A 72089-nucleotide genomic window follows, 5' to 3' on the forward strand; every position below is an offset into this window, starting at 1 on the left:
ATGGTGCCCTACTGATAGATGGCATGGCATTGATCAGGAGTCTCAAGAATATACCAGACACATTCGGTGAGCTTGCTGATGATCTTCAACTTATGATTAAGATGGGTAGAAAGTTCAGTTGTCCAAGGGTCGATTTTGTCATTGATCGCTACCCGGCAGTGAGCATCAAAAATGCTGAACGATCAAGACGTGCTGTTGCTGAACAACAATTGCTGCAAATATACAGCATCAAACAGAAGACTCCAAGTCAGTGGACCAAGTTTCTAGCCAGTGGTGAAAATGAAAAAGCCTTGACAGACTTTCTCTTTGAGACATGGAGAACTGTGCCTTTACAAGCAGCTGGAAAAGACATAGCTATCTTTGTGGCACACAGAAATGTATGTCATCAACTCACTCTTAAAGATGGCATTATGTCTGTCAAAGAGGTAGAATCTTTGACTTGTGGCCATGAATAAGCTGACACGAGGCTCCTACTTCATGCAAAACATGCCTGGAGTGAACTTTATAATAAGATAATCATCCAGAGTCCTGACACTGATGTTGCTATCATTTCACTTTCAATAATGGCTAAGCTTCCCTCAGCAAAGATGTACTTTCTGACAGGAACAAAAGACAGGCAAAGAATGTTAGATCTCCAGGCTATTGGTTCTGCTTTGGGTCCTTCACTAACAAGAGGCACTGATAGGACTACACACATTCACTGGCTGTGACTCAACTAGTTCCTTTTATGGGAAAGGAAAAGAGAAACCACTAAATATAGTGTCTGGAAATGCAGAGTACATCAGTGCATTTGTTGCTCTTGGGAGGCAATTTGAAATGGACAGCACCACATTTGTGACCATAGAACGTTTTGTGTGTGAGCTGTATGTAGAAAAGGTATCAGATGTTAATTTGGCCAGATACAATAGGCTCTGTGTGCAGGCCTCTTTCGAACAGGCATTACCTCCAACAAAAGATGCACTTACAGAGCACTTCAAGCGTGCTAACTACCAAGCTGCAATCCACAGGAGAGCATTGGATCCTTTTATAAATGCTCCCAGTCCAGACGGCTTTGGATGGATTGTCAAGGATGGTGATCTCATCATATCATGGATGACTAAAGATCCAGCTTCTCAACAGATTTTGGGGTCACTCCACTGTGGGTGTAAGTCTGGTACTTGTACAGGTGGAAGGTGCTCATGCCACAAGGCTGACCTGGCCTTCACTGACCTATGTAAATGTGTTCATTGTGACAATGTGAGATTAACTGAGGATATTGTTTCATGTTAATCTGATAGTGAGGACAGTGATCTTGATATTTAGTGATGTGTATATGATAATAAAATTAATATAGGACATATATATTTAATATAAATCAATCAAAATTAAATCTTGTTTACAATAATCATTGCTGTGAATATGTAGATGTAGTGCAGTTGCTGCTCATGTATGCGAATTGACAATTCACCATTAAATGTGTTATTTTGAAAAGTGCTTTTTTTATATATTATATTTTGGCATAATTCTATTTGTTATTCAGATTTTACCTTAAATATTACCTTTCAATTGGAACAACATAGTGAGAAGTAATTGGGGTGTTAATGCTACAGCAGAAGTTTTCTTGATAATCTTATCATGTTTACTGTGCATATGTAATATCTTCAATTATGGCGGGAGACGAGTTGACGGGGCAGCACTCTTTATTCACAACGGTTGCACACGTAACAGTCCCAACCGAAATAACACCTATGTCACACGTGCCTGACTCGGCCACGTACTCTGTCTTCCCCGTGGGGTACGCGCACCTATCTCTGCCTTGACTCAGGCTCTCCGGCTACGCTCTCCCCACGGGAAGCTATCAGACCCCTACACACACCCGGCTCGGGTCGTACTCCGTCTCCCCCGTAGGGTACGCGTGCCTACCTCTGCCTAGACTCAGGCTCTCCGGCTACGCTCTCCCTACGTAGAGCTATCAGACCCCTCTTGTCAGACTACGGGTCTCGACCACTGGGCTACACAGCCCGAGCCCTTACAAGGGCGTTGGACCGTGAATCCCAAGGCCTCGCCTCTGAGCCTCTCAGAACCCCGGCCCTTACAAGGGCAGCGGGGCTAGGGGTCCCAGGGCCTATCTCTTCCTCCGTCTTCTGTCTTCACTGGTCACCAACTCCCCGAGTGCCAGCGTGCATCGCCTTACATAGCCCTCCGCTCCCGAGGGGGCGGAGCCTATGCGGACCGCGATGCGAGCACCCACTCGATGTAACCAATCACCACGCGCTGCCTCACGATCTCTCCTGCCAGCGCGCATCACCACTACATGAGCACCCACTCGATGTAACCAATCACCACGCGCTGCCTCACGATCCCTCTTGCCAGCGCGTATCACCACTACACATAGATAGCAACTTCAGGTATATCACACATTTCAAACTGGTTTATTTTGTACTTCAAGTGGTAATTCTGCATTTTTGGGTTTATATGATAAACAGGTTTAAAAGTGCAAAATTCCCTATGGTTTCCCTTTTTTCAAAATGGGCACCTTTAGCATCATTTTTCTCAAAAACTGCAAGGTTGTGTGCGGATAACTTTTTCCTAAGGAATCTCTATATATTTCTGATGTTAAATATAAAAAAGTAGGTAGTGCCCCACTTGGTGGAACGAAACCCTATTTCTAGGCCTCTTTTAGGCTACCGACAGCGGCCTATACGCAAATGTGTGCTGTCGCGCGCCAAGCGGCGCGGGGAAATAAATAAATCTAGTTGAATATCACTAAATCGATAATTAAACCACTTTAAAGGTGATGGATGAAAAAACGGACATGCCTATTCCCACCGCGGGCCACGGGACGTGCCTCCCGGCAAAAAAAATCGGCCTAAACCCCACGGTCCGAGCGCCAAATCCCTCGCAAGCGAGCGTACACAGACGAACAGACGGACAGACAATTTTTGAGTACGACGTTTCGCTGGTAATTGCATCCAGCATCAGCAAAACGTCGTACTCAAAAATTGTAAATGCTGTGGTTTCACGCTTCAACACACCGGTGGGCTAAAGCAGTGAACTATTAGTATTTTGTCAACGTGACACTTTTTTACTGATTGGCCATGTCGGGTGGTGGAGGGTTACGACACATTTATAAATAACGCGGTCTAAACCCAAAAACGTTGATTATGAATAATATTGGTCGCGAAAGCCTACGTGTTAAAAAACTGACTCACTTTACTTAATAACCAGGCAACAGTCTACATTATAGACTGCCAGTACACTCACCCAGCTTAATAATCAGGCTACAGTCTACATTATAGGCTGCCAGTACACTCACCCATCTTAATAACTATTTGTACAGTCTTCATTTAAAGCATCGATTCTTGGCGCGCTTGGGTTTCATTGTAATTAATGAGTTTTATTTTCATTTGTATATGTTATGCTTTCAAGTTTTCAGAAGTTTTTTTAAATCTATTTTTCCCCCGGTCAACGCCGTTCGTAGCAGTTTATATCGACTCTATAACCAACTTTTGTAAAACGGGAATAGGCCGATTCTAAATGAATCTACAACCTTCGATTCCTTTGCGCGATTCAAAGAATCGATCCTCGGCACGTTTACGATTTACATTTTTTATTACAGAGTTTTATTTTCATTGGTATGTTATGCTTTTAAGTTTTCAGAAGATTTTAAATGTATTTTTCCCCCAGACAATGCTGGGTACATCGAGTTTATAGCACAAAGTCTTCGCCTGACAAGTGTGGGGTGTCGAAGCCTAGTACCGTGCAGAGCCTCCGGCCTCGCCTAGATTGCCCAGCCGGGCGAGGCTGCGGGCTGGGCCGCTACCCCCCCCCCCCCACCGCGCTACAAAAATACTGTCTAATCGCAATAGTAAATAAATAATTAAAGAGAAATCGCACTAAATCGATAATCGGACCTATTTAAAGGCGACGGACGAAAAATCGGAAATGCCTATGTTCACCGCGGGGCACGGGACGTGCCTCCCGGCAAATTTGTTTGTCCTAAACCCCACGGCCCGAGCGCCAAATCCCTCGCAAGCAAGCGTACACAGAGGGATAGACAGACAGACGGACAGAGAAAAAGTGACGTTTATAGGTAAGATGTACATAATCTATGCTAATTGGGAAGGCAATCGTATTAGGTTATGCAAATGTATGCGATTACTAATGTATGCAGTTATTATAATTAGGCTTAGCTTCGTTGTCTAGGGTTGTATTGTCAATCGGGATAATACAATGAGTTGTATGAAGTTAAATTTCGATTTAAAGCTTTCGTGACTGCAGGGATTCATCTTCTTGGTTCTTTCGGTAAAGTCTCGTAGAAGGGAAGTGATAAAATAATAAAAACAAACGTCGTGAGAATTGTATTTTATTATGTTTATGTTTTATTTTTATTATTTTATTATTTCCCTTCTACGTGACTTTACCGAAAGAACCAAGAAGTTGTATGAAGTTATCCAAGTGTGATGTAATTATGCTAAATTAAGCTCGGCTTCGTTGTCTAGGGTTGTATTATCAATCGGGATAACACAATTATTCTCACTTTAACATTTACTGATTATGTCTTAATGTGTTTATGTCAGGTCTCTTACACATAAACTCAGGAAGGTACCACTCAGACTCTTTTGTGTTAAGCAATTTTAATTTCTGAACAAAAACATAACACTCTAATATGCGAACTCTCATGCTTGGAATTATCAATACAGTACCCCTTGAGATGTTCTCCTCATTGATCCGTACATTTAACCATCAGTGATTACGTTGTTAAACTGGGCAACCGAACAATTGATTAATTCATATTCTTGGTTCTTTCGGTAAAGTCACATAGAAGGGAAATAATAAAATAATATTAATATAAAACAATATATTTATATATTGTTTATATATTGTTATTGTTTCATATTTATATTATTTTATTATTTCCCTTCTACGTGACTTTACCGAAAGAACCAAGAATATGAATCCATGCAGTCACGAAAGCTTTAAATCAAAATTGATTAATTCCTCCGAGTAACGCGAGCATATACGGCGATAGGAAAAAGTCCTTAAACATGCATGCGACGATATTCATTCGAAAGGTAATAAAAAATATTATTATATCCCGAAGGCAAAAGGATACGTCAATGGATTCATCGGCAAGATTATACAATTAACTAAATGTCTTGGAACAATGGTGTACAGCGGTGTATGTCTGCTTACGCAGATGCTTATCTTTTGGCTAAGGCTTCAATTAATTCGAGGGCAAGATTCTGTGATCAAAAGAAAGGTTTAACACAATATATTTTCCCTGTAAGCGTGTAGATTCGTAACGAAGGTTTCAAACGTTTAGTTTACATCGCTGAATCTATTGGTATTTTTTATGCGATTAAAATTAAAAATAACGACTAATGTACTTATAAACGACCGTATTCATATCACTCAATGAGCAGCGAGGTTCTTCGTTATCACTAACAGTTGACGCACCCTTGTCATTAGTCTTCTTATCATCAGTCTGGGTATGTGTTTCATGTGCGTGTGGGGATTTGTCTCCTTGATTCTTATTATTAGTCCGGGTATTCATCTTCTTGGTTCTTTCGGTAAAGTCACGTAGAAGGGAAATAATAAAATAATAAAAATAAAACATAATAAAATACAATTCTCACGACGCTGTCTTTCCGACAGACCTGTTCTTCACCTGATGACGGCTGCTTGCGTTGTGGCCGAAACGTCGTGAGAATGATTTAATTATATTTTATTTTTATTATTTTATTATTTCCATTCTACGTGACTTTACCGAAAGAACCAAGAAGATGAATCCCTGCAGTCACGAAAGCTTTAAATCGAAAGAAATCGTGATAATGTCAATGGTTCTCGCTGTACCAATTACGTGTGTAATTATGTCAGGTCTCGGGATTCAGATCTCAACGCAGGATACAGTTCGCTATTACGACAGTGATGCACGCATTTCGGAAAGAAGCACTCGGAAACCTGTGTTTTTAATCTAAGCAGCTTTAATATCAACTTACTCTAGATTCTAGAACTCCTATCAACAGGAATTAATAGCAACGACAGTACCCATGCAAATATACGTACTCATGAATCTGTATGATATTCAAAAAAAAAAGTATTGGCTAATGTTTACGATCACGTGATAAAAAAATAAAGCAATAGGCAGACCCTAAAATAGCAATATTCATACGGAATGCATGGCCATAAAATATGCCTATCGAATGTTCAGAAGCACCAACAATCCGATCTCACAATCACGTGATCAAAGACTACGTATAGGCTAACCCACAATAGCAGTATCAATGTCAGAATTCGTGTTACAATATAATGTATCCTTATCAGATGTTTAGAAGGCATCAACGGTCAGATTTGCAAGAGTATGCGATTAAAATGAAAACAAACAGCTACTATCTAAAAATCATAGTGTCAATGCAGGCATATTGGTTCATAAATGAATGCTTATCAAATGTTTAGAATAACATCAACGATCGAGTTAGCAAGAGTTTGCGATTAAATGAAAAGAAACTGCTACCATCTAAAAATCATAGTATCTATTCAGGCATATGGGTTCATAAAATGAATTATTATCATATGGTTGGAATGACATCAACGATAGCATGAGCAAGATTATGCGATTAAAAGAAAAGCAAACGGCGACTATCTCAACTAAAATATTCATCCCGCCACCTTGGTTTTGATTATCAGGGTGGCAATCGTGATGCACGGTCCACTAGTCACGATGTGTAGAGTGATCTGAGTTGGTTCCCGTGCGAACCTCGCACGAGGTGGCGTCCCCACCCGTGAGCTGCATGGTCACGTGACGGGTGCATCTGTTGGTGAGTCCGTGTCCGCCTTCTGTCTTCTACCAGCCCCCAAAATTACCCTCAAAGTCCCACCAGGGATGCGTTGATCAGTAGGCTCGGTCTGCTGTGAGCAACGCGGCTCGCTGTCCACTCAGAGCTGCCCACCCTCCAGGCTCGATCATCAGTCGGATTGCTCCATAGCGGCGCTGGCCCAGAGCGCTTGCAGCTCGTCCAGCAGAGCTGTAGAGGTTTATTTTATTGCACGCAACAGAGCTGAGGACCACATTGTCATGAGATAATGCCGACCTGAAGATCGGATGTCGGAGCAGACAGCGACAACGTGAAGACAGCGACGACGGCCCGAGTCCTTCTCGACAGCCCCGAACATCCCTTCTTGCCCTGCTTTTATCCTCGCGGATTCTCTGGGGGAATTTCCTCCGCAGTCTCTTTTGGACACTCTGGGGAGTTTCCCCAACCAAGATCGTCCAGACTTGCTGGAGCCTTCTCTTTGCATCTGTCTTCACGTCGAGACTTGCTGACACAGTCTTTGCACATGCAAGGGCACTTGCTCATGGCTGCGAGCACCCAACGTGGGCTCCCTCCCGGATGGTTTGCTGCTGTGCAGCAGCCTGCACGCCTTCCTCATACAAAACTAAGCGACATGTCTCGGCCCGTGTTTGTGAACACGAGGCAGATCTGAAATGCGGTAGGACCAATACCTCGACCGTGGCTGATCATTGTTTTAATGCGGTGGACTCACACAAAATTGATTTCTCTAAGACGAAGATACTTTGCAACCCCACTGGCTATCAACAAAGATTCGTTCATGAAGCCATCCATATATATAGACACAGACACAATTTCAACCGAGAAGATGGGTACAAACTGAGCAATCATTGGAAGGACGTTATCAACCAGTTTAAGTCATAACTGGCTGTGATGTTCCCATCCTACCACCTTCCGATATTAGTTGTTATTTTCGGCTTTCTGATTTTCTACATTAACAGATGACATTTCTCACATTAACATAGCCACCTCCGTGCACTCGTAGAGGAGGCCGCTCTCCTCCTATCTTACAGTTACATGCTAATTTATAACATTAACATCGCGCTAATTTCTCACATTAACATAGCCACTTCTGTGCACTCTAATTTTTCACATTATCATCATGCTAATCTCTCACATTAACATAGCCACTTCCGTGCACTCTAATTTCTCACATTAATATCATGCTAATCTCTCACATTAACATAGCCACCTCCGTGCACTCGTAGAGGAGGCCGCTCTCCTACTATCTTACAGTTACATGCTAATTTATAACATTAACATCGCGCTAATCTCTCACATTAACATAGTCACCTCAGTGCGCACACCGATCTGCTTTTGACATGCTAATCTCTCACAGTAACATAGCCACCTCAGTGCGCTCGTCGTGGAGGCCGCTCACCGATTTTGCATTGACATGCTAATCTCTCACAGTAACATAGCCACCTCGGCGCGCTCGCCATGGAGGCCGCTCACCGATTTTGCATTGACATGCTAATCTCTCACATTAACATAGCCACCTCAGTGCGCTCGTAGAGGAGGCTGCTCTCCTATCTTACAGTTACATGCTAATTTATAACATTAACATCGCGCTAATCTCTCACATTAACATAGCCACTTCCGTGCACTCTAATTTCTCACATTAACATCATGCTAATCTCTCACATTAACATCACGCTAATCTCTCACATTAACATAGCCACTTCCGTGCACTCGTAGAGGAGGCCACTCTCCTTTCTTACAATTACATGCTAATTTCTCACATTAACATCGTGCTAATCTTTCACATTAACATCACGCTAATTTCTCACATTAACATCATGCTAATCTCTCACATTAACATCATGCTAATCTCTCACATTAACATCATGCTAATCTCTCACAGTAACATAGCCACTTCGGCGCGCTCGCTGTGGAGAATGCTCGGCGATCTTGCATTGACATGCAAATTTTTACCTGGCAGACTTTGATTGGTGGAAAACCAACCACCCACTTAGTCGCTGCCCACCACTTACACTAACAATGGCTGCTGCTATTTCAGCTACGCCCATTTCAAACCTTTATAAACAGTTGTCTTTAGACGCTAACCCCTCTTTTCATGATGACAACCGCTTGTGTTGCGATCGAAACGTCGTTTTTTGTTGTTTTCTTTGAACCTATCTACGTGCCTTTACCGAAAGACCCAAAGCAAATGACACAAATGCACGCGTTTTTCTCATTGAAAATAGGTAAATTTCAAGAATATAACTGTCCTGGTCACAAAAGCAAAGTTTGTGGGGAATAATAGCCATTTTCTGTACTTTTGAGGCATAAACAATTAGGAAAAAACACTATCCAGGAACAATTTATTTTTGCTACACAGTGATATATCATTCACTGGCTCGACCATCAAGATAATTATCCAGCTGGTCGCTTGGGCGATAATCTGTGCACACTCAATACCGATATAATTAATTATTAGGATGCGATTTTTTTCCATAACGCGGTGTTCTTGAGGAATGCAAACTACCACGTTGCACAAGAACAGACTGCTCCTCACAACATCGCCATACTGGATACCGCCCTTGCTACCCTCTCTAAATACCACCATCTCTGGTAAGCATACAATTCGGTTAACTCACGTTATGTATTTAAACTTGTAACCTAACATCTTTTTTGGTTATCTTTAGTCATCTTTTGTTGCTGCTACTTTCAATATATATTTTTTAATTCCAGGCAAGAACCACAGGGGCGCCACGGTGGCTAGGAGATGTTAACTACCTCGCCTGGTACACAGGAGATTGTGGGTTCGATCCTGACCCTGACGACGCCTGCTGCTGTATATTTGGAATCTGCGTCTCTCTCGCATCATCACGTTGGCTAGGAGATGTTAACTCCCTCATCTGGTATGCAGGAGGTCATGGGTTCGACCCCGACCCTGACGATGCCTGCTGCTATACATATGGAGTCTGCGTCTCTTTCTTTCATCAACATCTCGGTGACTAGGAGATGTTAACTACCTCGTCTGGTATGCAGGGGGTCATGGGTTCGATACCGACCCTGACGATGCCTGCTGCTGTATATTTGGAGTTTGCAGTGTCTCTCTTTGTGTCCTCTGAGATTTCCCTTCCACATTTAGAAACACACGTTTAGACTATTTGGCTGCTGCTATATATTTACATGTGACGATGATGATGATGATGATATCATCCCCTTTGTTGAGCTGCTATCATTTGTGATAGCTAGGAGCTACTACATATTCTTTCGGTTTTTCGCTAAAGTCATGTAGTTAGGTTCAAATTAATAAAAAATGAAATTAAACTAACCAAAAAACTACGACGTTTCGATCACAACCCAATCGATCATGATCAGGAGGAAAAAAGAGGGGGAAGCTGCTGAAGGCAGGCTGTTTTTTAAAGGTTTAAAATGGGTGTAGCCCAAGGGTCATAAGCGAAGTGGGTGGGGCTAGTGATGTTAATGTGAGAGATTAGCATGTCAATGTAAGATCGGAGAGCGGCCTCCACAGCGAGCGCGTGGAGGTGGCTATGTCAATGTGAGAGATTAGCATGTTAATGTAATATCGCAGAGCAGCCACCACGTGGAGGTCGGCGCACGGAGGTGAGCCACTACATAGCAGCTCAGTGAGGCCTTAACCTGGTAAAGTAAACAAAATTAATATTTTCGTCTGCAAATTTTGACCGGAAAAATGACCCCCACACCACCGCCCACAGGGATGAATCCAAATGTACATCGTTAAGTCAACAAGAACATTTGTTCTTATTTACGTTGTTTCGGCCTAAAGTCACGTTTTCCAGGGATGCATTCCCAACATAAATAGAGGACTTGCACGTCCATTCCATGTTCACCATTTGGTCACATCTCGGCCTGTATGTCTTTGTGTATTTTGCGATTTTCCTTTGTGCACTGTCAAGTCTTGTGCACTGCCTTTCTTTTACCACCTTGTGCTTTCTCGTTTGCCAATTGTTGTCCTGTACCGTTTAGAACGTCTCCTTCTTTGCCTCCATTCTGACGGCCATCCATCAGCCTCCCTGTGCCGCACGTTAAACGTAACAATTTACATATCCCACGGTAGAAGATTTTCACGATCAGTCGCTAATGGAACAAGTGATTGATGATCGCTAATTTGACAAGTGATTGATAATCGCTAATTGTAAGTGAGTTATTGGATATTCGCTAACTGGACAAGTGATTCGATGATTGTGAATTTGGAACAAGTTTGTTGATTCTTCTCGTCTCAAATGATGTTCGACCAGCTCAAAAGAAAGCTGTCTCTGGTGTGGACCAATCATTTTCTTGGACAATGCATATTTTATCAGAGTATGTTTTTGTTTGCATTCCGACCACAAGTATTGTGGTTAATGCAGGCATCATTCCTCGTAAAAAGGTTTCAGTTTTGTTGCCAGAAAAAAGGGGAAAAAGCTATTCTTATATTTTGGTACTGGCAAAGGAGGTCCCGATAAAGTTATTGGATAATCGCTAACTCGACGATAGACGATCGCTAACTAGACCAGTGATTCGATAATCGCTAATTGGACAAGTGATTGATAATCACTAATTAGACACATGATTGGGAAATCTGTAATTGGTCAAGTGATTGATAATCACTAATTAGACACGTCATTGGAAGACCTCTAATTGGTCAAGTGATTGATAATCGCTCACTAGACAAGTGATTGAATAATCACTAATTGGGCCAGTGATTCGATGAAACACGGAATGATTTGGGTCAATCTATATTAAAGATATATCCAGACATTTATGATAGCGCATGTGCACTACAAAAAGGGCAACTATGAATCCTAGAGATATGCCAAAACAGACAACACCAATACGCATTTCATGTTCGTTGCATAAAATTAAGATGCATTTCTTCATCTTGACGATTGGTGATTGTTTGCCCGCATTGGAATCCTAGTGTGGAGAGGTTGAGTAGGGGGGGGGGGGGAAGGGTCACAGACAAAGGAGGGGGGGGGGGGTTATTAGAATCAGAATCTGTATTCGTCCTGGAGAAATTCGATGAGCTATGAAGGTTTCTTGTCAGAGATGTCCAGTAGGGGAACGGTGTCAGAACGTTACGTAATTTCCAGTAGGTCAATGGGGAGGAGAGCTCATTGAGTTTTTGGTGTTCATCGTATGCTAAACGAGTACAGTCCACGTTGCCTTGCCACGTGGTCCACAGTTTTGGGTTTGCATGGCCACAATCCACAGCCCATTAATTGGGCTGCAGGCTGGTTAGTAGCCTTCCTAGGGATGCACTGCAAGCCACGCAACTTACCGGTGAGGCACGGCCCGTGGAAGTTGGTCTGTCCTCACCAGAGTCCAAAGTGGCTGCTGAGGCCGATTGAGAGGAAGTCCGTTGTCCCTGTTGAGGTCATTTATGTTCCCATTACCAGAGAAACCTCAAACACATTCGTCAACAACACCACTGTGTGTTCTTAACGACTTCATCCAAACAGTTTTCAAGGAGTAAGAACCGAGCGCACGCATTCACGCCTATCTATACTCTTGCGCATTCCTGAACTCACATGGACACACTTGGAAACAAGGCTGCCTCAGCCACAGCTAAGCAAAGGGCCGCTAGCCAGGCTCTTCATACTTTCTTGAGCCCTTTTGGATCCTTCTCAACCGACCCGACTGGACCTTCTCCCAATCCCCTTCATAAAACCTCACCACCCTGCACCTCAAATTATGACCGCCGCCGACTCTTATCCTCTTTTTGGTGATTTTGACAGCTGGTATCCTGTCATTCCGTCACAGACAATGGTAATTGAACATTGCCCGGCCCACCCAGCGAGTCGGGCATCACGATCCCCGGCCAGCCAATCGGCATGAGCAGCAGCAGGCTAACGCCGGCTTGGCAAACCTTGCAGTGCGTGTCTAAATGGCCCCGACCTCATCAAACAACGCCTCTGCGTTGAGCAAAGCAAATGCAAAAAACAAGGCTGTTAAGACACGTCAAGTGCCATGGAGTTGATAAGTAGGACACACTTTGAGAGCGATTCTACGTCTATTGTTAACTTGCAGCTCAAAGAGAGCTTTTGGTGGTCATTGTGAAGCTTGCCCCACCCCCTAAAGCTACTGTCCCCACCTACTGCTGCTGCTGCATGCCCCCCCCCCTTCCACTTCCCCAACCACCACCCAAACGAGCCCCACCGCGTGTGTCCTGTTAAAGGGGCGGGGCCAAAACAAGAAAGGAATGTCATAAACAGGAAGGGGCAGGGCCTAAACAGGAAGTAGTGGGGCCTAAACAGGAAGTAGTGGGGCCTAAACAGGAAGTAGTGGGGCCTAAACAGGAAGGAGCAAGGCTGAAAAGGAAAGGCACCTATAACAGTTTAGTTTTGAATTGGCACTAGCCAATTCAAAACTAAACTGTGATCTGTATAATACTATTTATTCGTCCCAGAGAAATTCGATGAGCTACGTAGTGTCCAGTAGGGTCATTTGGGAGGAGAGCTCATTGAGTTTTTGGTGTTCATCGTCCGCTGAACGAGTGCCATCCACGTTGCTTTGCCACGTGGTCCGCAGTTTTGGGTTTGCATGGCCACAATTCACAGCCCATTAATTGGGCTGCAGGCTGGTTCGTAGCCTTCCTAGGGATGCACTGCAAGCAACACAACTTACCAGTGAGGCACGGCCCGGTGAAGTCGGTCTGTCCTCACGGAGGTCCAAAGTGGTTGCTGAGGCCATTTGAGAGGAAGTCCCTTGTCCCTGTTGAGGCCATTGATTTTCCCGTTACCAGAGAAACCTCAAACACATTCGTCAACAACGCCACTGTGTGTAACCTTAACAACTTCCTCTAAAACGGTTTGCAAGAAGTAAGAACTGAGCGCACGCATTCACGGCTATCTATACTCTTGCACATTCCTGAACTCACACGTACACACTTGGAAACAGGGCTGCCTCAGCCACTGCTAAACAAAGGGCCGCTAGCCAAGCTCTTTATACTTTCCTGGGCCCTTCTGGACCCTTCTCAATCCCGTCACAGCCAATCGTAATCGAACACCACCCGGCCCACCCTGCGTGTCGGTCATCACGATTCCCAGCCAGCCAATCGGCACGAGCAGCAGCAGGCTAACGCCGGCTTGGCAAGCCTGGCAGCACGTGTCTAAACAGCCTCAACCTCTTTAATAAACGCCTCTGCGTTGAGCAAAGCCAATGCAAAAAACGAGGCTGTTAAGACACGTCAAGTGTCGTGGAGTTGATAAGTAGGACACACTTTGAGAGCGATTCTACGTCCATTGTTATCTTGCGGCTCAAAGAGAGCTTTTGGTGGTCATCGTGAAGCTTGCCCCACCCCCTAAAGCTACTTTTCCCACCTACTGCTGCTGCTGCATGCCGCACCCCCCCCTCCCCTTTTTTACATCCCCCACCACCACCCAAACGAGCCTGTTAAAAGGGCGGGGCCAAAACAGCAAGGGGCAGGGCCTAAACAGGAAGGGGCAGTTCCTAAACAGGATGGAGTGGGGCCTAAATAGGCAGGAGCAGGGCATAAGATCAAAGCCACCTATCACAGTTTAGTTTTTAATTGGCATTAGCCAGCATACCATGAGGCAGTAGTGGCAGGTGATTGGGTGAAATGGGACCGGTGTTTTTCCTGATTGAGTGAAAGCAACTAGGTCTTGCAAGTAGGATGTTGTATGGCTGCCTCGCATTGCACGTGATACGATGCTACTGGATGTTTCTAAAAGCTAACCACACGCCTCACTCTTTGTTCAGCATGCAAACGCATCTCAAGTGTTATCGCAGACTGTGCCAAACCCTATATTATATGATTTATTATAACGCGAAGTTTCCATAACGCGGTGTACTTCCGGAATGCAACTACCACTTTATATGACGATAGACTGTACTTGAAATACATCCTTGAGCGAGAGGGAGGGGAGAAATAATGGGTTTGAACCATACTCCTAATCGTACCTTCCATGCTATATTTACTGTCAGAAGTGAAGGTGTCACATAAGGTGAAGAACGTCATTGAACATTCCTCAGTGATGTTTGCCGTGCCCTTATTAATATCTAGGCCCCAAGGAGCAAGCGGTTGTACCATTGATTGTGATGGTCACTGTGATGTCATCAATGGGTAATCATCAATTGTCTATGATCATTTATATCCCATTCTATTCTTGTGTATGGCACTCCATTTATGAGCTAGATGTAAATGTCGAGGTCTACTCGTCACGACGTGAAGGCTTCAGAAGAGAGAGTTTGTATTGGTTTTGCTAAGCCTACAATAAAAGAGTGCAGGCTACAGTGGGCTTACTGTGCGGTACATAGTTTGGATTCCATGGCCACAATCACACTACTGTGGCTTGTCTTGAATGTGCCTATGGATCTGTTTTCTTTTCATGGGTCTCATTGCATCCTGCCCGTGTGTCTCTATGGTTTTAGAATTAGGTCCAGAGTTTGGGTTGCATGGCGAGAAACTATCGGCCCTTTCATTAAACTTTCCATTCGTGGGCTGCCAGGATGCACTGGAAGCCGCGCACTTACCGATTGACGTTGCCTTGGGATCAAGGGAACTTGCTCGTTGTTTTCACCAGAGCCCGGAGTGTCTGCTGGCTCGCGTTGTTCCTGTCGGGGCATTGACTCTCACTTTACAGAGATAACTTCAGCACATCCATCAATAACACCCCTGCATGTGGCCTTACAAGAACATAAACATAGCAAGTGACGGTCCTTCTTTGGAGAATGTGGCACGTAAATATCTTCTGAGCAATCAATGCTTCACTTCTGTTCTTAACTCAGCTCACCAGCTATCGTCAATTAAAGACATCTCACTGTCCCTAGGTGATTTTCTCGTTAGTTTCGATGTAGTTTATTTTTTCACCAAAGTTTCTGTGCCTGGTACCATTGCAATAATTGAAGATTTGGTCCAATAAGGATTGAATGCTGATGTACCAGCCCTGGTGAGACACTCTCACCAATACATACTTCACCTGGAGTGAAACCTTCTACAAACAATCTGAAGTCACCCCAATAGGTTCTCCATGATCTCCGGTTGTGTCCAACATTTTCACGGAAATCCACTCTACGCTCGTCCTTGTGGAAGAGGTACGTGGATGGCCACATGGCCGACCGGCTCTGAAACAATTCCTGAACCACATCTATTCCATACACCCAGCAATCAAATTCACCATGGAGGTAGAAAAAGATAGCATGCTACCTGTCTTGGATGTCTAAATCAAAAAGAGACCAGATGGCTCAATGAGCCATTCTGTCTACAGGAAATTAACCCATACTGACGCTTACCTAAAACCTGATTCCCACCACCATCCATCCCAGAAGAATTCCCTCCACAAAATGCTACACCATAGAGCTCGATGTATCTCCGACCATCAACACCTAACCAGTGAACTCAAATAAGTACACCAAGCTCACAAGGCGAATTAATATTCTGACTACTGAATCTGCAAAGCCATCACCCCAACCGTGAGGAGGGAGCCATGTGAAGATCCAATCAAAACCATCACCCTGCCTTACATAGCAAGGAAAACCAAAAAGATTTCCAAAATCTTGAACAAACACAAGATCCAGGTCCGATTTAACACAGTGCATAAAATCCGTGATCTGATCTCATATGTGAAGGACAAGATTCCTGACCTGCAATATCCCGGCGTCTACAAACTAAGCTGTATCTGCGGCAGCAGTTACATTGGGGAAAATCAACGACATCTCTCGGACCGTGTTCGTGATCATAAGGCAGATTTGGGTTTGCATGGCCACAATCCACAGCCAATGAATTGGGCTGCAGGTTGGTTTTTAGCCTTCCTAGGGATGCACTGCAAGCCACGCAACTTACCGGTTGGGCAACGCCCGAGGAAGTTGATATGTCATCACCAGAGTCTGAAGTGGCTGCTGAGGCCGATTGAGAGGAAGTCCCTTGTCCCTGTTGAAGTCATTGATTTTCCCGTTACCAGAGAAACCTCAAACACATTCGTCAACAACACCACTGTATGTGACCTTAACGACTTCCTCTAAAACGGTTTTCAAGAAGTAAGAACAAAGCGCACGCATTCACGCCTTTCTATACTTTTGCGTGTCCCTGAACTCACATGGACACACTTGGAAACAGGGCTGCCTCAGCCACTGCTAAGCAAGGGGCCGCTAGCCAGGCTCTTCATACTTTGTCGGGCCCTTCTCGACCCTTCTCAACCAACCCGACTTGACCTTCTCCCAATCCCCTTCGTAAAACCTCACCACCCCCGAACCTCAAACGATTACTGCCACCAACTCTTATCCCATACATTATTGAATAGGTGGAGTCCACGTATTTCCTGTACCACTTTCTCCTGGCGAGTCAGGATTAGGGTTAGAAAGCGGATGACCCAGGGACGCGATAATGAACCACAGATGACCAGAAAGGCAAAAGTAGCAGCCTTGTGGCAAGTTGGCGCTTTAAAAAAATCGCAGGAGCTCTATGGTCTTCCGTATATGAAGGTGTTATCGGCCAATCCATGAGTCATGTATAAGTGAAAGCCAGAGCACCTGGAGAAAGGCCAAAGAGGTGAAGTCCACATTTTTGCTGTACCGCTTTCTGACAAGCCGGTGCATGGCTCCTGATCGACAGCCACGGGGAGTTTCACAACATTTGTCAGATCAATCAACACTCGCTGCTGCCTCCAGTGCTAGATTAATAGACTACGTGCAACATCACCACCACCACCCACATTACAAGGTTGGCAGTGGCGGCTAAACTGCAGGAGTCCTGCTTTATTGCACCAATGTATCACGCAGAAGGGAGACTGCTGATATGTTGCTGGAGTTTTCCTATTTCTCCTCCGTTGAAGAAGCACAGATTACAGCGGTATACGATATGGTCCACAGTCCATAGTTACTTATAATCTTGGAAACGGTAACATGTTCAGGCCAATGAGCTGATCGAAGGAACAGATGATAGCAATTGCTGATTGTGCTTGTGACGTAGATGGCCGCGACGTTATACGTGCCGTTGTGACTACACAGGTTGATCCTTACATCTTGTGTCTGTCGTGACTGCGTTGAAGTAGTTGCTGGTGTCCCTACTCTTTGTGTGAAGTTGTCCTTCTTGCTACCGCATAAACAAATCTGCATAATGCTAACTATAAAGATGATGATGATGAACAGCAAGGAAATGTTGAACCAACAATCCATGGATGTCATGTACGGAACCTGCACGCGGGTACACACAGAGTGACATATGTGTAAGCGACATCGAAGGGTGATTTTTTTTTTCCCATTTCAATCGTTACCGGTGTTGCTGGTGTGGGATAACCTAGAATGAATCTCAAGTATAATTGTGCACTCAGCAGTGTGTTGCAGTTCAGAGGTGCCAAGTGAGAGTTTTGTACCGCATCTTGCCGCTCTATGACACGTGTTAGGGTGAAATTGCCACGTGGAGCGAGGTTCCTTGTGCGTCACGAACACGTGGATGCATCGTGATTGGACCCGTTGGTCATACCGTGTACACTCGGCCACGCCCAAACAGCAGCTGGACAATCTTAATTTGGAGCTTTCGTGACTGCAGGAATTACTCTTTGGTTCTTTCGGTAAAGTCACGTATAAAGATAAAATAATAAATTAAATAATAGCATACTACGACGTTTCGATTGCAACACAAGCAATCATCATCAGGTATAAAAGAAATAGCAACAAAAATCTAACCAGAAAACTATAGACAGACATATAAGCAGACAGATATCACAAAGATACACAGAGAGAGAACACGCATCGGCACAAAGAGAGAGATCGTCTCTGTGACGAGGCCTTATATAGAGAGAGGGGGCGGGGCGGAGAGAGGGAGGGGTCAGAGAAAAAAATTGCATGTCAATGAGTAGGACGACGCGTGGTACGGTACGCAAGCTTGAAAATTAGGAGAACGGGAGAGAGACACACTAAATTAGCAAAATATCGAAATGTAATGTAATGCAACACAGAGAGTCGGTCAACACACAATTAACGCATAGCCTGGTTGATTACGTATTTCAAAGATTGCTAAGTTAGAATTTAAGTGTGAAAATTCCAAAGAGAGGACACAGGCAGAGAGAGAAAACAAAAAACCCAGAGAGAGAGAAAAAGATAAACTTAAAACTTCCCAGTAGAAGTGGTTCAATCTTAATTTGGAGCTTTCGTGACTGCAGGAATTACTCTTTGGTTCTTTCGGTAAAGTCACGTTTAAAGATAAAATCTCTGGGTGAGGCCCACTGAGCTACGTAGCTCTTTTTCAAAAGTGACGTGGACACAAATATAGCTCAACGAAGCGGTTTATAATCATCGCGTGGAAATGTATAGCAGCCAAATACTCTGAACGCGTGACGTCGATTCCAAATGTGGAGGGGGAAAAACCGGAGAAAAATCCACACAACTACGAGGCGAACATGCAAACTCCGTGGAGTTTCTGTGCCCTCTCCCCCACCGTGTCCTCACCGTTACGGTGTTGAGACTCCATACTGGGCTCACGTTGAATAACAAAACAAAACATAGTGTAAAAAGAAGTCCACTCTGGGGGCTGACGGAGCACCTTGGGCATGTTGGCGTGAGTGCTGGCACACTGCGTGACCATCGAGATGGTGGTGGCAACGCCGATGGAGACGCGGGCCCCCGCGTTCTCGATGGGGATCAGGAATGTAAAGCAGGACAGAAAGGAGATGAGGAAACTCGACGTGAGCATTTGCTTGTCGGAGGAAGATATTGTCCGACGCAGCTTGAAACCGGCGTGCAGGCACGAAAAGTTTCCTTGGGAGAGGGCGGGTGAGAGTTTAGACATAAAGTTAGCGATAGGGATAAGGGACGGCTTTCTTGGTGTGGACCAATCAGTTTCAAGGACAATGAATATATTATCATAGTGTGTTTTTTGATAATTGTTTTTTTTACCCTTCTATCTGGCAACAAAACTGACACCTTTTTACAATGAATCATGTTTGCATAGACCACAATACCTGCAGTCATAATGCAAACAAAAAACATAACTCTGTATGCCATGCAAATGAGGTTCCAATGGTGTAAATGCTTACCCCGAGCTCTCATACTCTGATGGTGCATTGTCTTTGAGTTGTGCGCCTTTTGGCGTCATCTGGTCCAACACCATGTGAGACTAGGCTCTAAGGAAAGCTGTCTCGGGTGTGGACCAATAAACTTCAAGGACAGTGCATACAGAGTTATGTTTTTGGTTTGCATTATGACTGCAGGTATTGTGGTCTATGTAAACATGACTCCTTGTAAAAAGGTGTCAGTTTTGTTGCCAGATAGAAGGGTAAAAAAACAAATATCATATTTTTTACTGGCAAATGAGGTACCAATGGAGTGTTTTTTTTTGCATTTTGACAGCAAGTATTGTGTTTAATGCAGACATGAATCCTTGTAAAAAGGTTTCAGTTTTGTTGCCAGAAAAAAGGGGAAAACCCCTACTATTATTAACATACACGAGATTTCACACATTCGTGGCAATAGAGTTATCGATGGAGTCCACTCGTACCCATGTCCAGATTAAAGTTATTGTAGGTCACAGGAACGTCTGTTTTTTGTAGGCCTTCAGTGATAACTTTCTCCAGTTGATACTGCTGCCCATGTCACTACCGTCACTGTCACTCCGCTTCTTTCAAGTCGACTTCGTCCAGCTGCTGGACAGAGGTCGCTACTAATACGGTTCAATATTTAGTCTGTGCCCTCATTCGATTGGAGCCGTTCTGTGTGACGCAGGTAAGCAGATTTAATTTAAAATTAGTGAAACAAGCAAGGTATTCCTAGAAATATTATAAGCTAAAATTTATTAAACTTGTTTTATTACTATGGTTATCATATCGGATGACAGCTTTTAAAGGATGCCGTCCATTTCGATAACAAATTCAATGTTCTGACGGGACACCCGCATGGCAAATGCCGCGTTGCTTTACTTTCGTTGACGCTGAACGATTGTTTAATGTTATTTTAGGTGTAATGAGCCTCACTAACAACAAGTAGATGACTAGTTACGACTGCAAATAAATTGCAGCGAGGAACCACGTAAATATATGTATTCAAGAATATATCTTGGTTACCGGTTTTTTTATCATACGAACAAAAAATGCGGCCAAAAAAATGTCGTAGGTCCGAGGCACAGTGGCTACTGGATAATACGGCCCTGCTCGCACCAGCTTGCTGGAATTGGTCCGTCATGCCCTTGGCCTGCTTGGTAAAATCCTGGTTCATTTATTGAGGGAGCGGTTAGGGTTTTATTTAGGCTTGGAGGTAAGGTATACCCATGATTTCAGAGTTGGTACAGTTGTCGGACAATATGATATTTTCTAATTCAAACTGGAGGTTCGTGATGTCCTTGTGGATGATGCTTCTCTCTTTGTTGTCCCATTGCAGAAGCATTTCGTTTGCCGTGTAGCTGGCTGGGACCCGGCACCGCCACATGCAACACGAGAGAGAGATCACATTAGGAGTGACAGGACAGATGGGGTGACCGTAAAATCATTATGGTTACCACAGCGCAATTTGTCATTAAAATCCATCGCGTTCTCGAAATGATGAGAAAGTCCATGAGACACACGGACAGAATGTGTGCAGGTGGGCAGACAAATACAAACAGCGGGGAAAAGATGTGCCCACAAGCTGCAGGAAGCCAGTACTCCCATGATGTATTTGGTGCTATAAATATTTACAGGCCATTTTGTAATGTAAGTGCCACACTGCAAGTACGATGTGTTCTCTAGCCTTTGTGCACAAACCACACCATGAGGAGGGCTGAGAGTGTGACGGTGTATTCCACCAAATCGACAGAAGTTGCACAATGTGGCCATCCCATGAGGCAGCGGTGACAGAGAGGCAAGTGTGAAATTGTTTGGTCCTCATTATGGACTCATAAGTGCGATACTGATCAATAATAGAGGTTTTTTTGGGATAGATCGCGTAAAAATATAAATGTGTCGTTAAACCCGTCACCACCCGACACAGACAATTATTAAGAGGGTTTGTCACGTTAACAGAACGTGCCAATTCGTTACTCGTACAGCACACCGGTTGTGTGTTGGAGAGCCAAGCCACAACATTTACAATCTGAGTACGACGTTTAGCCAGTAATTACGACGAGCTTCATCAGGCGAAAGCCAGATTTGTGGAGAAGTCCACCTGTTTCGTTCATTAAATAGAGGCGTAGATGTGATGACCCCTCTGCATCGCGACTTTCCCCATTGCGGTTTCGATATATGGTGGGGTCGGCATGAGAAATAAAATGGGGATTTTTGGGAGTTTTGCGAAGGCCAGCAGACGACACACAAAAAGTTTAGTAACTCATAAATGCATAAAATATATGTACAGTACTGTATAATATTCATGTATTTTATCTTTAAATACCATAAATATACGGAAAAAAACGTTAAGTAAAATTTTGTAAAAAGATCTAAGTCTGCGAAAAGAACGCGAAAGCCAGCAGCCGACACGCAAAGGCAGGAAATGTCGAGATAACTTAAAAAGGGGACCAAGATAATTTATGCGGGTTTTCCAGATCGTGGGAGGCCTGCGCCCCTGACCCACGCGATGTGGAAGGGTCATCGGTATTGAGTGTAGCATATTTATAAATAGTTGTGTGTTTAATAGCTGCCAAAATGGCCCCGATCAAACCCACGATGGAATTTGTTGCGTTATTTATCGGAATCAGAATAGTTATTTATACTGCAGGAGGAATCTGAAGAGCTCTGAAGCTATTTTTCAAAGATGTCCAGTAGGCACATGGGGTAAGAAGGTTACAACAACAAACAGTACAAAAACACGATGGGAGTGCAAAGAACAAGAAAGAAAATCAAATAACCCAAACACATTACAGGTGAAGGTAAACCATCCACATCCCACCGGGCAAAACCCACTAAAGTAGGAACTTATTTTCAGAAGCTACCTGACCACAAATGAGAGCTCAACAAAGTGGCTTATCGTTTACAATGCGGGAGGAATCCCCAGCTGGGCTTGAATTCTGACCCATAACCTTCTGACCTAGACATCCGACTCATGATCCGCTGACACTTAATCATGGCCTTAACCCCTGGCTTTCACACTTACGTCTTACCACTGGTGATGGTCAAGGGGCAGGTTTGGATATCCCAAGGGAACTTTTCGATGTTCATGGGACAGCTGAGGGTTAGCGTGATTCTAAAACAAGAAACACATTTGGACACGCATACAGATCAGCATCGTAGACACACACGGTGAGACACCACAACAAGGATGAAACGACTTGCTACTCACCAACTAAGTCCGGGTGACAATACCTGCTTGCTGCCAGTTGGGTCACGTGATAGACCCACCAGTTGGAGATGCATAAAAATGAACGACTGTGGCCATGTCAAATATCAGGATGGGTGGGGGGGGGGAGGGGCTGCCACTGCTTGTCGGGAACTGGATCAATGTCCAGTTCCCGGCAAGCCAATGGAATTGGTTCTGGCTCATGGTATCATCATCACACTTCCAACAGGAGAGAGGTTCTTCTTCATAAGTCCACTGGCCAGAACGGAAACTGGTTACCGTCAGAGGTAGCAAAAACTCGAAGCTTGCATCGTGTCTTTTTAATGAGGCCAATAATATGATTGAATTACTTTGATCACCCCGCCTCGTTTCACGTGGGTCACATCAGACGATTCACCGTTGCTGGCCACGTCGAGAGATTGAAACCAGTAAAGCTACAAACAAAACAAACCACACGGGAAGACCACGCCTACAGCTCAAGATGTCGCCGTTCCTAATCGAATCGGCACTATTGTATATATGGGGATGTGGTATTTATTTCCCATGAGAAACCATACATTAGGGCTTCGTTGACGTATCGTTAATAGCGCTAATGATAATGGATGGCAAATGTTTTTTCATGAATAGAAAAGATTGCTTGATCATAACGACGGTAAGTATTATATACTGTGCTGTCGAGTGCATTCAACTGTACACTTGCAAGGCACGGGTGGAAGATGAGGTTGGAGGAGATGCTGCAACACCCAATCCGGGTCTTAGCGATGGCCCAAAGTGAACATTTCTGTGGTGAGGTCTCTGTTGAGATGGAGTTCTAACCCCGGCTAAAGGCGCTGCATGATGACACTGAAAATAAACATGGCCTGCGATGTTCTGAAGGGGAATTCTAGACTGCCTTTAATGCTCCAAAGGGGAATGCCCAAAGGCCTCAGATGGTCAAAAGGGGAATTTCAGATGGCCTCAGATGATCCAAAGGGAAATTCCCAATGGCTTCAGATGCCCCAAAGAGAAATTCCCAATGCCTCAGATACTCCAAAGGGGAATTCCCAATGGCCTTAGAAACTCCAATTTGGAATTCCAGATGGCCTAAAATGGTCCAAAGGGGAATTCCTGATAGCATCAGATGCTCCAACTGGGAATTCCCAATAACCTCAGATGCTCCAACGGCGATTTCCCGATAGCCTCAGACGCTACAAAGGCGAACGCCCGAAGCCGCCGTGTGCGTGTGTGTGCGTTGACCTCATGGAGAACAGGACTCTGCTGTCGTTGTAGATCTTCAGCATGCTGTTGGGCGCCGTCACGGAGTGCACCACCGAGTCCTTCTCGTTGTCGAAGAAGACGCTGGGCCTCCACAGGAGGCTCACCGCTTCGTCGGGCATGTCAATGTGATCTTCTCGTAGCTGCGCCTCCTTGCGGAGTTTGAGGCGGCTGTCGCGCCATTGGCGCACCAGGAAGATGGTCATTTTGTAGTCCTGTTCATTGGGGCAATGGGGAGCGGGGGGGGGGGAGTTGCAGAGGGGGTGTGGACGGAAGGGATGAGAGGACAGCATGGGATAAAATGGGGGAATTATGCCACGTGCTGATGTTTTTCAATTAACCGAGCAAGTTATGACGTCTCGAAGGCGCACTTTTAACAAAAAAGAATTGCACGCAAATCAGGTGCCCACAATAAGCACAATAACCGCTCCGTTACTGAACAAATTAATGCACTTTTCTTTATCTTAACCCTCCCATAAATGATGCAACTTCTGTGTGACCAAACCCCCATTCTGAATCCCTCCCCTCTCATCTTTTCCGACCGTCTCGCATAACGCCGCTCGCCCGAGGTGCATCGGCTTGCGGTCACCAAACGAATATCCAGCGGCGCTTTGAGGTCGCACACTCAGCACACGCAACGTAGGGCTTGCCACGAAGGAACCACAAAACCTCCCTGCCTCCCTCCCTCCCTGCCTCCCCCCTCTCCTCCAACTCCTCCTCCCTCAGCCTTTGCTGCCGTTTTCCATTCCTTTTCGCCATCGTTGTTTCCTCTTCGGTAGGATCGGCGGGGGTCACGGCAATAGCGGCAACAACCAAAAAATATTTTTTTAAAATAACAATCCCTGCCACAAATGAGCAGTGCCCACCGCTTTCCCCTCCCACCGCATAATTGCATTTTTCGCATGACAGAAATTATACCCTCGTGTGTGTGTGTGCCCTTTCAATACTCGCCATATTTGTGACATCGATAGAGGCGATGTTCTTGACAGTCATGCTGATGTTCACGACGGTGGGCTCACCTGTAGATTAATGTAAAAAGTAAACAAAAAAGTAAAAACCAAGCTAAAAAACAAATATGTTTCCGACCCCCCAAATATGACACCATCGACAGGCATGCACCCGGGATGAACATCGACCAGCAGCAAAGGACGGTGGTGGACGGTGATGGAGGTGGTAGAGCACAGTGGTGGTGTTGGTGGACAGACGGACGGACGGTGGTGGTGGTGGTGGCCGGTGGTGGTGGGGCGAGTGGAGAGAGACAGGGGGTGAGAAAGAAGGCCCTCTCGTGAGAAGGAAGACCCTCTCGTGAGAAGGAAGGCCCTCTCGTGAGAAAAAAGGCCCTCTCGTGAGAAAAAAGGCCCTCTCGTGAGAAAGAAGGCGCTCTCGTGAGAAAGAAGGCCCTCTCGTGAGAAAGAAGGCCCTCTCGTGAGAAAAAAGGCCCTCTCGTGAGAAAGAAGGCCCTCTCGTGAGAAAAAAGGCCCTCTCGTGAGAAAGAAGGCCCTCTCGTGAGAAAGAAGGCCCTCTTGTGAGAAAGAAGGCCCTCTTGTGAGAAAGAAGGCGCTCTCGTGAGAAAGAAGGCCCTCTCGTGAGAAAGAAGGCCCTCTCGTGAGAAAGAAGGCCCTCTCGTGAGAAAGAAGACCCTCTCGTGAGAAAGAAGGCGCTCTCGTGAGAAGGAAGACCCTCTCGTGAGAAAGAAGACCCTCTCGTGAGAAAGAAGGCCCTCTCGTGAGAAAGAAGGAGCTCTCGTGAGAAAGAAGGCCCTCTCGTGAGAAAGAAGGCCCTCTCGTGAGAAAGAAGGCCCTCTCGTGAGAAAGAAGGCGCTCTCGTGAGAAGGAAGGCCCTCTCGTGAGAAAGAAGGCCCTCTTGTGAGAAAGAAGGCGCTCTCGTGAGAAAGAAGGCCCTCTTGTGAGAAAGAAGGCCCTCTCGTGAGAAAGAAGGCCCTCTCGTGAGAAAGAAGACCCTCTCGTGAGAAAGAAGGCGCTCTCGTGAGAAGGAAGACCCTCTCGTGAGAAAGAAGGAGCTCTCGTGAGAAAGAAGGCCCTCTCGTGAGAAAGAAGGCCCTCTCGTGAGAAAGAAGGCCCTCTCGTGAGAAAGAAGGCCCTCTCGTGAGAAAAAAGGCCCTCTCGTGAGAAAAAAGGCCCTCTCGTGAGAAAGAAGGCCCTCTAGTGAGAAAGAAGGCCCTCTCGTGAGAAAGAAGGCCCTTTCGTCGTGGTGAGCAGCAGGCCTCGACGTTGGCAATGAGCCTCTGGACTTGTCCCCGCCAACGCCACCGTACCCAGGTCGACGTAGAGGACTGCGTGGGGATATCGGAAAGGGCGTAATGAGCTATTTTGACCGGGACAAGGGGAGGGAGGTAGTGGCTATGCAACATCTGACTGAGGGATGGCCCTCTCCTTTCTCCCCCCCCCCCTCACTTTGACTGCAATAGCTACGGATGGAGATGTATTTTTTTTGTTCCCGTGTTACAATGTAGGGTGCTTCAAAAAAATGTGAACACTGCTCCTCTGGGCTCTGGAGACCACGGAAGTGGGTATCAGAGCCGCTCCAATCAAAATCCGTCAAACTCTGCCCTCTGTTGTAAAGATATACAACTATTCTACTGTATAGATGCTAACGCGGATTTAGGATTAACCGGAGCAACAACAATAAAAAGGCGCTCCTGAATGGTTCAGAAATATAAAAGTCAGAGAACCTCGCCCTGGGGGTGTCATTCATCAACAAGCGCCCGGTGGCCGAGTAACCCCAGAACGAAGTGGGCGGGGCATATGTGCCCTGGGGTCAGAGAGCACCAAGGTGAAGCATGGAAGGTGACAAGGAAACATACAACAAGTTATGACTTAAAGTGGTTGATGACATCCTTCCAATGATTGCTGAGTGTGTACCCATCCGCTCGGTGGCAATTGTGTCTGTATATATGGATGGCTTCATGAACGAATCTTTGTTGATAGCCGGTGGGCTTGAAAAGTACCTTCGTCTTAGAGAAATCAAATTTAATGTGAGCCAACCGCATTAAAATAATGATCCAATCAAAATCAGATATACATCTACTCGACTGTTTAGGCGATAACCTGGATTTAGGATTAACCGGAGCAACATCAACAAAAAGCCGCTCCTGAATGGTTCAAAAATATAAAAATCAGAGAACCTTGCCCCGGACAAGGGATATCAGGACACCCCCCTAAAGCCAGGCCTGGGTGTGTCGTCCGCCAACAAGTGCCCGGTGGCCAAGTGACCCCCTCCCCCCCCACGTAACCCGGTCGGGCCCTGCCCGAAATGGCTACGTGGCAACATACTGTGGGGCCCACCGCAGAGGTCGCAAATGGGTTTTGATTCCTTACCCATACCCGTACCTGGCCGCACCAGGGTCGCAAATCGGTACCCGTACCCGTACCCGACCGGGTACGGGTTCCCGTTCCCTACCTGTACCCTACCCGAAATGAGTGACAAGCGGTTACTCACAAGTGACTCACAGCCTACCCGTACCCGGCCGCACCAGGGTCGCAAATGGGTACCTGTACCTGGCTGGGTACGGGTAGCCGGGTATCGGGTAGGGTACGGGTATCGGGTACCTGGTTGCGATCTCTGGCCCACCGTCCGCAGGACGAAGGTCGTGGGGTGGATGTGCGATGCCGGCGTGTGTAGGGAGAAGGACGGTCTCGGACGCACTGGACCTTGGCAATGTACGCTCAGCTACGGGGACGTGGAACGTCACGTCATTGGGGGGGGGGGGTGGTGGGGAAGATCCAGAGCTCGTGGAGGGGGCTTAAAGGTACCGGATTATACATAGTCGGTCTCACCTCCACACAACAGCATTGGCACTGGAGTCAAACCCTTCCATTGGGGGTGGTCTGTCTCCTATTCCGGAGTAAGCCCTGGTGAGAGGCCCCGGGTGGGTGTGTACAGCACACAGATGTTTACTCTCCAACACACCGGTGTGCTGTACTAGTGTAATAAAGGTCGTGAAGCGTCTTATGGAATCCGGTCTTTATTTGTCTTTCTTTACAATACTCCTTCACGCTGCTGACAGACAGCGTGAGGGAGATAGAGAGAGAGAGAGAGACGCGCGCAGCCACGTGGCAGCCTGGACCCCCGCTCTCGCGTGGCCTCACCCTCCGTTCATTCCAGTTCTGACCACGTGTTGTTCGTCTCCACCCCTATTTAATACCCGGGTCACGTGGTACCTTTCCACCAATCCTGGTTAGCCTCTATGAAATCTTCTAGACTCCATCGTAGGCTCCCGGGACCACGACCCTGACTCGTCTCCCCATTGGCTGTGGCTAAAGCCAGCAGAACCAATCCTCTACTTACAGATGTCACCTTCCCGTTACATCAGGGCCACGCCCCTAGGCTTCCCCCCATTGGCTATGGACCAGGACCGGCAGAGCCAATCATCGTGACGAGTTGTGATCCGTCAGCGACCCGGATATATCCTCACATTACACTGGTGTAATGCGGGCGTAAACGGCCTCGCGGATATGACGTCACAGGGGGAGGAGTTAGGTCACGTGAGAGAGAGGGATGAGGTCTTAAGGGAGAGATACCGGAAGAGACGGGAGAGAGTTGGAGATAGAGATAGAGTGAGGCCACGCAGGGCGGAGGTTGGAGAGTGGCGAGATCGCCACACACACAGTAAGACTCGGCACCGTCGGCCAGCGGTGACCGAGCACGGAGGAACGGGCAGCAGCGGGGGGGCTGCAGTGAGAGCAGCCGGAGGCCTGCACGAGGGAACCTGCAGCGGAGCTGCATCGGAGTGGAGAAAGGCTACGGGAGCGACGGCAGCATCGAGCTGCCGAGCGGAGAGGCTCTGAGTGAGGGCCGTGTGGGACAAGTTGTAAAGAACCCGAATAAAGGACAACGGAGACAGACACAGTGAACGAGTCCTTTATTACACTAGTAACAAATTGGCATGTTTGTCTACGTGACAAATGCTTACTAATTGGCTGTGGCAGGAGGTGGCGGGTTTAACAACACATTTATATTTACACGATCTAACCCAAAATAAAACTTCTATTATGGATTCTAGATTTGAAACTTTCGTGACTGCAAGGATTCATACTCTTAGTTCTTTCGGTAAAGTCACGTAGGTAAAAAATTAAATTAAAATTAATAAAAATAAAATAAAAATCACGACGTTTCGGAGGCAACACAAGTCTCCGTCATCAGGTGGGACCGTCACAGCCAGATTTGCTGTATCAAGTGAGGCAGGAATTCAAGATGCAAGCTCTTAAATACAAGTTAAGGGGAGAGGGGGGGGGGAGCTTATCAGAATGTGGTAGCCAATGAATGGAACGTATCGGGAGGGGGGAGGGCTAAAAGAAGACACGAGGTGCTCGTAGGCATCGACGACGTGGACGTGTTTGTGCGCAAGTCACTGTTGTTGCACATGATAACGTATGGACCTGATCCATGTTTGTGGAGGGGGGTTGGGGTTTTCTTTTGGGTGAGGCCACGTGGGCCTCACCTGGTCAAATGAAAAAAAATTCCGCCAAAATTTGTGTTTATTGAGCCCTACCGACACCTGACGCGACTGTCATGTCTACACAGATATCATGATATTCGTTCGTGGCGTAGTCATTGATGAAACTAAATTCAGACCGATGAAGCTCCCACGTTGGCGCGATGATTTCCAATGGCTGGATTCAACATCGACACAACGACGGCGGTATTTCTGCGCAAAGCACCATGAGCGTTGAGGCGGAGAATTTGAAAACATCGAGAGAGGACACTTCATCGGCTGCCTCTGTACTTTTCAAAGGTGCCCGCTGTGACGATACCAGCTGGCCACAGAAGGAGTAATTCCTCTGCAAGGGTAAAGAAAACTTTCCATCATGACATACACGTACGTCATCAGTTTTTCTTCTGATTCCATTTTAGAAGAAAAAGTTTTCCTTTAAACTCCCACAAGGCCATGGGCGGGGGAGGGCTGCATGTGGCACAGTTTTTCGCGCCGGCTATCATGGAATGGCGGTGGTCGTGTCACTATGATTCTCCACGGGCGAGTAAACAACGTATTTTAAAAAAAAGTGTGACAGCTGCTACAACTAAGCCTGCTATTCCCTCAAATAAAATTAACGCTGAAACCGCTTTGTGCATTTCCGAGATTCGGCAGTGAATGGGACCATCAAAGACAAAGATCCCCCATATAGCCGGTAACACGAGGGGGTGGGTGGCCAGCACCACGTCTGACCGCCTTTCTCTCTCAAGTGGCAATTCCTACACGCCGCACCAGGTACTCATTTGAGGTTGAGTTGACCTAGGAGAGGCCCAGAACCAGTTCAGATTATTGTCACTGGTGTTGGTGGCCGTGAGCGGGAAATGAACTTGGGTCGCCGGGTTCGTGGCGCACCGCGTTAACCACTACACTACCCACACCCCGCAACTTGCAGACGTTATCGGAACAGGAAAAGGGTTATAAAATAAGATTTTCCAAGACGTCTGGCCAGTGTAGAAGAGTGCCCTCTCTAGTTGGAGGATAGGCAGTTGCAGGGCCGCGCCTTTACCTCGCCACTCTTCTCGTACCGACCTTGGTTGGTGGGCCGTTCCATCTTGTTGTAATGCGTGAAGTCCTCCAAGATATCTTCTATGCCTTTCACCGCCTGGCAATCCAGCAACTCATCAATGCAGCGGACACTCGAGTACCTTGGCCCGTCGACGACAATGGGGGTGGTGGTGGCATCATTCTGCTGTCCACAGCTGCAGTGATAGAGACGGCCCGAGAGAGGTACAATTATAATAATTTACACTTGCAAGACGCATTTCATCGAAGACCAAAAACAACAGACCACTCACCTGGCAGGGTGAACGTGCAAACGGACAGTCAGGCAGTTCTGTCGAAGCCTCTGATTGGTGCAGCGAGGCCTAATAGAGGATTGGTTAAGGTCAGAGAATTAAACTGATTGGACAAGAAATTTGAATGTAACGAGCAGTTGACTGTCGGGGGGGGGGGGAGGGGGGGTTACGATTGTCAACCATTGGAGGAGGATGGGGATTGGCTGAGGGAGAGAGGGTGAGTGAACATTTGGGAAAGTGGTCTCGAGGAAAAGGGCGGTTGGAGAGAAGATGAGTGAAGTTCTGGCCTAAAGATAGTTGTTCATGTCTACAATAAGAGTTCATGGCAAAGCAAGAAGGTGCTTCGGTCGTCGTTACACAGGGATTCCAATGCACCGTGTACGAGAAGCAGGGAAATAAGACAGATCCAGCGGTAAACGACCAAAACTATTGGGGGGAGGGGATAAGTCAATTTTAAAGGCCGATTTTAATATCTATAAAGATTCCAATTGCCTTATTGTCAGAGGCAACGCGTTCCATTGTCTTGGAGCTGCACTGGCAACAGCCGGAATACCCCCAGGAAGGGAGCCTTGACCTCGGGCAAGTAAGAACGTAGGAGACGAGAAAATCTCAAGGACCTCAATGGTGGTGTACATAAGTGGATCGGTTCCTGTAATTAACGTGGGTGGTCTAAACCCATCGTGACAGCCCTGGAGGGCAACAGCAGGGAACTTTCTTATCAATTACAAGTTTGATTGGTAGTCAATGAAAAGAACAAAGGGGAGATCGACGGGTGGCGATGTGCCCACGAGATGGGCAATGGCTTCCACGCTGATTGGAGGCGCACCCGTCGGAGAGTGGAAAGAGAAATGCTCGCGTATCCGACCGTCCGTTGCGTGTCGGGCCTGACCGTGGTGCGGCCATTGTTTGTCGAGGACAGTGTATGAATGTTCACAAGTCCGGGAACTTTATTATTTGGCACGTGTCCGACTGTCGCTCTGTCGTCTCCAGTGGGGAGGAGGATGTGTGATGCAGTGCCGTCTACAATTCCGCCGGGCTTTTAAAATAAGATTATAAACATCATCAACAACATCAACAATATCAACAACTACAACTTCACCAACGACAACAAGAAACAATGATCACAATTAAGATTGATTGTGAATTGTATTGGCAACGATAACCATATTTTGCAGCCCTTTGTCAATCCACGGCTGGACAAAAGGCCTCTCTGCGCCTTGTTGATTTGTGAGGGTTGTTTGACGATAATTCACCGCGCGGGTCAAATGAAACTGATAGTGGGACCCTGGGGTCCCATAAGCCTCCGACTTTCAAATAAACCGCGTTGCAACGTCATTTTGTGTCTGTTGAAGGGAAACAATATGGCAATCGATTCCTCTCGACGAGCTCTACACGCGCTAATCAAAGTTTCGCTTATTCAGCTCTTCTGCGCATTCGTCCTCACTGTGCTTGGACGACATGACAACAGAATGATCCGCGCCAGGTGGGTCACGGTGTTTGTGTGCTTGGTGGGACAGAGTCGCCCAAAATAAGTTGATTAGCTACGATTTTGACTTCTGTTTTTTTCGGGACCCCGGGGTCTCGCCATTAAGGTTCAAATGTAGGGCCGGATTAATTGTTATTGTAGGCTTTTTGCACTTATGTTTCGTAGGCCTTTAGTTGATGACATTCTTCAGTTGCTGCTGCTGCCCCATGTCACTACTACCACCGCTCTCACTACGCTTGTTGGACCCATGAGTACAGTCGACCCTTCCACATCGCGGGGGTTAGGGGCGCAGGCCCCCACGATTTGGAAAAACCGCGTAACATGTGTTGGTCCCCTTGGTGAACGAAGCTAGTACCTCTAGTTACCAAACTTTTTTAATTATCTAGAATTTAAGCTTTCGTGACTGCAGGAATGACTATAATCTTTGTTTCTTTCGGTAGAGTCACGTGGGAATAAATAATATAAAACGAATCGCGACGTTTTGACCGCAACACAAGCAACCATCAACAGGTGAGCGCAATGTTTTATGAAGAGAAAGAATCACACACACACAGAGGAACACCACACCAAGAGACCTACACACATGGAGAGGCACACACAGAAAGGCGCCCGGAGAGACACACGTACAGAGATTTATATAGACTGTAGAGATGGGGGGGAGGGACGGGGCAGGGGACAAGGACCTGTGAATAGACATGTCATCGTGCATAGACATGCAAATGTAATAAAGGTCATTGAGGCGACTTCTGGAATCCGGTCTTTTATTCAACTTGTATTACAGCTTTCCTTCACGCTGCTGACAGGCAGCGTGAGAGGGACTAGATAGAGAGAGAGACGCACACCGCCACGTGGCAACCCGGAGCCCCGCTCACGCGTGGCCCCCTCCTCCGTTCGATTCCCGTTCTCACCACGTGTCGTTCGTCTCCACCCCTATTTAATACCCGGGTCACCGATGGTACGTTTCCACCAATCCTGGTTAGCCTCCATGGAATATTCCAGGCTTCCTCGTAGGCTCCCGGGACCACGCCCCTTGACTCATCTCCCCATTGGCTGTGGCCAAAGCCAGCAGAACCAATCTACTTACAGCTGTCACCTTTCCATTACAGTCAGGGCCACGCCCCTAGGCTTCTTCCCTTTGGTATTTGGATTGTCAGCCAACACCGGTTACAACCCCGAGTCGAGGTGCACCTATTGTTCTCTTTTAGCCCTGCCCACCCCCTCAACACGTTCCATTCATTGGCTACCACATTCAGATAAGCCCCTCCCCCCTTAACTTGTATTTAAGAGCTTATCTCTTGGAATTTTGCCTCACTTGATACAGTAAGAACAGGTCTGTCAGAAAGACAGCGTCTGAATGAGCACCACCAAGCTTGGCAGCGTATATTTAAGCTGGGTTAGGGGAGGAAGGGCGCCTTGACAAAGGAATTTGCATATCAACAGAGGAATTTAGCATATTTATGGGAAATCCAGATATGGGATTAGTCCCTACTTGTGGAATGTGTAGGAGGTGTGGGGGGGTCTCAAAGTCATATTATGCCCGTGCATTATGTAGGATTAGCAGCAACAAAGGGAGGAGGTAGGGTTAGCAGTTACTGGGGAGGAGGTATTATTTTTCTACCTACGTGACTTTACCGAAAAAACCAGATAGTATGGATTCCTGCACTCACGAAAGCTTCAAATCAAGATTATAGTGTGTTTTTTGTTTGCATTTTGACCACAAGTATTGCGGTTAATACAAAAATGATTCCTTGTAAAAAAAAAATTCATTTTGTTGCCATAAAAAAGGCGGAAACCCCTATTCTTACATTGTTTACAATTGTTCAGAGGGCGTTCCCAGCGCCCCCCCCCCCCCAAATGTCTTTAATTGGACACCCCCCCCCCCCCCCCGCTATGACCGTGCGAGTGTGTTCAAGCTTTAGCCCTGATTTTGTGAGGGCTTTCGGCATTCATTCCTGGCAACAAAATGTAAACCTTTTTTTTACAAGGAATCATGTGCGCATGCGATTTTGGCCAATTATTGACCCCCTTCCCCCCTCGTCACACGGCGTCACGAAAAGTCAGACCCCCCCAAAAAAATTACGTCACAAAGCTTTTCCCCCCTCCCCCCCCCCCCAAAACCATATTTCCATTTTGAAAATAAAACATGCTTCAAATCGTCTTGGTTCTTTCGGTAAAGTGACGTAGAAGGGAAATAAAAAAATAATAATTCTCACGACGTTTCGGCCACAACGCAAGCAGCCGTTCTCAGGTGAAGAACAGGTCTGCCCAATACTGTGGCAAGCAGCCGTCCTCAGGTGAAGAACAGGTCTGACCTGTTCTTCACCTGAGGACGGCTGCTTGTGTTGTGGCCGAAACGTCGTGAGAATTATTTTATTATGTTGTATTTTTGTTATTTTATTATTTCTCTTCTCCGTGACTTTACCGAAAGAACCAAGAAGATGAATCCCTGCAGTCACGAAAGCTTTAAATCGAAAAATGCTTCAAATCATTTTAAACTATTGTCATTGTATAACAAAAGGGGGGTTCCCCTTTTTTATGGCAACAAAACTGAACCATTTACACGAGGAATCATGTCTTCATTAACCACAATACTTGTGGTCAAAATGCAAACAAAAAGCTAAAAAATCCCATTTAATTTCTTCTGCCGACCCCGCGATATTTCGAAACCGCGATGGTGAAAGTCGCGATGCAGAAGGGTCGACTGTACTTCGTGCAGCCTCTGGACAGAGGTCGTTACTGATGATACGGTTCATCATTTAGTCTGTGAGCCCTCATTCGATGGGAGCCGCGCTGTGTGCCGCAGATAAGCAGGTTTACTTTGCAATTATTGGGGGGCAGAAAACAAGGTAATCCTAAAAATAGTACAAGCGAAAATTTATTCCACTAATTTGTTTTACTATGATTATCATATCGAACTGATGCAGCTTAAAAAGGATGCCGTTCATTTTCATAAATAAACAGGGGTCAACTTTATTTTTCGTAGGCCCTCGGCATAATGCCCAATACTGTGGCTTAATTGGATAATTCCGCTCAGGTGGGTAGGTGGGTAGGTGGGTGGGTGGATAGGTGGGTGAGTGGGTAGGTGGGTAGGTGAGTGAGTGGGTGGGTAGGTAGGTGAGTGAGCGGGTGGGTAGGTGAGTGAGTGGGTGGGTGGGTGAGTGAGTGGGTGAGAAGGTAGGTGGGTGAGTGGGTGGGTAGGTAGGTGAGTGAGCGGGTGGGTAGGTGAGTGAGTGGGTGGGTGGGTGAGTGAGTGAGTGGGTGGTTCCGAAAAAAGCAGGACGGCTGCTTGCGTTGTGGCCGGTACGTCGTGAGAATTATTTTATTGTTTAATTTTTAATATTTTATTATTTCCCTTCTACGTGACTTTACCGAAATAACCAAGATGATTGTTTCAACTTGTTAAACAAAATAAAATACAGATGTTATTGACCTGGGTCTCTCACCTTAGAGGCAGAAGCATTAGCAGCAGCAGCTTCGCCGAGACAGGATCCAGCAAAGCACGGCGACCCATGGTGTCACTCCTCGCTCGCTCTGCAGCGCCGCTTAAGAAGCGAAGCACCTTCGCTCGTTTGACGGATTACAGAAGCCCGGCGGACCGTAGGACACCTCGTGGCTCCGAGACGCAGCGTGCAGCGGAGAGCGATCGAGTCCAGGCGCGGTTAATATAGGAACTGAGTCAAGTGCGTGGGTGGGTGGGCGGATGGTTGGTCAGGTGGGTGGGTGGGTGGGTGAGCGGGCGAGTGGTCAGGTGAGTGGGTGGGTGGTGAGCTGACTGGGTGGGTAAGGGGTTGGGGGCTCAGGTGAGCGGGTGGGTGGGTCAGCGGGCGGGTGGCCAGGTGAGTGGGTGGGTGGGTAGCCAGGTGAGTGTGTGGGTGGGTGGGTGAGCGGGCGAGTGGTCAGGTGAGCGGGTGGGTGGGTCAGTGGGCAGGTGGTCAGGTGAGTGGATGGGTGGTCAGGTGAGCGGGCTGGTGGTGAGGGGCCTGGGTGGATCCCCCTGTCAGAGTTTTGATGGAGGACGGTGTTGATGGCAGGCGAAACATTCAAAAAACATGAACTAAAACTTTCACACGTGTCGGAATGTGCACGACTTAACTTTCGTTAGGCAAGGTTGAAACTAGCGGCGTGAGATGCCCGCCTGTGTGTGTGCGTGGTGTACACATCGCAGTGTAGCAGCGGTTAGCGCTACGCTGCGCTACGAACCCCGGCAAAGACCCTGGTTTGATTCCCGTTCACTGCCAACAGCACCTTTGACGATTTTCTGAGCCGGTCGTGGGCCTCCCCTAGGAAGACTCAGCCTCAAATTAGTACCTTATGCGGTGCGTAATCATTGCCAATAGGGAGACAAAGGCGGCCGGGCGTGGTGTTGGCCACCCACCCCCTCGTGTACCACAGTGCAGGTAGCGTTCATAGGTGCTCGCTGACAGCACTTGCACCAAAAGTCTGTTAAGGCTACACGGGGGATCTTCGTTTGTTGTCTGTGTGTATGGCAGCATCACGCGTTTCGAGTATTTGGCCGCTCTAAATGTCCACGCGATGATCTGCCATTTTGTTGAGCTATCATTTGTTGCAGCTCCGTACGGTGCGAAAGAGGTTTACACATAGGTAGCCAGGTCGCTCCTGAAAAATCGAACAATCACTACTACTACTTTTTTATTTTATTACTAGGTGGATTATCATCACGTGAGCAAGTACTTTAAACGCATGCTTTTACAGACTCATAGAGACCACCATAGACCCACAGAGACCACATCGAGATCCAAACTCACAGAGACCCATACAGATCCACAGTGACCCATACTCATAGAGACCCACAGAGATCCAGAGACTCGTATAGAACCATCGAACCCCACAGAAACCCACAGACCCACAGAGACCATTACTAAAACGTAGCTGTTTTATTTATTTATCTGTTTCAAAGAACAAATTTGACCTAAGGTCTTCGCTCATTTACCAGCTTCACATTCCCTATTGCCGTACAAATACTGGAGGAAGGGCCATTGCTATTGATGCCCCCAGGATCTGGAATGCTTTTGCCAATAAACTGCAACTTGAATCAATACCTATGAGAACTTCACTCAAAACTGCTCTAGAGGAGTTGTACACCCCTAGCTGCCACTGCAATTCAGTGGCCTAAAATACAATGTTTCGCTCAGGATGATCGCTGCAAAGTATGATCTGTGTTTTGATTTAGTGTGCTGATCTTAAAGGTGCATTGAAAAATGTTGATACTCCGACTGATGCTCCTGCTGTTGTGGAGTGATTCATGCAGCCAGCTATGGCTGCAGGGTTTTGGTGGTACATGTTGTTTACGTCGTTTATTGCGAAAATTCGGTCACAGTTCCTATGACCACTGTTTCATTACTTTTATGGCTTTATTTTGGTGATTTTCGAAAAAAAATTTGGTTTGGCCATGTTTGTTTGTTGTGGAACAGAGTTAGACTGATGGCCTTAATCTAAGTTGTCTTGTGGCTGTTGTTTGACTTGCAGCCCACTGGGATTTTTGCACACAGCGTTGGTGTACGGTGCTTTTTCTGCAATATTTTGCTGTCTTTTCTTGTATTTTCTGTTTGCACATAGTCACATATTCACTTTAAGATGTTTTTTGTTCATGTTTTTGTTTTTTGTTTGTTGCGGTTGCACCCGATTCAAGAGCCGAATGGCTCACAGGGCTACACCTAATACATGAACTTGAACATATATTTGGAGTGGTCGCGTGGATTTCTCTCCGGGTCCTCCGGTTTATTTTTCCCTGCCACATTTTGAATCGGTTTTTTTTGTGATTTGGCTACTGCTATACATTTCCACATTTTGATGATGATGAAGTTGATGATATCAGGCACTTCGTTCAGCTGCTATCATGCCGTGATGGCCAGGTCGCTTCTGAAGGAAAGAGTTTCACAGCGGCTTCAGTGGGGGACTTGGGTTGGACCAGATGACACATGTGAGACTAGGCTCTCAGGAAAGCGGTCTGGCAAATGAGGTTCCAATGGTGTAAATGCTTTACCCCGAGCTCTCATACTCTGATGGTGCATTGTCTTTGAGTTGTGCGCCTTTTGGCGTCATCTGGTCCAACCCATGTGAGACTAGGCTCTAAGGAAAGCTGTCTCGGGTGTGGACCAATCAACTTCAAGGACAGTGCATACATTATCAGAGTTATGTTTTTGTTTGCATTATGACTGCAGGTATTGTGTTCTATGCAAACATGACTCCTTGTAAAAAAAGGTGTCAGTTTTGTTGCCAGATAGAAGGGTAAAAAACGAATTAGCATATTTTTTACTGGCAAATGAGGTTCCAATGGTGTAAATGCTTTACCCCGAGCTCTCATACTCTGATGGTGCATTGTCTTTGAGTTGTGCGCCTTTTGGCGTCATCTGGTCCAACCCATATGAGACTAGGCTCTAAGGAAAGCTGTCTCGGGTGTGGACCAATCAACTTCAAGGACAGTGCATACATTATCAGAGTTATGTTTTTGTTTGCATTATGACTGCAGGTATTGTGTTCTATGCAAACATGACTCCTTGTAAAAAAAGGTGTCAGTTTTGTTGCCAGATAGAAGGGTAAAAAACGAATTAGCATATTTTTTACTGGTAAATGAGGTTCCAATGGTGTTAAATGCTTACCCCGAGCTCTCATACTCTGATGGTGCATTGTCTTTGAGTTGTGCGCCTTTTGGCATCATCTGGTCCAACCCATATGAGACTAGGCTCTAAGGAAAGCTGTCTCGGGTGTGGACCAATCAACTTCAAGGACAGTGCATACATTATCAGAGTTATGTTTTTGTTTGCATTATGACTGCAGGTATTGTGTTCTATGCAAACATGACTCCTTGTAAAAAAAGGTGTCAGTTTTGTTGCCAGATAGAAGGGTAAAAAACGAATTAGCATATTTTTTACTGGTAAATGAGGTTCCAATGGTGTTAAATGCTTACCCCGAGCTCTCATACTCTGATGGTGCATTGTCTTTGAGTTGTGCGCCTTTTGGCATCATCTGGTCCAACCCATATGAGACTAGGCTCTAAGGAAAGCTGTCTCGGGTGTGGACCAATCAACTTCAAGGACAGTGCAAATATTATCAGAGTTACGTGTTTTTTGTTTGCATTATGGCTGCAGGTATTGTGGTCTATGCAAACATGACTCCTTGTAAAAAAAGGTGTCAGTTTTGTTGCCAGATAGAAGGGTAAAACACGAATTAGCATATTTTTTACTGGCAAATGAGGTTCCAATGGTGTTAAATGCTTACCCCGAGCTCTCATACTCTGATGGTGCATTGTCTTTGAGTTGTGCGCCTTTTGGCATCATCTGGTCCAACCCATATGAGACTAGGCTCTAAGGAAAGCTGTCTCGGGTGTGGACCAATCAACTTCAAGGACAGTGCAAATATTATCAGAGTTACGTGTTTTTTGTTTGCATTATGGCTGCAGGTATTGTGGTCTATGCAAACATGACTCCTTGTAAAAAAGGTGTCAGTTTTGTTGCCAGATAGAAGGGTAAAAAACGAATTAGCATATTTTTTACTGGCAAATGAGGTTCCAATGGTGTTATTTTATTTTATTTCTACCTACGTGACTTTACCGAAAGAACCAAAGAGTATGCTGCTATAAATGTCCACATGATAATGATGATGGTGTTGATGATATCAGCCACTTCGTTCAGCTGATATCATTTGTGATGGCCACGTGAGGGCTACTGAAAGAAATAGCGACACAAAAACCCAGTGGAGCCTTAACCTTGTAACGTAAAAAAACAATTGTTTGCATCGGCTGAGCAATCCTCAGGAACACAACAACTTGAGAAACCGTCTCTGCTTTAACATCGCCACAGCTCCCTGTTCAATTTTCGATTTCACAAGTAGTACTAATCACATACCTGCATTTCCCATAAATATGCTAAATTCCTCTTGATATGCAAATTATTTTGTCAAGGCGCCCTTCCCCCCTTCCAACCCAGCTTAAATAGACGCTCCAAGCCTGGTGGTGTTTCATTCAGACGCTGTCTCCCCGACAGACCTGGTTTTCACCTGAGGACGGCTGCTTGCGTTGTGGCCGAAACGTCGTGAGAATTATTTTATTACGTTTTATTTTTATTATTTTATTACTTCCCTTCTACGTGACTTTACGGAAAGAACCAAGAAGCTCCCTGTTTGCATCACGAACCCAGGTGGCCGGCAGCAACATTTCAAAGAAGATGATGAGATTATTTATCGTCAGGTGAGTAGGCGGGTGGTGAGCTGACTGGGTGAGTAAGCGGGTGGGGGCTCAGGTGAGTGGGTGGGTGAGTGGGTGAGTGGGCGTGTGAGCGGACGAGTGGTGAAGGGGCCTCGGTGGGTCCCCCTGTCAGAGTTTTGATGGAGGACGGTGCTGAAGGCAGGCGAAACGTGAAAAAAAAACATGAACTAAAAGCTTCACATGTGTCGGAATGTGCACGACTTACTTTGGTTAGACAAGTTGAAGCCAGCGATGTGAGTTGCACGCCTGTGTGTGTGCGTGGTGTACACAAAGTTCAAGTTTCATTTATTAGGTATAGCCCTGTGAGCCATTCGGCTCTTGAATCGGGTGCAACCGCAACAAACAAAAACACATGAACAAGAAAACATCTTATAGTGACTAAGTGCAAACAGAAAATCCAAGAAAAGACAGCAAAATATTGCAGAAAAAACACCGTACACCAACCCTGCAAATATCCCAGTGGGATGCAAGTCAAACAACAACAACCACAAGACAACTTAGATTAAGCCCATCAGTATAACTCTGTACTACAACAAACAAACATGGCCAAACCAAAAAACGTTTCGAAAATCACCAAAAAAAAGCCATAAAAGCAATGAAACAGTGGTCGTGGGAACTGTGACCGAATTTTCACAATAAACGACGTGAACAACATGTACTACAAAACTCTGCAGCCATAGCTGGCCGCATGAATCACTCCACAACAGCAGGAGCATCAGTCGGAGAATCAACATTTACACATCGCATTGTAGCAGCGGTTTAGCGCTATGCCGCGCTACGAACCTCGGCAGAGACCTGGTGTAACAGGCAAAAATAACCCCTGTCCCGATTAAAAAACTGTAAACACATAGAATTTGATTGCTTCAACCAGAAAAACTTCAATAATAATAATAACCCTATCCCTAACCCTAACCTTAACCCTATCCCTATCCCTAACCCTAACTCTAATCCTAACCCTATCCCTAACCCTATCCCTAACCCTAACCTTAACCCTATCCCTAACCCTAACTCTAACCCTATCCCTAACCCTAACCTTAACCTTAACCCTATCCCTAACCCTAACCTTAACCCTATCCCTATCCCTAACCTTAACCCTATCCCTAACCCTAACCCTATCCCTAACCCTAACCTTAACCCTATCCCTAACCCTATCTCTAACCCTATCCTTAACCCTAACCTTAACCTTAACCCTAACCCTAACCCTAACCTTAACCCTATCCCTAACCCTAACTCTAACCCTATCCCTAACCCTAACCCTAACCTTAACCCTATCCCTATCCCTAACCTTAACCCTATCCCTAACCCTAACCCTATCCCTAACCCTAACCCTAACCTTAACCCTATCCCTAACCCTAACCCTAACTCTAACCCTATCCCTAACCCTAACCTTAACCCTATCCCTAACCCTAACTCTAACCCTATCCCTAACCCTATCCCTAACTTTAAAAATGCTTCAATTGATCAAATTTAGATTCTTACTTCCATTTATATGCTTTTTAGATATCGATTTAAGTTCGTTTGAACTTTCACATGGGGCATCTTCTGGCCTGGAGGGGGGTATGGTCTGGCCCAGTCGAGTTTAAACCCTCGGGGGGTAGAGTTTAGCCTTGGACACTTCATTTCCCCGTGTATACTCTGGCTTGGGCCAAACTATACCCGGGTTTATGCGGTCAACAATGCTTGACTCAGGGAGGAGGACGCCCCTGCCATGCATAGTCCCATGGGATGTTGGCTATCAACAACAAGGCAACTCCTATGACTAATTGGGAATGGGACGCAAGCGTAGGATTGATCACCCTGTTGCTGGCCGCCTTTGGGGAGGGTGTATAGTGTGAAAGGCCGAAACACCCTAGGAACCAAAGGTACACTACTGACGATGCGCTCCCCAAGTTTCACCAGGCTCACTGTTCATGAACCCTTGGAAGTGCTTGCACAAAGGATAGTAACATCTCATCCTGTGTTCTTGGAATCTGAATCTGGCGCAGGGGTTAGTTTAGCCTGTTACACCGGGTTCGATTCCCGCTCACGGACAACAGCACCAGTGACGATTATCTGAGCCGATCCTGGGCCTCCCCTAGGACAACTCAGCCTCAAATGAGTGTCTGATGCGATGTGCAATCATTGCCAGTAGGGAGACTGAGGCGACCGGGCGTGGTGTTGGCAACCCACCCCCTCGTGTACCACAGTGCTCGCTAACAGCACTTGCACCAAAAGTCTGTTAAGGCTACGCGGGGGGATCATCGTTTGTCATCTGTGTGTATGGCAGCATCACGCGTTCAGTGGCCTAAAATACAATGTTTCGCTCCGGATGATCGCTGCAAAGTATGACCTGTGTTTTGATTTAGTGTGCTGATCTTAAAGGTGCATTGAATAATGTTGACACTGCGACTGATGCTCCTGCTGTTGTGGAGTGACTCATGCAGCCAGCTATGGCTACAGGGTTTTGGTAATACATGTTGTTTACGTCGTTTATTGTGAAAATTCGGTCACAGTTCCTATGATCACTGTTTCATTACTTTCATGGCTTTATTTTGGTGATTTTCGAAAAGTTTTTTGGTTTGGCCATGTTTGTTTGTTGTGGAACAGTATTAGACTGATGGCCTTAATCTAAGTTGTCTTGTGGTTGTTGTTGTTGTTTGACTTGCATCCCACTGGGATTTTTTTCACACAGCGTTGATGTACGGTGCTTTTTCTGCAATATTTTGCTGTTTTTTCTTGAATGTTTTATTTTTTTTGTTTGTTGCGGTTGCACCCGATTCAAGAGCCGAATGGCTCACAGGGCTATACCTAATAAATGAAACTTGAAAACTTGAAACTTGAAACGCGTTTAGAGTATTTGGCCGCTCTAAATGTCCACGCGATGATCTGCCATTTTGTTGAGCCATCATTTGTTGCAGCTACGTACTGGCAAGAAAGATCCCATATACTGTCGACCCCGAGTTTAGTCCGGCGTGTTTGCTACAGTCACCGGAGGCTCCATGGCATAGCCCAGGCCCCCCGGCACAGGATGGACTTTTGGTTTGCCCGTGGCCAGTGATGGACCTGGAACGGACTGAAACTAAACTAATTCGTTTTTTGTTGTTTGCAGGGTGTAAGGCCCCACGGCTGGGCTGCTGTGTAGCTCTTTCATCAGAAGCCCGGACCTGGACACCACAAATGACATCAGTTCAACCAAGTGGCTGAAATCATCGCCGAGTGGAAATTACAGACGCAAGGAGATCCATGGAGATGCGTCTCTACGCGTCGAGACGAAGAGAGACCCCATAGAGACCACCAGAGACCACCAGAGACACGCAGAGACCCATTTCTAAACTCTTAGAATGGCTTTCGACAATGACAGCAGCTCTACCAAGTGGCTGCTATCAGCGCGTGGACTTGTATATATCAATCTTAACTCACAGAGACCCATAGAGATAGACAGATACCCATAGGAGATGCACAGAGACACATAGAGATACACAGAGACCCATAGGAGATGCACAGAGACCCATAGGGATACACAGAGACCCGTAGGAGATGGACAGAGACCCATAGAGATACACAGAGACCCATTAAGATACACAGAGACCCATAGGAGATGTACAGAGACCCATAGAGATACAGAGACACATAGAGATACACAGAGACCCGTAGGAGATGTACAGAGACCCATTGAGATACACAGAGACCCATAAAGATACACAGAGACCCATAGAGATACACAGTGACCCAAAGCGATACACAGAGACCCATAGAGATACACAAAGACCCATAGAGATACACAGAGACCCATAGGAGATGCACAGAGACCCATAGAGATACACAGAGACCCGAAGGAGATGGACAGAGACCCATAGAGATACACAGAGACCCATTAAGATACACAGAGACCCATAGGAGATGTACAGAGACCCATAGAGATACAGAGACACATAGAGATACACAGAGACCCATAGGAGATGCACAGAGACCCATAGAGATACACAAAGACCCATAGAGATACACAGAGACCCATAGAGATACACAGTGACCCAAAGCGATACACAGAGACCCATAGAGATACACAAAGACCCATAGAGATACACAGAGACCCATAGAGATACACAGAGACCCATAGAGATACACAGAGACCCATAGGAGATGCACATAGACCCATGGAGATACACAGAGACCCATAGAGATACACAGTGACCCAAAGCGATACACAGAGACCCATAGAGATACACAAAGACCCATAGAGATACACAGAGACCCATAGCGATACACAGAGACCCATAGAGATACACAGAGACCCATAGGAGATGCACAGAGATCCATGGAGATACACAGAGACCCATAGAGATACACAAAGACCCATAGAGTTACACAGAGACCCATAAATATACACAGAGACCCATAGAGACCCATAGAGGATACATCAAGGCCTTTGGACTAAACTCAAACTAAACTCTTTTTATTTGACCAGGTAAGGCCCCTCTGAGCTGCTGTGTCGCTCTGTTTCAGAAGCCACAACCTGGCTATCTCAAACGATAGCAGCGTCAACCAAGTAGCTGCTGTACATTTGGAGTTTGCGGTGTGTTTCTCTCCCTGTGGTCACGTGGATTTATCTCCGGGTCTTCCGGTTTTTCCCCTCCACATTTAGAAACACTCGTTTTTGAGTGAATTGGCTGCTGATATAAATCTTTATTTGAAGCTTTCGTGACCGCAGGAATCCATACTCTTTGGTTCTGTCGGTAAAGTAACGTAGGTAGAAATGAATTTAAATAAATAACTTATGATAATTGTTTTTTTACCCTTCTATCCTGGCAACAAAACTGACACCTTTTTTTACGAGGAGTCATGTTTGCATAGACCACAATACCTGCAGTCATAATGCAAACAAAAAACATAACGCTGATAATGTATGTACTTGTTTGCATTACGACTGCAGGTATTGTGGTCTATGCAAACATGACTCCTCGTAAAAAGGTGTCAGTTTTGTTGCCAGATAGAAAGGTAAAAAACCAATGAGCATATTTTTTACTGCCAAATAAGGTTCCAATGGTGTTATTTTATTTTATTTCTACCTACGTGACTTTACCGAAAGAACCAAAGAGTATGCTGCTATAAATGTCCACATGATGATGATATCAGCCACTTCGTTCAGCTGATATCATTTTTGATGGACACGTCAGGGCTTCTGAAAGAAATAGCGACACAAAAGCCCAGTGGAGCCTTAACCTTGTAACGTAAAAAAATGTAATTGTGTTTGCATCGGCTGATCGATCTTCGGGAACACAACAACTGCTTTAACATCACCACAGCTGCCGGTTTGTATCACGAACCCAGGCGGCCGGCAGCAACATTTCAAAGCAGATGAGATAATATATCGTCTGTGATCAAAATCGTCCCAAAGCCCGCATCACACACACACGCACACACAAAAGACAAATATCCTCAATATAAATACTCTAAACCCGTGATGTTGTTGTTATGAATGTCGAGGGGGAAACCCGGAGGGCCTGGACAGAGACACGCAAACTTCAAATACACAGCAGGCATCGTCAGTGTCGGGATCGAACCCACGACCTCCTGCATTCCGGGCGAGGTAGTTAACTTCTCCTAGCCACCATGGCGTTAGGGTCGGTATCAAACCCACGAACTCCTGCATTCCGGGCGAGGTAGTCAACATCTTCTAGCCACCGTGGCGATAGGGTCGGAATCGAACCCACGACTTCCTGCAAACCAGGCAAGGTCGTCAACATCTCACCATAGGGAGAGAGAGGCATGCAACTCCAAATATACAACAGGCATCAGGATTCATACTCTTAGGTTTTTTCGGTAAAGTCACGTAGGTAAAAATAAATAATAAAAATAAAAGTAATAACAATAATAATAGAAATAAAATTATTAAATCTAGAAAGACATCAGGATCAGGATTGACCTCAATAACCTCCTGAATTCCAGGCGAGGTCGTCAACATCTCCTAGCCACCGTGGCGTTAGGGTCGGTATCAAACCCACGACCTCCTGCATCTCAGGGGAGGTCGTCAACATCTCATAGCCACCATGGCGTTAGGGTCGGTATCAAACCCACGACCTCCTGCATACCAGGTGAGGTAGTCAACATCTCCTAGCCATCGTGGCGTTAAGGTCGATATCAAACCCACGACCTCCTGCATACCAAGCGAGGTAGTCAACATCTCCTAGCCACCATGGCGTTAGGGTCAGTATCAAACCCACGACCTCCTGCATACCAAGCGAGGTAGTCAACATCTCCTAGCCATCATGGCGTTAGGGTCAGTATCAAACCCACGACCTCCTGCATACCAAGCGAGGTAGTCAACATCTCCTAGCCACCATGGCGTTAGGGTCGGTATCAAACCCACGACCTCCTGCATATCAGGGGAGGTCGTCAACATCTCCTAGCCACCATGGCGTTAGGGTCAGTATCAAACCCACGACCTCCTGCATACCAAGCGAGGTAGTCAACATCTCCTAGCCACCATGGCGTTAGGGTCAGTATCAAACCCACGACCTCCTGCATACCAAGCGAGGTAGTCAACATCTCCTAGCCACCATGGCGTTAGGGTCGGTATCAAACCCACGACCTCCTGCATATCAGGGGAGGTCGTCAACATCTCCTAGCCACCATGGCGTTAGGGTCGGTATCAAACCCACGACCTCCTGCATATCAGGGGAGGTCGTCAACATCTCCTAGCCACCATGGCGTTAGGGTCGGTATCAAACCCACGACCTCCTGCATACCAGGGGAGGTCGTCAACATCTCCTAGCCACCATGGCGTTAGGGTCGGTATCAAACCCACGACCTCCTGCATATCAGGGGAGGTCGTCAACATCTCCTAGCCATCGTGGCGTTAGGGTCGGGATCAAACCCACGACCTCCTGCATACCAGGGGAGGTCGTCAACATCTCCTAGCCACCATGGCGTTAGGGTCGGGATCGAACCCCCACGACCATTTGCATACTTGGTAGAAACCATCGGGGTTGACAGTTCTATAATCAACTTGGTGGAAAACATCGGGGCTGACGGTTCATGAATCAACTTGCTGGACACCATCGGGGCTGACTTCATGAATCAACTTGGTGGAAACCATCGAGGTTGACTTCATGAATCAACTTGGTGGAAACCATCGAGGCTGACAGTTCTATAATCAACTTGGTGGAAACCATCGGGGTTGACTTCATGAATCAACTTGGTGGAAACCATCGAGGTTGACTTCACGAATAAACTTGGTGGACACCATCGGGGCTGAAGATAGCCGTAGTAATTACGATTGTTACACTCGGCACTGTAAATACGTTTCACTATAAATAAAAGTTCAACTTCTACCTCCACGCTCCGGGAGAGTGCGTGGAGTGGAGTGAGATGAGAGGGGAGAGGCAGGAGAGTGCGTGGAGGGGAGTAGAGTGAGATGAGAGGTGGGAGAGTGTGTGGAGTGAGATGAGAGGGGAGAGGCAGGAGAGTGCCTTGTGGTGAGTTCTCTTTTTCACTTTTTATCTCGTTTGATTTTCTGGTAGAACTGAGAACAAAGGTCACGTAATCTGTGGTGGAGTCTTATCTTTTCTGTTGTTGCAGCCTTCTTAAGAGGAAATAAAGTCCTCTTTTAACCCCTACCCGAAACCAAAAACATACCGCATGCACTCACAAAACATCCTGATCTTGAGACCGACTGGTTACGAGAAATGTAGCTTTCTTTCAACAATCACGTGATGTTTTTCGAGGATTAAACCAAGTTCAAGTGCAAATTCATGTATTAGGTATAGCCCTGTGAGCCAACCGGCTCTAGAATCGGGTGCAACCGCAACAAACAAGAAACAAAAAGATGAACAAAAAACATCTTAAAGTGAATATGTGACTGAGTGCAAACAGAAAATCCATATATATGTGTAATAAAGGTCGTTGAAGCGTCTTCTGGAATCCGGTCTTTATTTGTCTTTCATCGCAACACTCCTTCATGCTGCTGACAGACACAGCGTGGGAGTGATAGAGAGACAGAGACACGCACAGCCACGTGGCAGCCTGGACCACGTGGTACAGCCTGGATCACGTGGCAGCCTGGACCACGTGGACAGCCTGGACCACGTGGCAGCCTGGACCACGTGGGCAGCCTGGACCACGTGGGCAGCCTGGACCACGTGGGCTGCCTGGACCAGGTGGCAGCCTGGACCACGTGGACAGCCTGGACCACGTGGCAGCCTGGACCACGTGGCAGCCTGGACCACGTGGCAGCCTGGACCACGTGGGCAGCCTGGACCACGTGGGGCAGCCTGGACCACGTGGGCAGCCTGGACCATGTGGCAGCCTGGACCACGTGGGCAGCCTGGACCACGTGGGGCAGCCTGGAACACGTGGGCAGCCTGGACCACGTGGGCAGCTTGGACCACGTGGACAGCCTGGACCACGTGGACAGCCTGGACCACGTGGACAGCCTGGACCACGTGGGCAGCCTGGACCACGTGGGCAGCCTGGACCACGTGGGCAGCCTGGACCACGTGGGCAGCTTGGACCACGTGGACAGCCTGGACCACGTGGACAGCCTGGACCACGTGGACAGCCTGGACCACGTGGGCTGCCTGGACCACGTGGACAGCCTGGACCACGTGGGCAGCCTGGACCACGTGGGCTGCCTGGACCACGTGGCAGCCTGGACCAGGTGGCAGCCTGGACCACGTGGCTGCCTGGACCACGTGGCAGCCTGGACCACGTGGCAGCCTGGACCACGTGGGCAGCCTGGACCACGTGGCAGCCTGGACCACGTGGCAGCCTGGACCACGTGGCAACCCGGAGCCCCGCTCTCGCGTGGCCTCTCCCTCCGTTCGTTCCAGATCTCACCACGTGTTGTTCGCCTCCACCCCTATTTAATACCCGGGTCACGTGGTACCTTTCCACCAATCCTGGTTAGCCTCTATGGAATCTTCTAGGCTCCACAGTAGGCTCCCGGGACCACGCCCCTGACTCGTCTCCCCATTGGCTGTGGCTGAAGCCAGCAGAACCAATCCTCTACAAACAGCTGTCATCTTCCCATGACGTCAGGGCCACGCCCCTAGGCTTCCTCCCATTGGCTATGGGCCAGGACCGGCAGAGCCAATCATCGTGACGAGTTGTGATCCGTTAACGACCCGGATATATCCTCACGTTACACTAGTAACGCTTCGATAGAGGTGCACACACTCGTGTGAAGGCAACACTATTTATTTAGCACAATGGCAACACACCCTACACACAGGGTGGTAACCACCGTCCTACTCTCGCTAACACTCGGCTGGCTACTACTTGGCGTGGCCAGGAGCCCTCCTGGATGACTGGAGGCTTCTTTCTTCAGAGTCTTTACAAGACGTCTTCATCACAGGCACCAAGAGCCCCAGCTCTGTGCGCTGAGCCCGCTTGTAAGCGCTGGCCACCCCCCCCCCCTTCTCGAACCCTCTAGAAGGGGGGGGGGTGGCCAGGTTGTAGCCGGCCACCCCCCCTCCCCTTCTCGAGGGTTCAATGACAATAGTTTAAAGCGATTTGAAGCAGGTTTTATTTTTTTTTGGGGGGGGGGGAGGGGGGCAGAGCTTTGTGACGTCATATTTGAGGGGGGAGGTCTGACTTTTTGTGACGCCGTGTGACGATGGGGGGGGGGGGGGTCAAAAATCGTCCAAAATCGCCACCCCCCCCTTCTCGAACCCTCGAGAAGGGGGGCGTGGCAGGCTACAACCTGGCCACCCCTTTAAATCGAAACATTGAGGTTTAATTGGAGGGATCGATGATTAGGATATCTGCAGGAGTACTGTTGTGGCAATTCCGATCATAAGTGTGTGTTCGCATATTAGAGTGTTTTTAGATATTAAAGCTGCTTAACACAGAAGTTCAAAGTTCAAAGTTCAAGTATTAGGTATAGCCCTATGAGCCATTCGGCTCTTGAATCGGGTGCAACCGCAACAAACAAAAACATGAACAAGAAAACATCTTAAAGTGAATATGTGACTGAGTGCTAACAGAAAATCCAAGAAAAGACAGCAAAATGTTGCAGAAAAATCACTGTACACAAACGCTGTGTGCAAAAATCCCAGTGGGATGCAAGTCAAACAACAACAACCACAAGACAACTTAGATTAAGGCCATCAGTCTAACTCTGTACTACAACAAACAAACAACAACAACAACAACCACAAGACAACTTAGATTAAGGCCATCAGTCTAACTCTGTACTACAACAACACAAACAACAACAACAACCACAAGACAACTTAGATTAAGGCCATCAGTCTAACTCTGTACTACAACAAACAAACAACAACAACAACCACAAGACAACTTAGATTAAGGCCATCAGTCTAACTCTGTACTACAACAAACAAACAACAACAACAACCACAAGACAACTTAGATTAAGGCCATCAGTATAACTCTGTACTACAACAAACTAACATGGCCAAACCAAAAAACTTTTCGAAAATCACCAAATAAAGAGTCTAAGTAGTTCCTTCCTAAGTTCACGCGTAATAATCTTCATTGTAAGAACTGTATCCTGCGGCCAGATCTGAAATCATAATCAGTAAATGTTTAAGCGAGAATCATTGTATTATCACGATTGTTAATACAACCCTACACAACGAAGCCGACCATCACATCGCACACACATCAATCACGAATAAGCACACACACAGAATACATCCATAGATAACAAAGCCAAGCCAATAATAAACACATTGTCCTGCGGAGGGAGCTGGTAGGAACGTCGGGTTGCTCGGTCAATGGCCTGCAGGGTCAACGGCGGCGTGGTGTATTCCGCAAATATGGCCGACTGTGAGGGCGGGCACAAGCCGGCGTGAGTAGGTGAAACGTTGAGTTTTATAAGGGCACCATGGGGTGACCAACCCTTCCCCACCCAGCCCCCACCCCTCCCACCCCCCACCCAGCCCCACCCTCCCCACCCAGCCACTCCCCACTCTCCCCTCCCCACCCAGCCTCACCCTCCCCACCCAGCCCCACCTCTCCCACCCCCCACCCAGCCCCACCCTCCCCACCCAGCCCCTCCCCACCCTCCCCACCCACCCCACCCTCCCCACCCTCCCCTCTCCACCCAGCACCTCCCCACCCTCCCCTCCCCACCCAGCCCCACCCTCCCCACCCAGCCCCACCCTACCCCTCCCACCCTCCCCACCCAGCCCCTCCCTCTCCACCCAGCCCTTCCCTGCACGATGGACGGACGGACACAATAATCCCTTGTGGGCTGGTGTAACCAGGAGGTTCTTACCAGTACGACGCCGCTATACGAAAGTTGAGAACCCGTTTCCTTAGAGCTGCTTGTAGTCGTGGTTGGTGTTGTTGTGGTTGTTGTGGTGGTGGTTGTTGTTGTGGTGGTGGTGGTGGTGGTTGTTGTTGTTGTGGTTGTTGTTGTGGTTGTTGTTGTTGTGTAGTTTGTTGTCCATCCACCCGCAACTCCGTTTGGCGTGGCTGGCTAGGCACGGTGGTGCGAAATACGTTCAACACACACAGACAAAGACAAAGATCCCCCGTGTAGCCTTAACAGACTGTTGGGGCAAGTGCTGTTAGCGAGCACCTATGGAGGCGGGCACGGCACGCGAGGGGGTGGGTGGCCAGCACCACGCCCGACCGTCTTTGTCTCCCCCAGTGGCGATGCTTTACACACCGCACCAGGTACTCATTTGAGGCTGAGTCGACCAAGCGGGAGGTCCAGGACCGGTTCAGATAATCGTCAGCGGTGTTGGCCGTGAGCGGGAATCGAACTCGGGTCGCCAGGTTCGTAGTGCAGCGTAGCGCTAACCGCTACACTACCATTCCCCATACACACACACAAAGACAAAGATCCCCCGTATAGCCTTAACAGACTGTTGAGGCAAGTGCTGCTAGCGAGCACCTATGAAGGCCAGCACGGCACAAGAGGGAACTGGTAGCCAGCACCACGCCCGGCCGCCTTTGTCTCCCCAGTGGCGATGCTTTACACACCGCACCAGGTACTCATTTGAGGCTGAGTCGACCTTGGAGAGGTCCAGGACCAGGCGCGGTTCGTCCACAAGGGGGCGTTGGGGCTCCACCCCACAAAGCAGTTGGAGATGAGAAATTATTTTACTGGTAGGAAACTCCTGGTTACACTAGCCAACAGGGGATTATTGTGTCCGTCATTCCGTCGTGAAGGGAGGGGCTGGGTGAGGAGGGAGGGGCTGGGTGGGGAGGGGAGGGTAGGGAGGGGCTGAGTGGGGAGGGTGGGGCTGGGTGCGGAGGGGAGGGTGGGAAAGGGCTGGGTGGGGAGGGTGGGGAGGGAGGGGCTGGGTGAGGAGGGGAGGGGCTTGGTGGGGAGGCTGGGGCTGGGTGGGGAGGGGCTGGGTAGGGAGGGGAGGGTAAGGAGGGGCTGGGTGGGGAGGGTGGGGAGGGGCTGGGTAGAGAAGGGAGGGTGGGGAGGGGCTGGGTGGGGAGGGTGGGGAGGGGCTGGGTGGGGAGGGTGGGGGGTGGGGAGGCTGGGGCTGGGTGGGGAGGCTGGGGCTGGGTGGGGAGGGGCTGGGTAGGGAGGGGAGGGTGGGGAGGGGCTGGGTGGGGAGGGTGGGGAGGGGCTGGTCACCCCGTGGTGCCCTTATAAAACTCAACGTTTAACCTACTCACGCCGGCTTGTGCCCGCCCTCACAGTCGGCCATGTTTGCGGAATACACCACGCCGCCGTTGACCCTGCAGGCCATTGACCGGTCAACCCGACGTTCCTACCAGCTCCCTCCGCAGGAATGTGTTTTTTTTTTTCGAATAAAAAAAATTTCGATTAATTTCGATTTAAAGCTTTTGTGACTGCAAGGATTCATCTTCTTGGTTATTTCGGTAAAGTAGCGTAGAAGGGAAATAATAAAATACTAAATAGAAAACATAACAAAATAATAAAATCAAATTATAAAACATTTATATATTATATTATTATATTATTATTTTTTATCTTATTATTAATACATTATATTATTGTATTATGTTATTTTATGATATTATATTATTGTTTTATTTTTTTAATTTTATTATTTCCCTTCTACGTGACTTTACCGAAAGAACCAGGAAGATTTCGATCAATTGTTTTGCCGTGTTTATTTTTTGCTTTTGAAACACCACGACAACGATGACTCCTTCAACGTGAATTGCCTAATGAAGATGACATTCATCTTCTTGGTTCTTTCGGTAAAGTCATCACGTAGAAGGGAAATAATAAAATAATAAAAAGAAAACATAATAAAATATTATTATGTTTTTTATTAAAAATAATAAAATAATAAAAAGAACACATAATAAAATAATAAAAATAAAACGTAATTAAATTTCGATTTAAAGCTTTCGTGACTGCAGGGATTCATCTTCTTGGTTCTTTCGGTAAAGTCACGTAGAAGGGAAGTAATAAAATAATAAAAATAAAACATAATAAAATACAATTCTGTCGCCTCGGCAGACCTGGTTTTCACCTGAGGACGGCTGCTTGCGTTGTGGCCGAAACGTCGTGAGAATTGTTTTATTATGTTTTATTTTTATTATTTTATTATTTCCCTTCTACGTGACTTTACCGATAGAACCAAGAAGATGAATCCCTGCAGTCACGAAAGCTTTAAATCGAAAAGAAAATGGCATTGCAAGTGGTTCACATTGGGCAGCCATTTTTGTTTGAGGTCACGTGACGTCTGTGAAGGCTGTCCGAGTGAGAGGTTGTAGCCCCGACGTTCCAGACACGTTCAGGTGCTGGGCTCGCTGACAGCACTTGCCCCGAGAGTCTGTTGAGGCTATACGGGGCGCCTTTGTCTTTGTGTGTGCGTGTGTGTGTGTACGTGTGTGTATGTGTGGGTGTGTATGTGTGTGTTTATGTGTCCGGCAAAACAACCTCCTACCTCCTCGCGGTGCCGGACGGGCAACACTGTCGTGGGCAGTGCTGTGGGGGGAGGGCCAATGCCCATTGGCCTCTCCCCTCATGGCGTCTGTGACCACCACAGTGGCTAAACGGGGGCTCTGGACGGGTGTGAGGGGCTGGTAACCCCTCCACCTTCAATTCATTACCACTAAACCACGAATTAAACATGAGCTGGACCGGTACCGCCTGGATCTCTGTGGCATTCAGGAGGTCCGGTGGACCGGTTCTGGCTCCTGCCACCATGAGGGGTGGACAGTCCTCTACTCGGGGCAGGAGACTGCCAAACAACAGGGTGTGGCTCTTCTTCTGAACAAAAGAATGAAGGGGGCGTGGGAGCGTGGCGGTGAGGTGTGGGAAGCTGTAAGCCCCAGGATACTTTGGGCTCGCCTTCCCATCAACCAGAGGCGAGGAGTGGTGGTCGTGGTTACTTATGCCCCCACCGAAGACGAACATCCGTGGAGGGATGCAAGCAAAGCCGATGAGTCAGACGCTTTCTATGACCTCCTGTCACAGGTGCTGGCTAAAGTGGCCACTCGGGACAGAGTCATCTTGTTGGGTGACTTCAATGCCCGAGTTGGTCATGATGCTGACACCTGGTCTGGAGTGATTGGAAGGCATGGGCCAGATCAGCTCAATAATAACGGTAGGAGGCTGCTAGATTTTTGTGCAGCCCATGGGCTTGTAATTACCAACACGCTCTTCCGGCATCGGCGCATCCACACAACATCATGGATACATGCCGGGTCCAAGCAAGAACATCTGCTGGACTACATAGTGACGGACCAGCGGATGCGAACCCATGTCCTTGACACCAGGACCTACCGTGGAGCTGATCTGTCCTCTGACCATCGACTAGTCATCTGTAAGATGCGCCTGCCTTTCTTCCACTCCGGTGGTGGGTGTACACCCAGGATCCCATTCCAACCAAAAGTGGCCTGGTCTCAGTTAGCTGATGAAAGTTGCAAGCGAGAATTTCATCATCGCTTGCAGCTGGGGTTGGCATCGTCCCCCACTCCACCTGATGTCGAGGGTAAATGGGCGAGGTTTAGGACTGTGACTCATGCAGCTGCAATGGCTGCTTTGGGTACGCGGTCCAGACCTCCCCAGAAACCCTGGCTGACAGAGGAGGTGTTCAGGTTAATTGAGAAAAAGCGACAGGCCCACTCTCATCGCCTACAGCATCCCACGTCAGAGAATGAGGAGGTTTACCGCAGCCTTCGCTCGGAAGTTCGGAGAGCCGTAAGGCGTTGTAAGGATGGGTGGTGGTCGCGGGTTGCTGAGGAGATGGAGTCTGCCTCAGTGGCCCGTGATCACAAATCACTATTTAACTCCATCAAAAAAGTAACCTGCAGCGCCACACCTATTACCATCATTAGAGGAAAAAACGGTGATCCAATCTCCGACCCCCAGGAACAGGTTTGCAGATTTGCTGAGCATTTCTGTGAGGTCCTGGGGGAGGGAAATTCTCTCAGCCAGGAAAACATCATGGCACAAAGTGGGGATAACCCTGCTGAGGCTGCGGTGCCTCAAATATTGGAAGAGGTCACCCCCTGTGAGTGGCTGGCTGAGGTTCCAGCTGTTGAGGAAGTACTGAGGGCGATCCGGAGTCTGAGACCAGGGAAGGCACCGGGCAGAGATGATCTCCCAAGCGAAATGCTGAGGGAGGGTGGCGTTTGTGCACAGACTGCCCTATATGACATCATAACAACAGTCTGGACCACTGGACGGGTTCCGCAGGACTGGAAGGATGCCCTGGTGGTCCCCCTCTTTAAGAAGGGGGACCGCACAGACTGTAACAACTACAGGGGCATCTCACTCCTCAGTGTGCCGGGTAAGGTCCTGGCAAGGATTATTCAACATCGCCTTGCTAGGCACGCTGAGGAGGGGCTTGCGGAGCCCCAATGCGGTTTCAGGAAAGGGCGGTCCTGCACAGATGCCATATTTTCTGTCCGTCTGCTACAGCAGAGGTGTAGGGAATTCCAAAAAGACCTACATCTCTGCTTTATTGACCTGGTCAAGGCCTATGATACCATCAGTAGGACTGGACTCTGGGTTGTTCTTCGTGCTTTCGGAGTCCCTGACCCTCTGCTCACGATCATTAAGGACCTTCATGATGGTGAGCGGGCCCGGGTAAAACTACGTGGCCGGGAGTCGGAGCCTTTCCCTGTACACCTTGGGGTGCGACAGGGATGTCCTCTGGCTCCCACATTATTTAACATCTATTTTGACCGCGTAGTTCGTGAAGCCTTCAATAGCTGTACCGGGGGAATTTCCGTTTGGTACAGATATAATGGGAGGCTGATCGACGCCCGGGTGCGATCAAGGGATGGCTCCCTATTGGTCAACCACGTTATGTATGCCGATGATTTGGTAATAGCTGCTCATTCAGAAGAGGAGTTGGAGGCGCTGCTGCTGAGACTGGAGCGTGCCACTAAGAGGTGGGGCCTTACCATCAGCCCCACCAAAACCAAGCACCTGCCTGGGTATTTTGTACCATCGGACACTCCACCCCCACAACTCCCAATTGGTGATGGGGCAGTTGTGGAGAGAGTGGAGAGTTTCCCATACCTGGGCAGTGTGCTTATGACCGGCTCCAGTCTATCAGCAGAGGTCTCACTCCGAATCAGTCGAGCGGCAATATCTTTTCATCGGTTGCGTAACGCTGTGTGGAAGCTACCTGGTCTGTCGCTCCGCACGAAGCTTCAGGTCTTCTCGGCCACGGTCATTCCCTCCCTTCTCTACGCTTGCGAGACGTGGACCCCCCTGGTGGAGCATCTTCGCCGGTTGGAAACATTTAGGCTGGCCTGCCTACGATCCATCCTGGGTTTAACCAGGCTGGATTGTGTGAGGAGCTCACAAATCCTTGAAAGATCTGGGCAAAGTCCCATCAGTGAGCTCCTCCGGCAGGCAAGGCTGCGTTGGCTGGGTCATGTAGCCCGCATGCCCAGCCACCGCATGCCTAAACAGCTTTTGTTCGGCCGGATCGAGGGGGCTAGACGGGCGCGGCACGGGCTGGAGAAGAGATGGAGTGATGTGGTACAGGAGGACGTGGAGCTGAGTGGACTTGCCGATGACTGGTACCAGCGGTGTCAAGATCGGCCTCAGTGGAGGAGGCTCGTGAAGGACGCTACTGGGCAGTTGGAGGCAGTCGCCCTCCAACAACAACAGAGGGCGGAGGAGCGACGCTCACAACAACGAGCGGAGCGCCGGGTGGCTAAAGCACAGCAAGTTGGCACAGTAGGGGGCACAGGTGGTGCATCAGCCAGTCATCTCGGTCATCTCGGTCAGTCGACCAGTGGCACCTGGGTCTGCCCCGTGACCTCCTGCCAGCGGGCTTTCGACACTTCACGTGGCCTCAAGGTGCACTTGGCCTGGCACAAGCATCGTGGTGACGTCACCGCCACTTAGTGGCGAATGGCGGTTGTTGTTGTTGTTGTTTATGTGTGTGCATGTGTGTGTATGTGTGTGTGTGCATGTGTGTACGTGTGTGTGTGTACGTGTGTGTATGTGTGTGTATGTGTGGGTGTGTGTATGTGTGTGTATGTGCATGCACATAGCCTGGCACAAGCGTCGTGGTGACGTCACCGTCACTTAGTGGCGAGTGTCCGTTGTTGTTGTGTACGTGTGTGTGTGTGTACGTGTGTGCTTATGTGTGTATGTGTGTGCTTATGTGTGTGTGTTTATGTGTGTATGTATGTGTGTATGTGTGTGTATGTGGGTGTATGTGTGGGTGTGTATGTATGCACATAGCCTGGCACAAGCGTCGTGGTGACGTCACCGCCACTTAGTGGCGAATGGCGGTTGTTGTTGTATCTGTCTATGTGTGTGTATGTGTGTGCTTATGTGTGTGTATGTACGTGTGTGTGTGTACGTGTGTGTATGTGTGTGTATGTGTGTGCTTATGTGTGTGTATGTACGTGTGTGTGTACGTGTGTGTATGTGTGTGTATGTGTGTGCTTATGTGTGTGTATGTACGTGTGTGTGTACGTGTGTGTATGTGTGTGTATGTGTGTGCTTATGTGTGTGTATGTACGTGTGTGTGTACGTGTGTGTATGTGTGTGTATGTGTGTGCTTATGTGTGTGTATGTATGTACGTGTGTGTGTACGTGTGTGTATGTGTGTGTATGTGTGTGCTTATGTGTGTGTATGTATGTACGTGTGTGTGTACGTGTGTGTATGTGTGTGTATGGGTGTGTATGTGTGTGTATGTGCATGCACATAGCCTGGCACAAGCGTCGTGGTGACGTCACCGCCACTTAGTGGCGAGTGGCGGTTGTTGTTGTTGTGTACATGTGTGTGTGTACGTGTGTACATGTGTGTGTACGTGTGTGTATACGTGTGTATGTGACAGTGTGTATGCGTGTGTGTACGTGTGCGTGTATGTGTGTATGTATGTGTGTGTACATGTGCGTGTATGTATGTAATGGGGAGCGGTGGGTGTCGTGGTTAGCGCTACGCTGCACTACAAACCCAACCACCCGAGTTCCATTCCCGCTCACGGCCAACACCATATCAGCGACGATTATCTAAACCGGTCCTGGGCCTCTCCTAGGTCGACTTAGGCCTCAAATGAGCACCTGGTAGCGATGTGTGCAAAACATCGCTACTAGCGAGACAAAGGCGGCCGGGACTGTAACAGCGAGGCTGTGCCGTGCCAAACGTGGCCGGGTCAAACGGCAGTGTCAAGGGGCGTATTCTTAGGTGTTTTCGGTAAAGTCACGTAGGTAAAAGATCAAAATTAATAAAAAAATAAAAATAATAAAATTATAATAAAATAAAATAAAGATCACGACGTTTCGGAGGCCTCCGAAACGTCGTGATCTTTATTTTATTTTATTATTTTTTATTAATTTTGATGTTTTACCTGCGTGACTTTACCGAAAACACCTAAGAATATGATTCCTTGCAGTCACGAAAGCTTCAAGTCTAGAATCAAGGGGCGTAGTGTGTGATGTGGAATTGATGGTCATGGGGACAGCATTTTGAATGCTCCCGTTGCTTTCCTTCGTGTGGTTTACGGAAGGCCGTATCGCTTTCACGGAAAGGCCAACAACACGATGGATGATTTTTTGTCTTTCTCAATTAGATAATTGTTTTTTTTTACCCTTCTATCTGGCAACAAAACTGACACCTTTTTACAAGGAGTCATGTTTGCATAGACTGCAATACCTGCAGTCATAATACAATAAAAAAACACAACTCTGATAATGTATGTGCACTGTCCTTGAAGTTGATTGGTCCACACCCGAGACAGCTTTCCTTAGAGCCTAGTCTCACATGGTGTTGGACCAGATGACGCCAAAAGGCGCACAACTCAAAGACAATGCACCATCAGAGTATGAGAGCTCGGGGATAAGCATTCACACCATTGGAACCTCAGTTGCCAGTCAAAATATGATAATTGGTTTTTTACCCTTCTATCTGGCAACAAAACTGACACCTTTTTACAAGGAGTCATGTTTACATAGACCGCAATACCTGCAGTCATAATACAGACAAAAACACATAACTCTAATAATGTATGCACTGTCCTTGAAGTTGATTGGTCCACACCCGAGACAGCTTTCCTTAGAGCCTAGTCTCACGTGGTGTTGGACCAGATGACGCCACAAGGCGCCATACTCTGATGGTGCATTGTCTTTAAGTTGTGCGCCTTTTGGCGTCATCTGGTCCAACACCATGTGAGACTAGGCTCTAAGGAAAGCTGTCTCGGTGTGGACCAATCAACTTCAAGGACAGTGCACATACATTATCAGAGTTGTGTTTTTTGTTTGTATTATGACTGCAGGTATTGTGGTCTATGCAAACATGACTTCTTGTAAAAAGGTGTCAGTTTTGTTGCCAGATAGAAGGGTAAAAAAAGCAATGATCATATTTTTACTGGCAAATGAGGTTCCCATAGTGTAGATTTCTCAATTAGAACACGGACTTTTCAGAGGTCACTCACTCTCAACAGCTCCACCTCGCGGCAATGTTACGAGCCGCCAATGCCCAGGATCCAGTTCAGATAACAATGGTCAACAAAAAAAAAATTCGGCCTGGACTTTTGCAGCTGTTTTAGACTAATTTCAGGGTGCTGATTCCAAATCTGATCTCAGATTTGCTCTATCACATCTCATTTTTATGCTGTCGGCATACCCCATTTTCATTGATTTTACCCGAAATTAACTCTGTCGCTTATGATTGCAAGTTGTTGCGAGTCAGTGACTGCTTTAGTGTTAAAATACGGTGCTGTATTTTTAGAATAGTGTGTTTAAAATATAATTTTTATGTAGATATTCACGTTTATTTAATATTTTTCTTCCGCAGTTTTTATTGAAAATGCAATATTTGACATCTCAAAAACCTGATGTGATAGACCAAAACTGATGCCAGATTTGGAATCAGCACCCCACAAAATTACCTTCAAATCGTTGGAATACCTTATGCCACAAAAAGTGTGTTGACCAGTGTAATCGTCGGCTGGTGTTGGCCGTGAGCGGGAATCGAACTCGGGATCGCCAGGTTCGTAGTAGTGCAGCGTAGCGCTCACCGCTACACTACCGCTCCCCACACACACATACAAAGACAAAGATCCCCCGTATAGCCTTAACAGACTGTAGGGGCAAGTGCTGTTAGCGAGCACCTATGAAGGCTGGTACCAGTCATCGGCAAGTCCACTCAGCTCCACGTCCTCCTGTACCACATCACTCCATCTCTTCTCCAGCCCGTGCTGCGCCCGTTTAGCCCCCTCGATCCGGTCAAACAAAAGCTGTTTAGGCATGCGGTGGCTGGGCATGCGGGCTACATGACCCAGCCAACTCAGCCTTGCCTGCCGGAGGAGCTCACCGATGGGACTTTGACTAGATCTTTCAAGGAGTTGTGAGCTCCTCACACAATCCAGCCTGCAGGTTAAACCCAGGATGGATCGTAGGCAGGCCAGCCTAAATGTTTCCAACCGGCGAAGATGCTCCCCACACACACATACACACACATACATACACACACATACACACACACACGTACACACGCACACACGTGCAACAAACAGCCTGTTGACGCTCGATCGGGGTGACCTTCGTTGTATAAGCGTCTCACAGCGACTGCACTCGACGATGATGTCGTTCAGGATGACGATGATGATGACATTGATGATGATGATGATGACATTGATGATGATGTTGTTGTTGATGCTGTCTGAGTGAAAAGCGGAGAAAAACACCGCGGCGTGGAACGCGACCTCCCGCATTGCAATCAGAGCCATCCTGGCACAACGATCCGTGCGCGTGACCCCTATGAGCGGGTATCTGCTGATCCTGTGTGTGTACGGGCGCCACAGGTGGGCTATGAGATGTTGACTACCTCGCCTGGTACGCAGGAGGTCGTAGGTTCAATGCCAGACCCTGAGAGATGTTGACTACCTCGCCTGGTACGCAGGAGGTCGTGGGTTCAATCCCAGACACTGAGAGATGTTGACTACCTCGCCTGGTACGCAGGAGGTCGTGGGTTCAATCCCAGACACTGAGAGATGTTGACTACCTCGCCTGGTACGCAGGAGGTCGTAGGTTCAATGCCAGACCCTGAGAGATGTTGACTACCTCGCCTGGTACGCAGGAGGTCGTGGGATCTATCCCAGACACTGAGAGATGTTGACTACCTCGCCTGCTACACAGGAGGTCGTGGGTTCGATCCCAGACACTGAGAGATGTTGACTACCTCGCCTGGTACGCAGGAGGTCGTGGGTTCGATCCCAGACCCTGAGAGATGTTGACTACCTCGCCTGGTACGCAGGTGGTCGTAGGTTCAATCCCAGACCCTGAGAGATGTTGACTACCGCGCCTAGTACACAGGAGGTCGTGGGTTCGATCCCAGACCCCAAGAGATGTTGGCTACCTCGCCTGGTACGCAGGAGGTCGTGGGTTCAATGCCAGACCCTGAGAGATGTTGACTACCTCGCCTGGTTCGCAGGAGGTCGTGGGTTCAATCCCAGACACTGAGAGATGTTGACTACCTCCCCTGGTACGCAGGAGGTCGTGGGTTCAATCCCAGACCCTGAGAGATGTTGACTACCTCGCCTGGTACGTAGGAAGTCGTGGGTTCAATCCCAGACCCTGAGAGATGTTGACTACCTCGCCTGGTACACAGGAGGTCGTGGGTTCAATCCCAGACCCTGAGAGATGTTGACTACCTCGCCTGGTACGTAGGAAGTCGTGGGTTCAATCCCAGACCCTGAGAGATGTTGACTACCTCGCCTGGTACGTAGGAAGTCGTGGGTTCAATCCCAGACCCTGAGAGATGTTGACTACCTCGCCTGGTACACAGGAGGTCGTGGGTTCAATCCCAGACACTGAGAGATGTTGACTACCTCGCCTGGTATACAGGACGTCATGGGTTCGGTCCCGTGATCCTGACGATGCCTGCTGCTGTATATTTGGAGTCTGCGTGTCTCTCCCTCTCATCACCATCACGGTGGCCAGGATATATTCCCTACCACGCCTGGTACACAGGAGGTCGTGGGTTGGATCCCGTAACCCTGACGATACCTCCTGTATATTTGGAGTCTGCGTGTCTCTCTCTCTCATCATCATGACGGTGGCCAAGAGATGTTAACTACCTCGCCTGGTACACAGGAGGTCGTGGGTTTTATCCTGACCCTTACAAAGCTTGCTGCTGTATATTTGGATTCTGCGTCTCTCTCTCTGAGTGAGTGGGTTAGTGAGTGAGTGAGTGGTGAGTGGGTGAGTGAGTGAGTGGGTGAGTGAGTGAGTGGGTGAGTGAGTGGTGAGTGGGTGAGTAAGTGAGTGAGTGGGTGAGTGAGTGGGTGAGTAAGTGTTGAGTGGGTGAGTGAGTGAGTTGGTGAGTGAGTGAGCGAGTGAGTGAGCGAGTGAGTGGGTGAGTGAGTGAGTGGGTGAGTGAGTGGGTGAGTGAGTGAGTGAGTGGTGAGTTGCTGATTGAGTGGGTGAGTAAGTGGGTGAGTGAGTGAGTGGTGAGTTGGTGAGTGAGTGAGTGGGTGAGTGAGTGAGTGAGTGGGTGAGTGAGTGGGTGAGTGAGTGAGTGGTGAGATGGTGAGCGAGTGAGTGGGTGAGTGAGTGAGTGGGTGAGTGAGTGAGTGGTGAGTTGGTGAGTGAGTGAGCGAGTGAGTGAGCGAGTGAGTGAGTGAGTGGGTGAGTGAGTGGGTGAGTGAGTGAGTGGTGAGTTGGTGAGTGAGTGGGTGAGTGAGTGAGTGAGTGGTGAGTGGGTGAGTGAGTGGATGAGTGAGTGGGTGAGTGGGTGAGTTGGTGAGTGAGTGGGTGGGTGAGTGGGGTGAGTGGGTGAGTGAGTGGGTGAGTGGGTGAGTGGGTGAGTGGTGAGTGGGTGAGTGAGTAAGTGAGTGAGTGGTGAGTGAGTGAGTGAGTGGGTGAGTGAGTGAGTGAGTGGGTGAGTGAGTGGTGAGCGAGTGAGTGGGTAGGTGAGTGAGTGGGTGAGTGAGTGAGTTAGTGGGTGAGTGAGTGAGTGAGTGGTGAGTGGGTGAGTGAGTGGATGAGTGAGTGGGTGAGTGGGTGAGTGGGTGAGTGAGTGAGTGAGTGGGTGAGTGGGTGAGTGGGTGAGTGAGTGAGTGAGTGGGTGAGTGAGTGGGTGAGTGGGTGAGTGGGTGAGTGGGTGAGTGGGTGAGTGAGTGGGTGAGTGGGTGAGTGGGTGAGTGGTGAGTTGGTGATTGAGTGAGTGAGTGGGTGAGTGAGTGAGTGGGTAAGTGAGTGAGTGGGTGAGTGGGTAAGTGAGTGAGTGAGTGGTGAGTTGGTGATTGAGTGAGTGAGTGGGTGAGTGAGTGAGTGAGTGGGTGAGTGGGTAAGTGAGTGAGTGAGTGGTGAGTTGGTGATTGAGTGAGTGAGTGGGTGAGTGAGTGAGTGAGTGGTGAGTGGGTGAGTGAGTGGATGAGTGGGTGATTCAAGAGCCGAATGGCTCACAGGGCTATACCTAATTAATGCACTTGATCTTGATCTCTCCCTGTCGTGGGGCCGCAATAGATTCCTCACCGGGTCCTCCGGGTTTTCCACCACCATGTTCAAAATCAACATCACGCTTTAATCGTATTTGGCTTACTGTTAAGCATTTCCACGCGATAAGCCACTTCGTTCAGCTAGAATTGCATGCACAGCCACTGTGTGACTGAATGGGTGAGCGGGTGAGTGAGCGAGTGACCGTGTGAGCGAGAGACAGTCCCATCGGTGAGCTCCTCCGGCAGGCGGACAAGTGCTGCGTTGGCTGGGTCCTGTAGCCCGCATGTCCAGCCACCGCATGGCCAAGCAGCTGCTGTTTGGCTGGAGAGGGCTAAACGGGCGCGGCACGAGCTGCAGAAGAGGTGGAGCTGATGGGTGAGTGGGTGGGTGAGTGAGTGAGTGGCACGGGCTAGAGAAGAGATGGAGCTGATGGGTGAGTGAGTGGTGAGTGGGTGGGTGAGTGTGTGAGTGGATGACTGAGTGGGTGGCACGGGCTAGAGAAGAGATGGAGCTGATGGATGAGTGGGTGAGTGGTGAGTGAGTGGGTGAGTGGGTGAATGAGTGAGTGGTGAGTGAGTGGGTGAATGAGTGACCGGTGAGTGAGTGGGTGAGTGAGTGAGTAAGTGAGTGGTGAGTGGTGAGTGAGTGAGTGGGTGTGTGAGTGAGTGGCACGGGCTAGAGAAGAGATGGAGCTGATGGGTGAGTGGGTGGGTGAGTGAGTGAGTGGCACGGGCTAGAGAAGAGATGGAGCTGATGGGTGAGTGAGTGGTGAGTGGGTGAGTGAGTGGGTGAGTGGGTGAGTGAGTGAGTGGCACGTGCTAGAGAAGAGATGGAGCTGATGGGTGAGTGAGTTAGTGAGTGAGTGGGTGAGTGAGTGAGTTAGTGAGCGAGTGGGTGAGTGAGTGGGTGAGTGAGTGAGTGGGTGAGTGAGTGGGTGAGTGGGTGAGTGAGTGGGTGAGTTAGTGAGTGAGTGAGTGGGTGAGTGGGTGAGTGAGTGAGTGGGTGAGTGAGTGAGTGAGTGGCACGGGCTAGAGAAGAGATGGAGCTGATGGGTGAGTAAGTGAGTGAGTGGTGAGTGGGTGCGTGAGTAGGTGAGTGAGTGAGTGGGTGAGTGAGTGGGTGAATGAGTGACCGGTGAGTGAGTGGGTGAGTGAGTGAGTAAGTGAGTGGTGAGTGGTGAGTGAGTGAGTGGGTGTGTGAGTGAGTGGCACGGGCTAGAGAAGAGATGGAGCTGATGGATGAGTGGGTGGGTGGGTGAGTGGCACGGGCTAGAGAAGAGATGGAGCTGATGGGTGAGTGAGTGAGTTAGTGGGTGAGTGAGTGGGTGAGTGGGTGAGTGGGTGAGTGAGTGAGTGAGTGGCACGTGCTAGAGAAGAGATGGAGCTGATGGATGAGTGGGTGGGTGGGTGAGTGGCAAGTGCTAGAGAAGAGATGGAGGTGATGGGTGAGTGAGTGAGTGAGTGGTGAGTGGGTGAGTGAGTGGGTGAGTGGGTGAGTGAGTGAGTGAGTGGGTGAGTGAGTGAGTGGCACGTGCTAGAGAAGAGATGGAGCTGATGGGTGAGTGAGTGAGTTAGTGAGTGAGTTGGTGCGTGAGTGAGTGGGTGAGTGGGTGAGTGGGTGAGTGAGTGAGTGAGTGGGTGAGTGAGTGAGTGGCACGGGCTAGAGAAGAGATGGAGCTGATGGGTGAGTGGGTGGGTGGGTGGGTGAGTGGCACGTGCTAGAGAAGAGATGGAGCTGATGGGTGAGTGAGTGAGTTAGTGATGAGTGGGTGAGTGGGTGAGTGAGTGAGTGGCACGGGCTAGAGAAGAGATGGAGCTGATGGATGAGTGGGTGAGTGAGTGGCACGGGCTAGAGAAGAAATGGAGCTGATGGATGAGTAAGTGAGTGAGTGAGTGGTGAGTGGGTGCGTGAGTGGGTGAGTGAGTGGGTGAGTGAGTGGGTGAGTGGGTGAGTGAGTGAGTGGGTGAGTGAGTGAGTGGCACGGGCTAGAGAAGTGATGGAGCTGATGGGTGAGTGGGTGAGTAGCACGGGCTAGAGAAGAGATGGAGCTGATGGGTGAGTGGGTGAGTAAGTGGCACGGGCTAGAGAAGTGATGGAGCTGATGGGTGAGTGGGTGAGTTAGTGAGTGAGTGAGTGGGTGAGTGGGTGAGTGAGTGAGTGGGTGGCCTGGAGAGACTCGTGGCGGCCATCAGTGACAGCGTGGTGAGTGGTGGTGAGTGGTGAGTGGGTGAGTGAATGAGTGAGTGAGTGGTGAGTGAGTGAGTGAGTGGCGAGTGGGTGAGTGAGTGAGTGGGTGAGTGAGTGAGTGAGTGGCGAGTGGGTGAGTGAGTGAGTGGGTGAGTGAGTGGTGAGTGAGTGGGTGAGTGAGTGGGTGAGTGAGTGAGTGGGTGAGTGAGTGGTGAGTGAGTGGGTGAGTGAGTGAGTGGCACAAGCTAGAGCAGAGATGAACTCTACGGAGGAGGAGGAGGCTCGTGCAGAACGCTACTGTACAGTACCAGGCTTGGTGCACCTTGAGGCTACTGGTCAGTTGAACGCAGTGGAGTGACACTCACAACAACGAGCAGAGAGACCGGCGACTAAAACGCGAGAGAGAAAGTCGGGGCATCGACGAGCAAATGTGATGCGTTGGTCAGTCATATCGGTGTGTTGTGGTAGTGGTTGTGGTGTTTGTGTGGTTGTGGTGTCTCTGTGGTTGTGGTGGTGGTGTGGTTGTGGTGTCTGTGTGGTAGTGGTGTCTCTGTGGCAGAGGTGTGGACTCGAGTCATGTGACTTGGACTCGAGTCAGACTCGAGTCATGAATTTGATGACTTCAGACTCGACTTGGACTTGCATAACAATGACTTTGTCCCACCTCTGCTCTGTGGTTGTGGTAGTGGTTGTGGTGTCTGTGTGGTAGTGGTTGTGGTGTTTGTGTGGTTGTGGTGTCTCTGTGGTTGTGGTTGTGGTGTCTGTGTGGTAGTGGTTGTGGTGTCTGTGTGGTAGTGGTTGTGGTAGTGGTTGTGGTAGTGGTTGTCATTGTGGTGTCTGTGTGGGTGTGGTTGTGGTGTTTGTGCGGTTGTGGTTGTGGTGTCTGTGTGGTCATCAGTGCGGTGTCTCTGTAGTTGCGGTGTCTCTGTGGTCACGGTGTCTCTGTGGTTGTGATGTCTCTCTAGTTGTGGTGTCTGTGTGGTTGTAGTTGTGGTGTCTCTGTGGTTGTGGTGACGATGTCTTTGTGGTTGTGGTCGCGGTGTCTCTGCGGTGTCTCTGCGGTCTCCTGTGCCGCGTCTTCACTGCAGGAACTTGAGTCCCACCACGCAGGTGACCCAGTAGACGGCGTTGAAGGCGAGGAACGCCGCGGGGAACACGAAACGCGCCTTCACGTCCACCATCACCGCCTGCCGGAGGTAGCGCTCCTCAAGGTCGGACATAGACTCCTGCGGCCACGGGGGTGGGATCAGCAGGAGGAGAAGGAGGAGGGGGAAGGATGGTCACGGTTTTTTTGGAGCGGAAATCGTGAAAATTTCAAATTTCCCAGCTCGTGTTTTATTTTTATTTATCTCTCTCGGTCTTTTCGCTTCTCTCGTTTCTATAGGGCGAAGGGGTTTCTCTCGCTGTTCTTTGGGGTTATCTGTGATGTTGTGTTTATTTTTGGTCACCGGATCAATGAATGCTGTCTTCGCTCGGCAAAGTTTTCAATAAATCGAATTCATGAACCTGATGTGATTTTTCGAATCCTTCATATTAAGTTCGCTTGCTTGCTTGCTTAGGACCGTGCAAATCTTTCGGTCGTTTTTTAACCCACTTCCCGTGATCCAATCGAGCTGGCATTTTGCACACAGACTCGTTGTGCGTGACAATTAATGTTCGTGAAATTTTTCCCCCAAAATTTTACACTTTTTAGGACAAAAAATATTATGTTTCATTACCAATTGCTTAATGGTGCAATGCAATCATCTGACCCATAGGTGGCAGCCATCTCAAGCCAGAGGACGAGAGGACTCTAGCCGCCACGCATATAAAGGATTTATAGTGAAAAAAATTGTTTTTACGGGTTATACTTGTTTGGTTGTTACACTTTTTTTTATCTACGCTCAGACACCAACAACTACTCCAAAAAATGTGTATTTTCCCCCCCCAAAAAATGCGTTGACGACTTGATTCAACTTCTTATATTTGAAGACGTACTCCCATCAGAAACCGCTGAGTTTTAAGATTCCGTTCCTTTTTTTTATTAGAAAGAATAAAAATCGAATCAACTTCATAGTCTACGGAGGGGAGCTCTCCTATCCTTTACTTTTTTCGAATTAGTCAGATTTGAACGTCTTAAAATGCGGATTGTTTTCGTTCAAAACCGCTTGAATCCGAAATATCTTTAAAAGAATCAAAGGCAGAACCCAGTGGTTCTCGCATGAATTGTATCTGCTGTTTAACGCTCTGTCAAACGAAAAAAAAACGACAATCTTTACATTTTTAACATTTTTTGAATGATACCACGTGCACAACATATCTATGAGGCACTTCAAATCGAAATGTGGGGTGGGCCTTAAAATCAAAGGGCTGCACCACTAACGGATCACGGCCTGATTCTACCGGGCCTTGCGCTGTGGGGAACAACCCAGCGATCGTACGGCCTACCGGCATTTCAACAATGTCCTGACAGAGCCTGATTCTACCGGGCCTTGCACTGCGGGGAACATCCCAGCGGTAGCACGGCCTACCGGCATTTCAACAATATCCTTACAGAGCCTGATTCTACCGGGCCTTGAGCTGTGGGGAACAACCCAGCGGTAGTACGGCCTACCGGCATTTCAACAACGCCCTTACAGAGACTGATTCTACCGGGCCTTGCACTGCGGGGAACATCCCAGCGATAGCACGGCTTACCGGCATTTCAACAATGTCCTGACAGAGCCTGATTCTACCGGGCCTTGCGCTGCGGGGAACAACCCAGCGATAGTACGGCCTACCGGCATTTCAACAATGTCCTGACAGAGCCTGATTCTACCAGGCTGTGCACTGCGGGGAACAACCCAGCAATAGCACGGCCTACCGGCATTTCAACAATATCCTTACAGAGCCTGATTCTACCGGGCCTTGCACTGCGGGGAACATCCCAGCGATAGCACGGCCTACCGGCATTTCAACAATGCCCTGAGAGAGCCTGATTCTACCAGGCCTCGCACTGCAGAGAACAACCAGCGGTAGCACGGCCTACCGGCATTTCAACCGCCCCCCCCCCCTGCCCGGCCACACTTGTCCGTCGTGCCGGAGAGCCGACGTCCAGCGCCATGAAGCGTGAGGATCCAGTACCTTCAGGAGGTTCATTTTCGTAAAAAAAGAAATCCGCTTGGCGGTTTGGACGACCGAATGAACGAACGAACGAATGAGTTCCCCGCACCCCCCACCTCCCCCCGGCCCCGGACGTCACCTTGCTGTTCTTGATGACCTTGGGGTCCCTGAACCTGCGCGCCGTGGCCTGGACCAGCGCGTACTCCACCAGCACGGCGATGAGGAAGATGAGGCACGTGTCCATCCACACGTCCATCGCGGTCGTGTACGTCACCTTCACGCCAAGGAAGAAAGGGTATCCCCCACTCCCAACCCCCCACCACCCCCTTCCTTACCCCCCTCCCTCCTCCCGCCCTGTAGCCTTCGCATCACCGAAACTAAACGATTTTTAGTTCTAGATTTGAAGCTTTCGTGACTGCAAGTATTCATATTCTTAGGTTTTTTCGGTAAAGTCACGTAGGTAAAAAAAAATCTAAATTAATAAAAGTTAAATAAAATAAAAATCACGACGTTTCGGAGACAACACAAGCTTCCGTCTTCAGGTGGAACCGTCACAGCCACGACAGCTGTATCAAGTAAATGAGAGGTTACAAGAGCTACCACTCCGTATATATAATGGTTGGAGAGGGGAAGGCCCAAGTACGGCACACTTTTTATTCATATGGTAAGGTGAGGCTTAAGAGGCTGAGCCTTTGTTATGGAGAGGTACGGTTTGTGACTAAGCCTGGCTTACATAACAATAGTGTGAAAAAAGAAACAACTAAACATGGTAAAACAAGCCTGGCTGTCTATCAATAACCTGTAATAGTTGTCTGTCAAATAAGATGGTCCAAATAAGTGTAGTTAAATCTTTTTTGCATGGTTAATCACATCTTTCCAATGATTACTCAGTTTGTAACCATCATCACGGTTAAAATTATGTCTGTGTTTGTATTTTATTTTATTTTACTTTTATTAATTTTGATTTTTTTACCTACGTGACTTTACCGAAAAAACCTAAGAATACGATTTTTAGTATTCGTAAGAAAAGTTTTCTGGGTCAGATCGCGTAAGTATAAATGTTGCGTGGCAACCCTCCACCACCCGATGCAGCCAATTAGTAAGGGATTTGTCACGTAGACAAAACGCCAAATAGTTACGAGTGTAGTGGCATAGCGCCAGCGGCTGGCGACAAAGGGTAACTGCGGTTTACGGCAGTACTCACGTCAGCAGGCCACAATCGACACGATGATGCTGGATGTAATTACCAGCGAAACGTCGTACAACTCAAAAATTGTAAATGTTGTGGATTCACTCTTCAACACACCGGTGGGCTAAAGTAGTGAACTATTTATTATTTTGTCAACGTGACACATTTTTTGCTGATTGGCCGTGTCGGGTGGTGGAGGGTTACGACACATTTATAAATAACGCGATCCAACCCAAAAACGTTTATTATGAATAATATTGGTCGCGAAAGCCTCACAAGTGTTAAACTTCTTGGTTCTTTCGGTAAAGTCACGTAGAAGGGAAGTAATAAAATAATAAAAATAAAACATAATAAAATAATATAATAATATAATAAAATAATATAATATTTTATTTTATTATGTTTTATTTTTATTATTTTATTACTTCCCTTCTACGTGACTTTACCGAAAGAACCAAGAAGATGAATCCCTGCAGTCACGAAAGCTTTTAAACGTGTTAAACTGATGAGAAGGGGAAAGGTCACAGAAGGGGCCCATCGGCAAGCCCCGGGAACCCGCCAGAAGGTTCCAGAAAGGGGGCGTGTCCGGGGGCGGAGCTAGGCGATGCTGGGAGTAAAAGAGGGGGCCCTGAGAAGGAGCTCAAGGCTGTTGCCGGAAGTTGGATCCCTATCGTGCCGCTCAAGCCCATCGTCGTCGCCACGACCATCATGAAATTCATAATCACCACCACCATCGTCACCACCATCACCATCGTCACCACAATCACCACCACCATCAAGATCACCAGGACCACCTCTACCACCATCATCACCGCCATCATCACCACTTCCCCTCGACATCAGGAGAAGTGGAGAACGATGTCAACCCCAGCTGCAAGCGATGATGAAATTCTCGCTTGCAACTTCCATCAGCTAGCTGAGACCAGGCCACTAAGGGTTTGAATGGGGTCCTGGGTGTACACCCACCACCGGAGTGGAGGAATGGCAGGCGCATCTTACAGATGACTAGTCGATGGTCAGTGGGCAGATCAGCTCCACGGTAGGTCCTGGTGTCAAGGACATGG

At 48.0% G+C, this 72089-nt stretch overlaps 2 protein-coding genes across 2 annotated transcripts in view; both read right to left on the bottom strand.

Moving 5' to 3' along the window:
* Window positions 1-5786: 5786 nt before the first annotated feature.
* On the bottom strand, window positions 5787-36170 carry LOC133339573 (glycine receptor subunit alphaZ1-like). The gene is made up of 13 exons (XM_061547683.1): window positions 35979-36170; window positions 30784-30953; window positions 25212-25279; window positions 24243-24475; window positions 22831-22913; window positions 21026-21163; window positions 19309-19523; window positions 17787-17960; window positions 16612-16698; window positions 15303-15383; window positions 13434-13520; window positions 12088-12174; window positions 5787-11723 (listed from the first exon to the last, which is right to left on the bottom strand). The coding sequence occupies exons 1-13, from the start codon at window positions 36044-36046 to the stop codon at window positions 11544-11546; spliced, it is 1671 nt and encodes a 556-aa protein (XP_061403667.1). The 5' UTR covers window positions 36047-36170; the 3' UTR covers window positions 5787-11543.
* Window positions 36171-67797: 31627 nt separating this feature from the next.
* LOC133339571 (glycine receptor subunit alphaZ1-like) overlaps window positions 67798-72089 on the bottom strand; it is an 18904-nt gene continuing 14612 nt past the window's right edge. Inside the window, exons 4-5 of the mRNA XM_061547682.1 lie at window positions 69976-70110; window positions 67798-67981 (exon numbers count right to left, since the gene is read on the bottom strand). Coding sequence (XP_061403666.1) covers window positions 67835-67981; window positions 69976-70110 — 282 coding nt within the window. The 3' untranslated portion in view covers window positions 67798-67834. The remainder of the gene's footprint in view (window positions 67982-69975; window positions 70111-72089) is intronic.

Source organism: Lethenteron reissneri, unplaced genomic scaffold (genome assembly GCF_015708825.2).
Source record: "Lethenteron reissneri isolate LAM-NWPU_2019-01 unplaced genomic scaffold, ASM1570882v1 scaffold_1915, whole genome shotgun sequence".
Lineage (NCBI taxonomy): Eukaryota > Metazoa > Chordata > Hyperoartia > Petromyzontiformes > Petromyzontidae > Lethenteron > Lethenteron reissneri.

Excerpts from the sequence above, each read along its gene's own strand:
- LOC133339573 (XM_061547683.1), bottom strand. The coding sequence starts at position 36,046 with ATGGGTCGCCGTGCTTTGCTGGATCCTGTCTCGGCGAAGCTGCTGCTG. Across the intron at positions 22,914-24,242 it reads AGAGTCCTGTTCTCCATGAG|AATCACGCTAACCCTCAGCT; the intron begins GTCAACGCACAC and ends TTCTTGTTTTAG. Across the intron at positions 12,175-13,433 it reads CACCGGGCCGTGCCTCACTG|GGACAACGGACTTCCTCTCA; the intron begins GTAAGTTGTGTT and ends TGACCTCAACAG.